We start from the raw sequence: 65,210 nt of genomic DNA, 5'->3' as shown, positions 1-65,210 counted from the left end.
TAGCCAGGAGACTGAGGAAAAGGCAAGTGGGAGTGTGGCCTCTGTGGGGGAAATCCCAGGTTGATCAGCGACTTCCACGTGTGGAGGTCTGGCCTGTATTTCTGAAGCTTGTGGACTGCCGTGTGAGTGTGGAGACACCCCCAAAATGCCAAGCAGCATAGCCTAGTTATGGGCCTTCATAAGTGTGGAAAAGAAGATAGGAGAGCAGTAGTGGCCGTGGAATAGCTACTGTTCTGGGGTTTTCCACTGTCCACCGAAGCTCAGCTACCTGCTGAAGCATGCGTAAGAGCTTTGCAGGAAGAGTTACACCTGGAAAGGAATATGTGGCAGTTGCATGTGGCCATGACTGGCATACTGAACAGCCACATTCATGAACAGGATGAGCAACTAGAAATGCTACCTGCAGGTTTGCAAAGTTGGGGATTTAAGGACTAGGGGAATAATTCCCTGGCCATTGCTCAAAGACCTGTAACAATGAGACCAGAGATAGCTGAAAGGTCTAAGCAGGTCACTGGCACAGAAAATACCCTGTAACATCCAGTACAAAGCAAGAGTTAAAGCAGCAGGGAAAAAAAATAAATCAATAAAAGAGTAAAAAGCCCTTACAGATGGTTTTGTTTTGAGCAAACTTGAAGAACCTTAGAGACTCTCTCCGGAATCCTCTGTTAACTGCCCCCACCGAGGTAACTGAGCAGCAACATAGTTGCACCTGCAATAGTGAGGGAAAAACTAAAATAGGAGGGCCCGCTTCCATGTTACCAGGCAACTGGGCTGAACCCATGCTTGGTATGGTGGAGGCATGGCTCCACAAATGACTGAGGGCTCTGCCAACTTTGTCCAGGTCTTCTGACTTTCAGAAATAATTAAGACTGAGATCTCTTTGTCACCAGGGAGGACCAAAGACCTTATGTTACAATCAAAGTTCAATGAGAAGAATTATATACCTTGGATTTTTATATACCATTGCACATGTGGCTGTGATCTCTATAACACTTGGCACCAAAATGAAGAAAACTTCTGGGTCTCAGATCACCATCATTGAGACCCTTGCCCAAACCTAACCACGGATAATTCCCTTCGGGGACCCTACAAAGCCCTATTACATGTATTGATGATGCTTATGCATTAATGTACACATTTGTAAACTTTTGACTCCAAACCTTGTGGGGAACTGCTGCAGTTAGGACTACTTTTAGTGGGGCAGACAGAAACTGTGAAGTGGACTATAGCTAACAGCTTGACCATTCGACCTGGCCACTGACATCCCTTGGACTGACATATAAAGCAAGCTCCTACGGGGATGAGACATCTGAAGAAAAAAACAAAAATTCAGTTCTACTCCTCATAAACTTTTGTTACTTGTATGGATGGTCACCAGAAAGGCTCCTGTGTTGAGAGGGGACATCAGCCAAAGAGCAGACCACTTTTACCAACTGATTGCAGAGGCTGAAGCATCGTCTGCTCCAGAGCAAAGATATGAATGACCGACAACCTCCTGGGTTTAGCTGAGAGGGTGGCTCACGGAGATTCACACACCATCCTAGACTGGCCCTACGCACATGGACTGCCAATGTCATCAGAAAATGCTGGGCAGCATAGAAAACTGACCTGCCTAGGAGACCCTGGCCAAGGCTAAAACCTGCCCAAGGACAGGTTCTTGAGCCAACAGGCCAGGGTGTTCTCAGCAGGCAAATCATATTGGGGCCTCTTATCCTATACAGAGGCTTCCACTGGATCTTGCCACAGTCTGATCATAATCATTCAGATCTCTCCCTTTACTTTCTTAAAATACATCCCCCTTTTCCCTAAGGAAGACAACCTAAAAGTCTTATCATGTCATCATTTTCAGCTCAGAGTCTGTGACGGTTAATGTTATGTGTCAACTTGGCTAGGCCATGATTCTCCGTGGTTTGGTAGACATTATGTAATCATTATTCACTTTGTGATTTGATGTGAGCAGCCAATCATTTGGAAGGAGAGTTTCCTTGGGGGTGTGGCCTGAATCCAATTCTGGCAAAGCTTGCTTTTTCTTTCCGATCCAGCAGTTGTCTTGTCATCCTCTCACCTCTGGTTCTTGGGATGTAAGAAGCCATCAGACTGCTGCCTGACCTGAAGGTTTTGGATTCGCCAGCTCCTGCAATCCCGTGAACCAGCAGCCTGCCGCCTGACCTGCAGATTTTGGGTTCATCAGCCCCTGCAACCATGTGAGTCAGGGAATATCTCCAGCCTTCCGCGTGGCCCATAGACTTGAGACTTGCCAGTGGTTAAGCACTCAGCTGCTAATCAGGTCAGCGGTTTGAACCCACCAGCTACTCCACAGCAGTCTGCTCGCATAAAGATCACAGCCATGGAAACCCTATGGGGCAGTTCTTTTCTGCCCTAGAGGGTCGTTATGAGTCAGAAATGATTGATGGCAACTGGTTTGGTTTTTTGGTTTAGTCCCCAAAATTTCATAAGCCATTTCCTCAAAATAAATCTTTCTATATATATTTACATATATGTTTCACTGGTTTAATTGACCTTGTAGCCAAATGCCTCCTCACTTTTATCTTATACAGGCTGAAGATGAGAATCGGTTGCATCTTTCAACTCTACCAGTCTCCAAATTTCTAGATGCGCAATTCCCTGTCATTACAGCTTGCGAACTGGCCAATTATTTTCTGAGTCCATCTCTTCATTGTACTACCTTGTTAGCTATAGTCAACAGTGACTGACACAAGCTGGTAACATGGTCTTTGCCTGCTATTTTACATTTACCATAGTTTATGATCTCATTTTGCTCTGCTATTCATCAAAAAAAAAAAATTATTATTTTTTTTATTCATCACATCATCTCAAAGTAAAGTATTATAATGACACGTGCAAAGACCTGGAGATAGAAAACCAAAAGGGAAGCACACACTCGTCATTTCTCAAACTGAAAGAACTGAAGAAAAAATTCAAGCCTTGAGTTGAACAGGAAGGATTCTACGGAGAAAATATTAAACGACGCAGGAAGCATTAAGATAGAATGAATACACAGAGCCACTATACCAAAAAGAACTGGTTGACGTTCAGCCATTGAAGGAGGTAGCATATGATCAGGAACCGATGGTACCAAAGGAAGAGGTCCAAGCTGCACTGAAGGCATTGGTGAAAAACAAGGGTCCAGGAATTGACTGAATACCAACTGAGATGTTTCAACAAATGGATGCAGCTCTGGAAGTGCTCACTCATCTATGCCAAGAAATTTGGAAGACAACTACCTGGCCAACTGACCAGAAGAGATCCATATTTATGCCTAGTCCCAAGAAAGGTGATCCAACCAAATGTGGAAATTATCACGCAGTATCATTAATATCACATGCAAATAAAATTTTGTTGAGGATCATTCAAAAGCTGCTGCAGGAGTACACTGACACAGAACTGCTAGAAACTCAAGCCAGATTCAGAAGAGGATGTGAAACCAGGGATATCATTGCTGATGTCAGATGGATCTTGGATGAAAGCACAGAATAACAGAAAGATGTTTACCCGTGTTTTGACTATGCAAAGGCATTTTACTGTGTGGATCATAACAAATTATGGATAACATTGTGAAAAATGGGAATTCCAGAACACTTAATTGTGCTCATGAGAAACCTGTACACAGATCAAGAGGTGGCCGTTGGAACAGAACAAGGGGTTATTGCGTGGTTTAAAGTCAGGAAGGATATGCATCAGGGTTGTATCCTTTCATCATACTTATTCAATCCGTATGCTGAGCAAATAATCCGAGAGGCTGGACTATATGAAGAAGAACGGAGCATCAGGATTGGAGGAAGACTCATCAACAACCTGTGACACGCAGACGACACAACTTTGGTTGCTGAAAGCAAAGAGTACTGGAAGCACTTACCGATGAATATCAAAGTCCACAGCCTTCCCTGTGGGTTACACCTCAACATAAAGAAAATAAAAATCCTCACAACTGACCTGGAAGGCATTATGCTGAGTGAAATTAGTCAGTTGCAAAAGGACAAATATTGTATAAGACCACTATTCTAAGAACTTGAGAAATAGTTTAAACTGAGAAGAAAACATTCTTTTGTGGTTACGAGAAGGGGGAGGGAGGGAGGGTGGAAGAGGGGCACTCACTATTTGGATAGTAGATAAGAACTACCTTAGGTGAAGGGAAAGACAGTACACAATACAGGGGAGGTCAGCACAATTGGACTAAACCAAAAGTAAAGAAGTTTTCTGAATAAACTGAATGCTTCCAAGACCAGTTAGCAGGGGCAGGGGTCTGGGGACCATGGTTTCAGGGGACATCTAAGTCAATTGGCGTAATAAAATGCATTAACAAAACATTCTGCATCCCACTTTGAAGAGTGGCATCTGGGGTCTTAAACGCTAGCAAGCAGCCATCTAAGATGCATCAATTGGCCTCAACCCACGTGGATCAAAGGAGAATGAAGAACACCAAGGACACAAGATGATTACGAGCCCAAGAGACAGAAAGGGCCACATGAACCAGCGACTACATCTCCTGAGACCAGAAGAACTAGATGGTGCCCGGCTACTACAGATGACTGCCCTGACAGGGAACACAACAGAGAACCCCTGAGGGAGCAGGAGAGCAGTGGGATAAAAAAAAAAAAAAATGCAGACCCCAAATTCTTATAAGACCAGACTTAATGGTCTGACTGAGGCTGGAGGGACCCCAGTGGTCAAGGCCCCCAGACCTTCTGTTAGCCCAGGACAGGAACCATTCCTGAAGCCAACTCTTCAGACATGGATTGGACTGGACAATGGGTTGGAGAGGGATGCTGGTGAGGAGTGAGCTTCTTGGATCAGGTGGACACTTGAGACTATGTTGGCATCTCCTGCCTGGAGGGGAGATGAGAGGGTGGAGAGGGTTAGAAGCTGGCAAAATGGACACAAAGAGAGAGTGGAGGGAGAGAGTGGGCTGTCTCATTAGGGGGAGAGTAATCGGGAGTGTGTAGCAAGGTGTATATGGGTTTGTGTGAGAGACTGACTTGATTTGTAAACTTTCACTTAAAGCACAATAAAAATTATTAAAAAAAAAATCCTTACAACTGGACCAATAAGCCACATTATGATAAACGAAGAAAAGATTGAAGTTGTCAAGGATTTTGTTTTACTTGGATTGACAATCAACACCCATGGAAGCAGCAGTCAAGAAATCAAAAGATACATTGTATCGGGCAAGTCTGCTGCAAAAGACCTCTTTAAAGTGTTAAAAAGCAAAGATGTCACCTAGAAGACTAAGGGGCATCTGATCCAAGCCATGGCGTTTTCAACTGCCTTCTATGCATGTGAAAGCTGGACGATGAATAAGGAAGACTGAAGAAGAACTGATGCCTTTGAATTGTGGAGTTGGCAAAGAATATTGAATATACCATGCACTGCCAAAAGAACGAACAAATCTGTCTTGGAAGAAGTACAACCCAAATGATCCTTAGAAGCAAGGATGGTGAGACTATGTCTTGCATACTTTGGACATATTATCAGGAGGGACCAGTCCCTGGAGAAGGACATCATGCTTGGTAAAGCAGACGGTCAGTGGAAAAGAGGAAGACCTTCAACAAGATGGGTTGATACAGTGGCTGCAACAATGGGCTCAAGTATAACAATGATTGTGAGGCTGCAGCTCCCATTAATATTTCATTCTGTTGTACACAGGGTCATTATGAGTCAGAATTGACTCCATGGCACCTAACAACAACAATAACACCCATCTCATTCATTTTGAGTTAGCAACACTGGTCTCCCTTGAGCACTTTTTTAAATCTCAAAACCATTTTTCTTGCCAATTGGAATATTCTTCCCCCAGATTCTTCACTAGTTTGCCTTTCTTTACACTTAGGTTTTAGCTCAAATATTGCCTTCTGAGAGGGACCTTTCCTGTCCACTCTGACTAATGAAAATGCTTGTCCTTCACCCTTCTCATGTCATTTTCTATCTCATTATTCTGTTTTATTTGCTTATCATTACCTAAAATTATCTCGTTTGTCTTCTCCAACCAGCATCTTGTGAGATGAAACGACTTGCTTTATTAGCAAGTGAGATGTGAGAAGTAACATGTGCTATGTACCAGCAGAAGCTTTAAGAGCCGACATGTGCTATGTTCCCTCTGCATCTCTTCCATTAGGGCAGAACAATCTTCTTGTACACAGCCATATTTCCCAGTGACTAGAGCAGTGGCTGGTGCAGAGTAGGTACTTAATAAATATTCACAAAATGAATGAAAAGACACCAGTCTTCATAAACTTCATAACATGTCATCTTGATAGTCATCTTTTTTTCTTACCTTCCTGGACCTATCTCTTCTCCCCAGCATTGCCAGTTGGAATCCTTCAGCTCTGTCCTCTCTGTCTCTCGCTCTATACTTTCCCTAAGAAATCTTGTTCAATGATTGCTGCAACTTCCATCAATAAACAGTCCTAAATTTATTCCTCTGGTCTGAGAGTCAGAAACAACTCAACAGCAATGGGTAGTCTAGATCTAAGGAGCCCAGGTGACACAGTGGTCAAATGCTCGGCTACTAACCAAAGGTTGGTGGTTTGAACGCACAAACTACTCTGAGGTAGAAAGATGCTGCAGTTGGTTTTGGCAAAGATTACAGGCTAGGAAACCCTATAGGCAATTCTACTGTGTGCTAGAGGGTTGCTATGAGTCAGAATTCGACTTGACAGCAATAGTTTTTTTTTTTTTTTTTTTTTGGTTTAGTCTAGACCTCTCTTCTAACCCACAGAAAGCCACTTGCATTTTACATAGGTACTTATCTACCATTTCTAGTGCTTCTTGTCTAAATAAACGGCATCAACATCCCCACAACTGGTCTAAACTGTACGTTGGAAATCATCCTTGACTGCTCCCTCACATCACTTCCCCACTTTCAACAATCCCTAAGTCCTATCTTTGGAATCTTCTCTTAATCATCACAATTTCTACACTGGTCCAAGCTACCATTATCTGTCACATGGACTATTGCAATGGACCGTTAAAAGGGTCCCACATTTCATGCTATCCTCTGGAATCTATTCTTTTTAGATAAAACAATCATTCAAAACTAGACATCTTGTGTTAGCTTAACTTCCTAACGCTCTCTGCATAAAACTTATGATTTGTAAGTGGTCACTGGCCCAGCAGATCTGATCTCTGGCTTGTTTTCTCTCTTCCAGCTCCAGCTATACCAGATCTCTCTCAGCTTCTCAAAAAGTCTCCCTAACCTCAGACCTTCCACCATAAAACTCATTGTGTGGAGAGAATTCTGGCTCACAGCGACCCTATAGGACGGAGTAGAATTGCCCCATAAGGTTTCTAAGAAGTGGCTGGTGGATTCAAATTGCCGGCCTTCGGTTAGCAGCTGATCTCTTAACCACTGAGCCACCAGGGCCCCTTCAGATCTTCACATGTACAAAATGCCCTGTACACCCGCATTCTCCGTTTTCACCTGGTTAATGTCTACCCCGCTTCCAGGTCTATCTACTGTAAATGTTACTTTCCTTCTTTCATTTTTTTTTTTTTTTAAACTCTCCCTACTCCCAATTACTTTCGTGATCATTTGATTAATTGGACAGGGTTTCAGATTGTCAGGTTTACAGTTGTTATCTCCAGCGCTTTATATAGGCCTTGTCCCAGGTAAGACTTTCGAGTACAAGAGGAGTAAAAAACGGATTGGGGTAGTGAAAGAGGGCGTGAGAACACATTTTAATGCTGCAATTTCGGGACTAAGGGCAGGGGATGATGGCACGTCGCACAACTCTTTATGGCGATGAACATTTAACCGAGGGCCAGGAACGGAGGGATTAGAGAGCACTGACAGAGCCATTGCCATCTTTCAGTCATTTACTAGTTTTCAGGGACAGCCTAAGACAGGAAGCAGCTGCAGTCTTTTTAAACCGCAGCCGCTGACCTTAGCAGCAGGACACCCGACCTCCCCGTCCAGGCGCCTGGCGCTCTGCCGCCAGAGGCGCGGCGCAGCTCCCTCAGCGGCGGTCAGGGCCGGCCGGCGCGCGCCCGGCACGCGCGCCCCCAGAGCCTCGGCGCGCAGACCCGGTTTGCAGGCGCCGCGCGTGAGGCCCCAGTTTGCGGAGCGCGCAACCCGCCCGCCCGCCCATCCTAGCCCTCAATGCGCAGCCTCCCGGAAAAATGCCTGTCTTGTCAATCAAAATGTCCTAGTATCCACGCAACAAATTAGCCGTCATAAATATACATAGCACAGGAATGAACAGTGTTTCGCTTTGAAGTGGAATAGTGAAGTCGAACCAGGTTACAGCGGGTGCATGAAGCCCTGGATTAAAGCAGGCACTTTTAAGGACAGTCGCATCCGGGCCCTCCTGCCGCAGGCTGCCCTCCGAGCCAGGGGTCCTTCAGGTAGGAGGTCCTGGGTGACTTTGGGTGCCCGCAGATACCGGGTGCAGGCCGTGTTAGGTTCGGTGTCGGCCAACTTTGTTCTCTCCTTCCGGATCTGAAGCCTCTGCCGCAAACATGATCCGCCATGCCATCGGTCTGGCCAAGAAGCACCCCAGCGTAAGTTTGCGACCACATCCCTAATGTCCTCACTTCTCAACATTGTGTCGGGTGCGGCTGCCTCCTTCCCCTTGGGAGCGTCGCCCTTCACAGCCACATACCGTTCCTCGGGGCTGTGCCCTGTCTTGCCTTGTGCTGCCCTCCGCGTTGAGTCCAGGCCCTTGAGCTCCGATCTTCCACGCCATGCATTGGGGCATTTTGGCTGGAAGGCGGAAGGTAATGGAGAAAAATAAACTAGGGCGTATGGGAACGATCAGGTAGCCTTGCCGTCTTGCAGGTTGGTCGGGCCAAGAGTGATCGGTGTGCCCTGTGTGTTAGAGACCAGCAAAGATCAGGTTCCCTATTTGTTGTTCTGCCACTTAGGATCTTGTACTCACCGCATTGCACCACCAGGCCTTGTGGCAAATGTGAGGGAGGGGTCTATGATTTTGGAATGCTCATTTTGTCTTGTCCTGACATTTTGGGGCGTTTGGTAGCACTGAATTTAATTGCAATCAAGTTCTTTTGTGTGTCTGATTTTTTCCCCCAACAGAAGAACATGTGGTTTTAAAACTCAATTAGGCAGTCTTTTATCTCTATCTTAAAAACTCAGTTCCGTAAATAGTAGCAGACATTGGTAGCGATACATTTTTAGAGTTGATGCCTTAAGCCGGTATTTGTAAAAGGTGTGTTTCTGTTTACTTTTTGGACTCCGTATGTCACAGAGATTTTGTTTTTCATGCATGCTCGTGGAGGCAAGCCTAAGTAATTTGCAAACAACTTGGTTTTCAAGTCTAGAGAAAATGATGTATAAACAGAGAGGTGAATAAGATTTGATGCTTTTTTTTTTAATTTTAAAATTTGAATATAATTTGCTCCACATTAAAGGTCAGACACTTAAACCAGAATCATCTTCACGTGTTTTGGGAACTCCGTGTCTTTTGAACACAGTTATAAGAATTCTTACCTCAGTGTAAAATTTTAAGACAAGATCACAAAATAGCAGTTTGAGGCTAGGAAATCAATGTGTAGAAACTATGTAACCTCTCTTTTGCCAGTTATGTCAGTATTTGAAAGTGGCTATTAATTCTTACCTATTTATTTTATGTTTGGTTTTAGTTGATACCGCTGTTCATATTTATGGGGACTGGAGGTACTGGAGCAGCACTGTATGGCTTGCGGCTTGCATTGTTTAATCCAGACGTCAGGTAAATACTTAAAAATGTGTAGAATGTTGATAGTTTATCAAGCTGGTGTAGGAAGCACAGTCTTTCTAGGGAGATAACATCAAGTAGTAGAAAGAACCTGAGTTTAATAGTCATACAATAAGTTCAGATCCCAGTTCTGCTGTTATTTACTTTTCTTGTTTCTAACTGGTAAAGTAGAACTGCTGATACCTACTGTGAACCAACCAACCAAACCTGTTGCCTTCAAGTCGATTCCGACTCATAGCGACCCTATAGGACAGAGTAGTACTGTCCCATGTGGTTTCCAAGGAGCTCCTGGTGGATTTGAACTGCTGACCTTTTGGTTAGCAGCCATAGCTCTTAACCACTAAGCTACCAGGGTTTCTGTAATGTTGTGAGGATTAAAATAATAACAGCTGTTTTTATGCAATACTTAATCATGGTTCCTGGCACATGTAAATGTTTTAACAAATGTTAGTTCCCTTTCCTTTTCTTCCTACTGCTAGAACAATAATGCAGCTAATGTTTTTTTTCTTTGCCTCCTTTTCCACAATAGGAAATGTGTCTTTTCCAGTTGGAAAAGAAGAAGCAAAAAGATTATTGATTCCTCATTATTGTGCAAATTTTGCTATATCTCCCCGTTGATGAAATAAAAAGTTTTAGTAAAGGCCAAGTATAAAATATCCTGTGACAGAGATAGACACGAGGACAACTGCCCCTAGATAGGCTCTGTGGTCTATCTTTTTTCTAATTGATTACATGGGATTGCTTATCATAGCTACTATCTCTGTTTAATTTCCGTAATGAAAATAATTCCAGGCTCTACCTAATAGAAAATGAGATTGATCTGTTCAAACTATTAGCTTTTTAGCAAGTATAAAACACGTTTAAATAGTGTGTTATTTCTGTAACAAGATAATGTTTTGTTCTGTTTAGTTGGGACAAAAAAAATAACCCAGAACCATGGAACAGAGTGGCCCCCAATGAACAATACAAGGTAAGCTTCAAAATGCTAGAGAGTGTATTTTAATGAATTTTGTCATGGGGTAGTTTTCCATGAAATCAAATATACAAGTAAAATTCCACTATAATGAACTTTGAGGTGCTGCTAGATTGTCCTGTGAAATTAAAATGGCATATTGTAATAAGTATTTTTTTCCTAGGGATGTTATTCCCAGGCTTTGGACCCTGATCAAGATAATGTCTCAATTCTACTTAGGAGGCTAAGAGAAAAAAGAAAAAGGGTGATGGTGTAACTATCATTTCCCATTTCCTTAGTTCTTAAATAGTCTAGTGCAGTGGTTTTCAAATTTCAGCATACATAAACATCACTTATAGAGCTTGTTAAAACAGGTTCTTCGGCTCCACACCTGAAGATTCTGATTTAAATGGTCTGCTGTGGGGCCTGAGAATTTGCATTTTTGACAAGGTTTCAGATGATGCTAATGCTACTGGCCCACTTTTAAGTCGCACTAACCTAGTTGTCTATTTTTTCTTGTTGGTTTGGTTGAAATATTTCAGGTGAAGATTTGTGGGAAGAAATGAAAGTCAGTTGAAACTTAAATTTTGCCATGATCCTTTTAGATAAACCTTTTAACGTCTTCCCTAAAGAGTGGTCTGTGGAACCACCCTCCAAGGAATGATTTCATGGATTGGGACCATTCATTGATCCCCAAACAACCTTCCTTATGTATAAAACTCTTTGCATACAAAGATGTAGCCCTTGAAATGTTGAAAAAAAGGCACTGGTTCTGGTGGTAATTTCCACTAAGGAATGGAAGTAATATTTGTTATAGGAGTGCTTGGTAATGTTATTTTTTAAAAAAAAGCTTTATTGAGACATAATTCACCATACAGTTTATCTGTTTACAGTGTATAATTCAGTAACTGAGTGTATTTACAGAGTTGAATATCCAGTACCACAGTCAATTTTAGAACATTTACATTACCCCAAAAGAAACTACACCCCTTACCCATAACCTTCCAGAACTAGGTAACCACCAATTTATGTTCTGTCTATAGATTTGCCTATTTTGGGCATTTCATATAAACAGAATCATGTAGTATATGGTCCTTTGTGACTGATTAATTGCACTTAGTGTAATGTTTCCAAGGTTCATTTATGTTGTAGCATGTCAACACTTCGTTTCTTTTTATTGCTTTATAATATTCCATTGTGTAGATTGCCCACTTATCAGTTGATGGACATTTGAGTTTTTTTTTCATTTTTTTGCTGTTATGAATAACGCTGCTATGAATATTAATGTACTAGTTTTTGTGTGGACACATATTTTCATTTCACTTGGATAGATACCTAAGAGTAGAATTATTGGCTCAAGAATTGCTGGATTATATAGTAATTCTATGTTTAACTGTTTGAGAAACTGCCAAACTGTTTTCCAAAGTGGTTGTGCCATTTTCTGTTTCCACCAACAGTGTATGAAGGTTAGATTTCCCAACATCCTTCCAATAATTTTTATTGTTTGTCTTTTTGACTATAACCATCCTAGTAGTTTGAAGTGATAGCCTCATTGTCGTTTTGATATGTTTGATATGCACTTTTTTATGGCTGATAATGTTGAGAATCTTTTCCTGTGCTTATTGGTTAGTTATCTTCTTTGGAGAAATATCTATTTAGATCATTTGCCTCTTTTTTAATTGGGTTATTTGTCTTTTTTTATTGAGCTATAATCATTTTTTATACAGTCTAGGTACTGGTCTCCCATTTTATAAGTTATCTTTTCACTTTCTTGGTGTCCTTTAAAGTACAGTAGATCATTTTGACCATAATTTTATGGAGATTTATTTTTTTTTGTTTGAGGTATAATTGGCATTCATTAGGAAAATAATACTCAGGCTGATGTTAAATCAAGATAGATTAGTCTTAAACGCAATCTTATTCAGGGTCCAGTATGGATCAGGTCCTCTTCCATCTTTTAGTTCTGCTATCTGGGACATGTGGCCTCTGGAATAAGATTGACACAACAAGGTGGAGAGGTCTGGAGGATTATGCAGGATATTTTTAAGGACCAAGATTGAAAGTGACTTTTTTTACTTCTGTCCATAGGCCATTGGTCAGAACTTAGTCACAGGTCTCTCCACGTAACTGCACAGGAGGCCGGGAAATGTAATTTTCCCCTGTGGCCTAGAAGAAGGAAACAGTGGTGAACAATAACATTACTTTGTCACAGTTTGCCCTTCTAGCCAGTATACAATTTCATTCTTTAAATACATGAAGGGAACGCCCTGCTTTGTCAAAGGAAACAACCTGAAGTTCCATCCAGTTTCAAGTGTAGAAGCTTCAGGTATTGTGCAGTTGACTTATGTTGGGGTGTAGTACCTTTAAATGTGGGAACCTATGAATTAAAAGGACAAGTAAGTTTTCCACACCCATATATACAGTGCAGGGAGAAGGGATAGAGTCTAGCTATTGGCAATAAACACTATCTTTCAAAAAGGGGAAGGAGACAGCAGATGCTGCTAGGCAGACATTGTGAAAGCTCACTGCCCTGCAGGTATGTGAGGTTTCTTGAGTGGGCCTGGATTCTGTTCTTTAAGAAGTTCCTTGTCCATTGTTGGAGCAAGTAGAGCCTTCAAGCTTGTCTCTTTTCCAGAAGCGTGGCGGCTCAAGCATGGTTTTAACTCCAGTAGTCAGAGACTTCTTTAATTCCAGGCTCATGGTATCTTTGGCTGTTACCTCAAAATTAAGCAGGCTTTGGATGAATTTGTTTTTCCATGTGCCAGTAATCATACCCAAAGATTTCTATAGAAATAATTTTTTTGGCTTCCATGTCCCATGGTTTTTTTTTTTTTTTGATTAATAGTGGCTACCTTGAAAGTCTACTACTTGTCGGGCAGTTTGTCATACTGTGGTGACTTGTGTGTTGCTATGCCATTGGTATTTTAAATACCAACAGGAGTCATCCATAGTAGACAGGTTTCAGCAGAGCTTCTAGACTGGAACAGACTAGGAAGAAAGGCCTGGTGATCTACCTCTAAAGGTTAATCAGTGGAAACCTAATGGATCACCACAGAACATTGATCGACTCAATTAACTTGGGGCATATCATCAGGAGGGATAAATTGTTGAAGGAAGGCATCATGTTTGATAAAATATGAGATAGTTGGTGATATAGGTTGGCACAGCAGCTGCAACAATGGACTGGAACATGTTGGTCTTGGTTATTCTGGTCTTGGTTCCCTTCTATTTCTGCTTGCAAGTTGCCCAGTTCTCCCTTTAATAACTTGGCAAACACAGCCAACCATAACCACATGCACACCACTAACATCTGTTTTCCAAAGTCTTTTCTTGAAACTACAGGGTGTTTAGGGACATAATCTGTCTTCTAAGTTATAGCAGATGACAATTTGTTCAATATTTTGCCATTATGTAATATGATTCTTCATCTTTCCAGCTGCCAATTCCTGTTTCATAGCTACTCACAGCCCAATCTGTGCCACACACGTTAGGTTTTTGTTGCAGTAACATTCCATTTCTGATTCGCATGGCCTCACACTGGCATCACTTCTTTTGTGCCATCATGTTCCAGGGTAACTGACTTAATTGTCAGAATCATCTGGAGAGCTTTTTAAAGTACACATATCCAGAGGCTTCAATACACCCTTTAGTAGAAGGACCAAGGCCTGTTTTTGTTTTCTTTTGTAAAGTTTCTTGGGTATGAAATCATTTTCTCTGGAATAGATTTAAACAAATATATAAGAAAGAAACAGTAATCAGAATGCCCGTTTATCATTTTTTGAGGACAAATGTAACATGCAGATCAAAGGGCTTGTTTCAGCTTGGCCATTGCATTTTTATTTGATTCTTGCAGGCAGATGTTTAGGGATTTGGAAGCCAAGTATAATCAGAATGAGAAGTTTGAAATTAGCAGAGGGTGATAATTACCTTAAAAGTTGCTGTCGTCAGCAATGATAGCATCCATCTCCATCATGCAGGTGTATCTGCTAAGGGACTCTGAACACTCATACAGTTTGGTCCTGGTACTTCATCTAGAGAATGCAAATTGCCATTTTCTTTCTTTTGATGATGGAACTTGTAGTGGAAAGTACATGATTTTGGAGGCTTGATCCTGCCTCTTCTTAACTAGTGTAGGGTTTGGCAAGTCATGTAACTTGATCTTTAGTTGTTTCTTTTAAAGTTAAAGAATAGAGTTGTAATAATTAAGGTATACTTAAAGCATCTAGCACAATGTCTGGCATCTATGAGAAGAGCCCCACAACTGTTTATTTTGTTCTTAATAGATAATCTGCTGAACTTTTCTGTAAATGTTCTTTCTGATATTTTGTTAGCATGTCAGAGGATAGCACAGTTGGTTTCTGCCTTAGTTATCTAGTGCTGCTATAACAGAAATACCATAAGCAGATGGCTTCAACAAACAAGTTTATTCTCTCACAGTCTCGTAGGCTGGAAGTCCAAATTCAGGGCATTAGCTCCAGGGGAAGGTTTTTTCTGTCAGCTGTGGAGGAAGGTCCTTATTATCAATCTTCCCCTGGACTAGGAGCTTCTCAGAGTAGGGACACTGAGTCTAAAGGACATGCTTCTCTCCTGGCAGTACTTTCTTGGTGGTGTGTGGTTCCCAGTCCTCTCTACCTGGTTCTCTCTTTTATATCTCAAAAGAGATCGGTTTAAGACACAATCTAATCTTATAGATTGAATCCTATCTCATTGACATAACTGCCACTAATTGCATCTCGTTAACCGCATAGAGATAGGGTTTACAACACACAGGAAAATCACATTAGATGACAAGATGATGGACAGTCGCACAATACTGGGAATCATGGCCTAGGCAATTTGACAGATATTTTGGGGGGACACAATTCAACCCATGACAGTTTCTTTAAAAGCTCATTGTCTAGGTTCAGTCACATCTTAATGCTGTCAAAAAAGAATATTGCTTTATGGTTTAATTATAATTTTCTGTCTTCAAAAGCCTGTGTGTATATGTATATATTTGAGATAACTTGCAAATACATTTTAGAACCTGATAATTTTCCTTTTAAAATGAAGTAAATCAATTAGATAAGAAGTTGAGGTATATTTTGAGAAATAAAGATGTTTGAAAAAATAATGAATACAGATTTGTGGGCTTCATGCTTAAAAACCCTAAAGAAAATGTTGATGAATCTATAATTTTGGGGGGAGGGGGAGTAAATAATATAGTCTTCAAGTAACTATAGCACAACTTCTTTGGTGCTCTTTGGCACAAGAATGAGTAAACCTAAGATTATATCTTTATTTAGACTTACATAAAAATCCTAAAATTTCCCAGCAGAAATTCTGGAACAGTTTCAAATATAAATCATTAAAAAAAAAAAAAAGTTACTGGGCATTAGAGGCAGATTGTTTTTAAAAGTAATTATAGTAAGATTTATTTTAAAAATTCATTTAGTTGAATATAAGGAAATTTGAAATGTGTAAAAATACAGTATTACTTAAAAGCCTTTGTACCAGAGGTGGCCAGATTTCAGTTTGATACTGATTTAATCTGGTTAGGCCTACCATGAAATTTTTTTTTTTTTCTAAGTGAAAGAGAGGGGAGAATAGAAAAGCCATTGAGGCAAGCCAGTTTGTGTCTGACAAGTTAAATAAACCACACAACAAAGTATTAGCTTATGTAATCAACCGCTTGGTTGAAGGATCTTTCCCAATTAAACTATAGCAGTTAACTAACCAAGTAGGGATAGTAATTCTGGGTATTCTTCCTGATGGAAATTGACTTGCATACTTAGAGGAGATGGAAGTGAAGACTCATAAGAACTGGATGTATATATCAGAAAGAATTATTAACTTTGAAATGCAAGAATTATTTATAGATTCTGACTAACTAGACTATTTGAACACAGCTGTTCTGATGAAGATTGTATTTTTACCATACCAAAACCACCATTAAAGCACTGGAGTTTTTGGCATAGTGTCTTTTTTTAAATGACTTTTATAGTGTTAAATATTGTTAATAAAAAAATCATGTCTGTGATTGTTACTAGAAAAATAAATGAAAAGAATTCTAAAACTTATAATATCATTTCTGTATTTGATGGTTTATCTAAATTATCTTTTTTTTCTGTTCCAAGTTCTACTCAGTGAATGTGGATTACAGCAAACTGAAGAAAGAAGGCCCTGACTTCTAAATAAAATGTTTTCCTATAAAGCTGCTTAGAATGAAGGTCTTCCAGAAGCCATCCGCACAATTTTCCACTTAACCAGAATATATTTCTTTCCTAAAGACATGAAATCATGTTGGTATCATGTTGGGGTTTACACTGAATAATAAATAAATAAATATCTGAAACTTGACTTGTGTCTTTATTAATGCTGAAGTCTGTTGAGAACTATTAGGATTTAAAGAATTTCTTGAGTTTCTATTAGTATAATTTGAAAATAAGACTTCAATCTGCTTTAATAAAACACTTTATTTTGTGCATAGGCCATTGGTAACTTCATAGCAGTGGAACTGGAAATCATATGAAAGTAGATTGGGAAGAATAATCAAGCATCTTTGACACTGGCAAAATGGAAACCTCTGGACTTCTGTTACTGGCTGATGTTTAAGTGTGTCCAGTCGTAACAGTGCTTTTGCATTGTTGTTCTCTTTGGGGAAGAGTTTTTAGGTTATCGATCTTTGTAATCGCAGTACTGTAGGTAGTCCCTGATTTAGGACAGGTTTCTTTTCCGATGAGTCGGTTCTGATGTAAGTTGGTACTGATGTAAGTTGAATACCTTGGGTTTTTTTCTTTTTAGTTTTCATTATTGCCTTTTATTTTCGGTATCTTTATAAATCTGATCTTTGTCTTTGGAGGTTGGAAAACATTATATAATCTGCTCTGGTAGGTATTCTTGTATTGTGCAGTCTGTCCGTGAATTTTTCAGCAGCTTCAACATTGGCGCTTCCTGCTTCTCCAGTTGTACACACATATAAGTCAAATCTGTGTTTGAATCAATGAAACCAGCCCTTGTGGCATTTAAGCATTTGCAGGGGTCTTCTCCTTGCTCTTGCTTCAGCTTTTCAAAAAGGCTGCGTGCTTTTGTTTGAATCGTAAGTAAACTCATAGGAATCTTCTTCTGGATTTGGTCTTTTATCCAAATCAACAGCTTCATCTCATGGATTGGCCCTCGCTGCTTCTTTGTTAAAATTGTCGATTTTATGCCAATCGCTCCTTTAACTGCCTTGAAAATCCTATTCTTTTTTTTTTTTTTTCTTCTTTGGGTTGTTTGTTTTTGTACTAATGAGTTTTGAGAATTTTTGTTAAAATCCTATTCTTATCCATAATGATTGTCGAAATGGTTGAATGAGACTGTCTTTTCTCACGTGCCATTTCACCAGATTTCTTTCCATTATCATAGGCTTTAGTGATCTTTATATCCATGTCTAGAGCTTTCTTCACTTTCTTTTTGGTTTAGAATTTATAGTGGCATGGCTTACTTTGCTAGATGTATTATTTGGGATATAAGCAGTACCGGTGTTAAAAGTGTGAGAAATGAACAGTTTGGCTTCAAATTAACTGATGCTTTTGATGGTATGAAACTGAGTTAAGATCACACTACAGGCCTGGTCTACAGTGAAGTCAGCGTTTGGCGTCAACAATGAAGTTGAAGTTGTAACGACAGTCAGGAGCATGCTCAGTTCAATTTTAAACATCTTCAGAGTTGAACACTATCCAACTTTTTTCTGTTAATAATTACGAACACCTTCGGCGTAGACCAGGCCATAGCCAATTGTGTGTCGATGTTTTGAACAGTAAATTGTAACATTGAACATGTGCAAGCGAACATCTGAGAATGATAACATCAGCAAATTATGCACTGCAACATTGCATATAGTACATATTACTAATGGTAAAATATACAAAAAAAAAAAAAAAGTTGAGTACTGTTCGCTGTAACTGAATACGTCATAAGTCAGGGACTACCTGTGGTTGGATTGAGTCCGCCACTGCTACCATGGAGCTAGTGGCCCAGAAATCTTGAGAACTGCTGCTGAGTTTTGGCAGGTTTTCGAAGGCCAGGAAGTACAACAGCAATTTTAAGGTGGGAAAAATGTGGGAGGTCTATCTTTTTTAAAACGGGCTAGGGAATTGGAATTAGGTTGGAGAAAATGTCGAATGATGTTACGCGTTTCATGGCTCAGACCTTTCAGCCGAGCCAATAAACTATTTCAATGGTGGCTAATCAAAAATTAGCTGTACATTATATTTCAAGTTTTCACATGTGTGTGTTTTTGTCATCCAATAGACAAACTTTTGAGGAATTTAGACAATTTTGGATTTTAATATATAGTTTTTTTCTGTTACAAGAGGACCATGTTAGGAACTAGACTAAGCATTTGAACTACAGAAGTTATCTCAAAGTCCTTTAGAGATGTAAATGATTTTTTGGATTCAGTTCTTTTTAAACAGTTGAAAAAATTAAGACTTGAATTAGTCTAATTACCCAAGTTCATCCCGCTAGTCAAATGACAGGGTATCACAGTAGTTAAGTGCTCTGCTGCTACCTGAAAGGTTGGCAGCTTGAACCCACCCAGCAGTTCCGCAGGAGACAGACGTGGTGATCTCCCATAAAGATTACAGCCTAGGAAACCATATGGGTCAGTTCTTTGTATATGAGGTCTCTATGAGCTGAAAATAGACTCAAAAGTACCTAACAACAGGTCTTGAATCTAGAGTGTGTAGAGTGCATTTTAATTATTCCATGCACAAGGTCCTGTGTCTCTTGCATAACTGCAATGTCTAGAGCAGGTTTTCTCAATGTTGACCTCTTTGAGTCATGTAGTTCTTCGTTGTAGGGGCAGTCTCTTGCATTTTAGAACATTTAGTAGTGACTCTGGTCTCTACCATTACATGCCAGTTGCACCCAGGTATCACTAAAGGATGTCTCAGATGTCAGTGCTCTCAAGAAAGATGACACACTTCTTTTTCCCCCTTAAATGAATTTGTTTAGAATTGTGCTTTTACTGTGCTTTTTAATGTAGTCAGGAAACAGACTGATGTGTCAATTCCTTGTGTTAATAAGGACCAGGCAAATTGTGATAAAATACAAGTGTTGTCTTGGGTTACCATTTATTGATGTTTGGAAAGTTGCAGTTCTCAGTGTTTACAAATGCTTCCCAATAGGCGTTTTTAAAAAAAAAAAAAGTAAAAATTATACTAAATTCCCTTTCAAGTTTGTTAACCCATTGTGATTGGGGTTTCCCCCTACAACTCCACAAAAAATGCTTCTTACGATTATCAGTGACCGCCACATTGCTAAATCCAAAACCCAATTATCAGTACTCACCTTGACCTTAAGTAGTAACATTTGACCCTTGAAACATTTTTGTCCTTTGCTCTCTAGGACAGCATACTGTCTTTGTTTTCCTTCTACGTCACTGTCTTTTCTACTTAGTCCTTTTTGCTCATGCACCTTTGTTTCCTTGATCTAATGTTGGAGCTCCCCAAAACTTGCTCTTTTGACCTTTCACTATCTGCAATCTCTGCAGTCTCATGTCTTCTGATACTGCACTTTGGGTGTTCAAAGTAATATTTCAGACCAAGTCTTTTTCTATCTCTATCCACTTGACCTTTCCATGTGAATGTCTAATAAAAAAAAAATATATATTTATTTATTTTAATGTCTAATAGGCATCTGAAATTTAGCATGTCCAGTTCTGAATTTATGATCATCCTAATCTACACATCCTAACTGAGGTTTTACCCACGGTCTTCAATCATATTAGTTAGTAGGAACACCATCCTTCAGTGATTCAGGCCAAAGACCTTAGAATCTTCATTTATTCTTTCACACCTCACATCCAATATATCAATAAATCCTGTTTGCTCTACCTAACTACTGTATACCCAGTCTCACTACTTCTCAACACATACCTCCATTATCATCTTGTTCCCAAACCACCACCATTTCACCTGGGAAATTAAAACAACTTCTCAGCCCAGTCTCCCAGTCTACAATGTATTCTCAACAGAATAGCCAGAGTGATGTTTTAATGCATAAAATTGATTATGACATTCCTCTCCTCAAAACTCACCAATATTTTACTCACTAAAGCTAAGTACTTAAAAAAAAAAAACCCACAAAACCAAACCCGTTGAGTTGATTCCCACTCATAGCAACCCTACAGGACAGAGTAGAACTGCCCCATAGTGTTTCCAAGGAGTACCTGGTGGATTTGACCTGCTGACCTTCTGGTTAGCAGCTGTAGCTCTTAGCCACTATGCCACCAGGGTTTACTGCTGCCTGTCCTAATACCTTTCTGACTCCACCTTTTGCAGTCTCCTTGTGCACAAGTTTCCAGCAAAGTCGACTTACTTGATCTTCAGCAAACAGAAGCATGTTCCTGCCTCAGGGCTTTGCATTTACTGTTCCCTCTGCTTTTTGGGTCTCTCCCCACAAACACTTGTATGGCTCACGCTCTCACTGCTTTCTAGATTTTGCTCCAGTGCTATCTTATTGGTGAGTACTTTGTACCCACCCCTGCTTTTTTTTCACCTCAATACTTCCTATCTCTAGAATGTTAAATAATTAGTTTATATATTTTGTTTGAATTGTCTCCCCCAACTAAAATGTAAGCTCCGTGAGAACAAGTTTTTGTCCGTTTTGTTCACTGAGGTATCCTTGATACTTAGAACAGTATATAGAATATAGTTAGTGTCCAATAAGTATTTGTTCAATAAATAAAGGGCTAGTTCATCAAGTGTCTAAAAGTATCTAGTGTCAAGTGGCTACAATGACTTATCATGAACGGAACATCAGAATTGGTGAAGTGGAAGGCCTTTTGCAAAATGACTGAGCTGTATACCCTCACCAATATCCCCCAAATCAAAAACCAAACCCATTGCCGTTGAGTCAATTCCGACTCACAGCGACCCTATAGGACAGAGTAGAATTGCCCCATAGGTTTTCCAAGGAGCAGCTGGTAGATTTGAACTGCTGACCCTTTGGTTAGCTGCCAAGCTCTTAACAACTGCGCCACCTGAGTTGGTAATTTTTAAATAGGTCTTTTTTTTTATTTCCAAGTTGAGCAATAGGTTTACACTAAAACAATGTCTCTTATCCTGGAATTTGAAGGTTGTTTATTTTCTTATTTCAAGACACTGCAGTCAAGATGGAAACACTGGTGGTGTACTGGTTAAGTGCTATAGCTGTTAACGAAAAGGTCGTTGGTTTGAATCCACCAAGTGCTCCTTGGAAACTCTATGGGGCAGTTCTACTCTGTCCTATAGGGTCACTATGAGTCAAAATTGACTTGATGGCAACGGGTTTGGTTTTAACGGTTCAGTCAAGATGAATCTCAATTAAAAAAAAAAAAAAAGATCGAGGCACAAATAAAGCCAGAGAGGTCCTCCTTTTATTAAGAAGGAAAAATAAAAAAATTTAAAAAGACCTCTAGGCCACAGTCATTGTTGTCAAAACTGCCATTTTTCAGCTTGCAGCTGGCCATCCAACAATTGGTCTGTATTCACCTGGAGTAACAGGAGAAAGAAGAAAGAGAGTCAGAAGTAGGAAGATGATACGGAATGTGTGGCTAACTGCCTGTGGGAACAAGTGTCTACTTTGCCATGAGACCAGAAGAACTGGATCAAAGGGGGAAAAATGCAGAATGGAATTTCAAATTTTCATAGACTCTAGGCTTTCTGGAGCTATGGAGGGTGGATGAACCCCTGAAACTATTGCCCTGAGATAATTTTTAAAATTTAAACCAAAAATATCCCCTGAAATCATCTTAAAACCAAACAATAGTTTAGCTTAACTAGTAACTGTGCTTTTTTACATGGGATCAAAGTGACAACAGCAACTCAAAAGATTAGACAGGAATTTTAAGGGACAGTGAGTTTATGTTAATGAGGGAGGAACAACTCAGAAAATGAGGGTGAGATCGGTTGCACAACTCAAAGAATGTAATCAATGTCACTCAATTGTACATGTAGAAACTGTTGAATTGGTGTTTATATTTTCTGTGTATGTTCTCAACGACAACAAAATAAACAGATTTAGAAAAAAAAAAAACTGCCCTTTTTCTTTTGTTCCCATTTTTTCTTTTCTTTCCAATTGTAAAAGCAGTGCATGCTCAACACAATTAAAAACAATTTATTTAGAAAAAAATTTACGTAAACAACACTTTTTTTTGGTGTGGAGAATGTGCTGGAATGCTCTTCTGTAATCTTTTTCTAAAAAATGCTCAATTTTGACATTCAGGGACCTTGTTATTTTAACAGATAACAGTTGCTGTTGAGTAAAACAGACCCTATGTGCTAATTTGAAATACAAAATTCAAATCAAATAATACAATCAATATATATACATTTAACAATTTCCCATTGTAGCAGCAGCATGTCCCTTTCCTCTAGGGTCAGCGGTAGAATTCATCTTCTGAGGAAATCACCTTTATTGTTCATATAAAAGGTGTTGTTAGGCGTGATCAAGTTGGGTCTGACTCATAGCAACCCTGTGTACGGCAGAACAAAACACTACCCGGTCCTGTGCAATCCTTGCAATCATTGCTATGGTCAAGCCTGTTGTTGCAGCCACTGTGTCAATCCATCTCGTTGAGGGTCTTCCCCTTTTTCACTGACCCTCTACTTGCCCAAACATGATGTTCTCCTCCATGGACTAGTCCCCCCGATAACACGTCCAAAGTATGTGAGATGAAGTTTCGCCATTCTTGCTTCAAAGGAGCATTCTGACTGTACTTCTTCCAAGACAGATTTGTTTGCTCTTCTGGCAGTCCATGACATATTCAATATTCTTTGCCAACACTGTAATTCAAAGATACCAATTCTTCTTCAGTCTTCCTTATTCATTGTGCAGTTTTTGTATGCCATGAGGCAATTGAAAATATCATGGCTTGGGTCCAGGACTTCTAACCAGTTAGTTCCGGGTTGACTCCCTTCTGAGAATTTGCATTATATATATACATGAAAATCACCTGGGGATCTTGTTACATTTGTAGATGTATACATAGGAATCACCTGGGATCCTGTTAAAATATAGATTCTGATTCAGTATATCTGGGGTAGAAATGCAAAGAAGGAACCAGTTCATAAGTCCTGCTTGGATCAGGTGTGCCTTAGTTCTAAAAGTGACGTCTTTGCTTTTTAACACTTTAAAGAGGCCTTTTACAGCAGATTTGCCCAATGCAATATGTCATTTGATTTGTTGACTGCTGCTGCCATGGGTGTTAATTGTGGATCCAAGTAAAATGACATCCTTGACAACTTAAATATTTTCTCTGTTCATTATGATGTTGCTTATAGTTTCAGCTGTGAGGATTTTTGTAGAGAACAAAAAACAAGACTAAAGGTTATAAAAGGGCATCTCTTAGGACAAAATTAATAACAATAACAGATAACATCTGTTGAGCCATACTAAGTTCTTATATTACTTTATTTACCGCTAATCAATTTGTAAGGCAGACATTCATTCCCCACCCTCCTAACGAGTGAGAACACTGAGGCATAAAAACATGCCCAGCCAATGATAACTGGGCAATGGTGGCACCAGGATTTGAGTCCAGCCAATTTGACTTCAGAGTCCATATCATGAACAGTCTAGATCTATCTCATAAGGTGGCTTTTAGAATTAAATGAATCCTATGAATTCAATGTATGTAAATGAACAATGTACATAAGGGGCTTAGAATATCTCCTGGCAGAAAAAGCATGACTTAATATTAGCTTCCCCTCCTTCCTTCAGAAACTTTAACGCAAAACTCTGAAAGCCCATATTATATAAAACTTAAAGGAAAGAACATGACTATTTGGTAAAAGCTTATCCAACTATCAACAATCTGATCAAATGGTCTTTTATTGCAAATGTCATTGATTTCAACATGTGGACAAGGTGACTGCCTTTTACACCAAGCTGTGAGAGTAAGAAGTGGTGTGATTTATGTTTCTCCCTAGGTTTGCTAAAGCAATGCTTGCCCACATAGCATGCCATAATAGTGGTCTACCCTCTCTGATTTGCAGTGTGACTCAGGGAATTAAAATCTTGATATGCAGGTCATCTCTCCTAGCTTGAAAATGACACTGAGTTAACTCATGCCTGATATTGAAAGAATTCTTTAATGCTCTATGAATGATAAATAGCATCTGGGAAAATTGACCTCAGGTCTCTTCCCCAACTGTTGTTTTTTTAATCTTAAAAAGCAGCAGTTTATATACTCTGTAATAATCTTTTTCCTCTTTTCCCCTAGCCAGAAAGAATAAGCTTTTATTATTTATTCCTAGCCAGAAATGCTACATAAGATTTTCAGGCCTCACCTTAATACATTTTAAGTAAAGATACTTTGCACACTTAGATATTTTAAACTCACCAGAGTCATTTATCCTACCCTGTTATATACTTGGAGCCCTGGTGCCAGAGTAGTTAAGTGTTCAGCTACTAATCAAAAGGTCAGCAGCTTGAATCCACCAGCTGCTCCTTGGAAACCTATGGGACGGTTGAAATAGACTCTATGGCAATGGGTTTGGTTTTTGATTTGTTATATACTAAGGAGCCCTGGTGGTGCAATGGTTAAGAGCTCAGCTGCTAACCAAAAGGGCAGTGGTTCAAACCCACCAGCTGCTCTCAGGAGAAAGATGTAGGCAGTCTGCTTCTATAAAGATTATAGCCTTGGAAACTGTGGGACAGTGCTACTCTGTCCTATAGGATTGCTATGAGTTGGAATCCACTCGATGGCAATAAGTTTGGGTTTTTTTTTTTTTGGTTTTGTTATATACTATATGTAAGCATCTTAAATTTTGTTAAATTGCCTTAATCCTACAATTCTTTCAAGGGATTTGTCTTATGTTTCTCTTGATTTCCTGTAGGCACTGATGTGTTGGTAAATGTTTAGCAACCAGTTCTGGGGACTTGGGGGTGATCCCGATTTGTAGCACTTGCCGATTTTTGTTATGTTGAATACTCCCATTGTGGTAGGTATGATAATACCTTTTCCCCAAAGACATCCACATCCTAATGCCTGAAACCTGTGAATATGTTAGGTTACATGGCAAAGGGAAATTAAGGTTGCAGATAACATTAAGGTTTTTATTCAGATGACCTGAAAATAGGGCAATTATCCTGGGATGTTGTGATCAGAAAAAATACCCCTCCAAAATCCTTTGCCTTTGAGTGGATTCCAACTCATAGTGACCTTATAGGACAGAGCAGAACTGCCCCACAGGGTTTCCAAGGTGCAGCTGGTGGATTCAAACTGCCTATCTTTTGGTTAGCAGCCAACCTCTTAACCACTCGTTAACAGTGGAAGAGGGAGGTTGAAGAAGAGAGTCAGAGGGAGATGTGACAACAGAAGAATGGTCAAAGAAATGCGACATTGTTGATTTTGAAGACTGAGGGATGGAGCCACAAGCCAAGGAATGTGGGTGGCCTCTAAAAAAAAAAATACACTGGAAAATCTACATGAACATATTCTCCAACCTCCAGAAAGAAACGCAACCCCATGAGAGCTGTGAAAGATCTCTAAAATACAGAACTGTACGGTGATTAATTTGTGTTGTTTAAAGATACTAAATTTGTGGTAATTTGTTGCAGCAGTACTAGAAAACTAGTATGCCCAACATGGGTTCAAGATTTTATCTTGGCATTATTGACCAGGGGTTGGCAAGAGATGAGAACTATCAGCTCTCAGAAGCTTGTGTGAACTAGCTCCAGTATACCACTGGGTAGACTCAAATAAGAAAACTTTTGTTCATTTTCTCCTTATATTTCTTAGTAGAATAATAAGCTAAATAAAAAAGTGACTGAAAACCCTATACTATCATTTAAACTATTTCCTAGTATTTACCTTCTTTTTTTTTTTTTTTTTTAACACAATGACTAAGTGCTCACCGCTAACTGAAAGGTTGGTGGTTTGAACCTAACCATCCATGGGAGAAAAGACCTGACAATCTGCTCCAGTAAAGATTGCAGCCTAGGAGATCCTATGGGGCACTTCTACTCTGTCCTATGGGGTCACTATGAGTCAGAATCAATTCAACGCCGACAGGTTTGGTTGGTTTGGTACGATTGCTATGCATTGGAATGGGCTTGTGAGCACACAACAATAAGCTTAGCTATAAGGACCCCTGGTAATGCAATAGTTAAGCACTTGGCTGCTAACCAAAAGGTTGGCAGTTCAAACCCACACAGCGGCTCCGAGGGAGAAAGGCTTCCTGAGAGGGTTCATTTAGATAGACTATGGTACAAATTAGCCCTGGTGGTACAGTGGTTAAGATTTTGGGTGCTAATCTAAAAGTCAGCAGTTCAAATTCACCAGCCACTCCTTTGAAACCCTGTGGGACCACTCTACTCAGACTCCATGGCAATGGATTTTTTTTTTTTTTTGGTTTATGGTGACAAAGAGTGAAACAGGGAAGACAAACTAATACAAAGATGGTGTGATCATTAAAGTTGTGTGTCAACTTGGCCGGGCCATGATTCTTAGTGGTTTGGCAGTTCTAATGTAGTTTGGCAGTCGTATAATGTTGTAATCACCTCCATGATGAGATCTGACATAACGCAATTACCTCCTTGCTGAGACCTGCTGTGAGTAGCCAATCAAGTGAAAGGGAGTTTTCTTGAGGATGTGCCCTGTACCCAACATAGAGGTACTCTGGCAAGGCACGTGGGCTTTCGCTTGCTCTGGGTCCTGCAGTTGGCTCCTGTTTGTCTGACCTCTGGACTAGCATCTTACTTGCCATCTTGCCTGCTGATCCCGGGATTCATAAGTCTATAGGCCAGAGGCTTGGGTGACCTGCCAATCTTGGGTTCGCCAGCCCCTTTTGCTAAGTGAGTCAGGAGAAGCCTCCAGCCTGATGCAGGGACTCCGGACTTTCCAGCCTCTACAGCCATGTGAACTATTTCCTTGATAAGAATCTCTCTCTGTATATATTTATATGCTTTACTGGTTCTTCTTCTCTAGAAAACCCAGCCTATGACAGATGGGTTGTTGTGTTGTCTGTTACTATGGGTGGCTATTGCTTGAGACTATAGCACTTCAGAGGAGCCTTACGGAATGCATCACAGAGCTTCCCACCTAGAGAATAAAGGAAAGGAAACATTTATTTATTGACTCCTGCCCCTCATTGGTCAAGGGTGGCCTGACTGGCATTCATTACCCTGCACTTCTGAGTTCTGCTTATGTGAGTGCTAAGTGGACTCCTGCAAGTAACTCACAGGTTAGTGAGAGATACTTTCACTAGAGGAAGTGAGAAGTACTTAGCACTTGCTAGTGTCCTTAGAAACCTTGGTTAGATGTGTAAGGTGCTGTTAGGTTGTACTTGTATGAAGCCGGGCAAGGTCTGCACAGAATTGGTTGTTGCAGGAGCAGCTAAAATGAGATGAGGCTGGGAGAATTTCAAGTGGCACACTAGAAGAGTCTGATATGGGCATTTTACTTAGGTTTAGACTCATTTTATATTTCTGTAGCACTTAGATGATATATATCAGTCTCACAGGTCTGTGCTGGCAGTAGTGAGTGAATTAACAAGTGCAAAACATGAAGGAATTGTCTATGTTTTCTACTTTTTCACTACACATTTACTGTTCAACCCACATGGCTTATATCCAATGGCTCCACTAATACTGCCCTCTCCTAGATCATTACCGATCTTCTAATTGCTAAATCTAATCGTCATTAGTCAGTTATTATTATTATTTTTTTGGTTAGTGTCTTAGTATCTCTGCCACATTTGGTGCTGTAGAACTCTTTTTTTCTTCTTGAAAGTTTATTTTCCTGGTTTTTATGGCACCTTATCACTTGTTCTCCCATTTCTGTGGGTACATACACCTTCTCTATCTAAAAAAAAAAAAAATCTAGTTTGCCTTAAATGGACACTTAATGATTTTCTTCTGTTAGAATTAATAAATGAATAAAATACTGGACAATAAGTGGTCAGCAAATGATGGTTTTCTTCATCTTTCCCATAATTTCACTGCTCTATCTTCGGAGTGTGTGTGTTTTACCTAAGTAAATATTAGAAAATAAGACTTTCCATGGTTATCCACACCAGAAGTCTAATTAGTCTTGTATTAATTTACAAATACTATGTTTTTGTGGGAAAATCGATTGTTTCCTATGATTTCAACTTCCCTGAATTTGTAATTTTCCTTAGTATCCTGTTGTGAATCTATAACCTTGAAATTTATTTAAACCATTATTAATATGTCGTATTCATGCGATCGTGGTATATTTGCTGGTCAACCTAAGTTAAAATTTTTTTTAAAGAATACAGTCCATGTACTTATAATTCAGAAATAAAACATTTCCATCAGAATAAAATGCTAATATTTTAAGTCTAATCCTACTGATGCATCAGGTGGTTAGGGTTAGAAGCAATGCTCTGGCAGAAAGACAATAGTCCAGACATCTAGCCAGAGAATGAAGAAAAATGATGGACACTTGCCTCAACCCAGAAATTCCATGAGTGCTGGCAAAAGGGTGGAGACATGTATGAACTGGGGACTACTTTATATGTCTCTAGTTATGTTTCTTTTTAAAAACCCAGACTGCAACTTTCAGACAATCTACAAGCTCTTCTCCCTTACACCTTGCACAGCACATAACCTTGAATTTCCTATTTGTTATGGCTGCACAAACTTCAGCACAAAGCGTACTTCCCCATCACACACATCTAGAGTGCAGCTCTTAGGTTTTCTGTATACCCATGAGAACAGGGGCTATGTATGTTTTGTTCATCATTATTTCTCCATGGCCTAACAGTGTCTGGCACACAGTAGGCCCTCAAGGAATCACTGATTGAATGTAAAGAATATAATGTGAATGTAGAGGCTTTTGATATATACCCATTTTCTCAGTGATAGCATAATTTAAATTTGTAGATGATAGCTGAATTTTAAATGAACGTTTAGAACTGGAAAGGCCAGTACTTATAGGTTATCAAAATGAAAATAAAATGTAGTAAATTTTTTTTATAACAATAAAAAAACCAGTAAAATAGCTGTTGAAGAAACCCTAATTACTGACAGTTGTTTACCATGTAGATACCTTATGTGATGTTTCTAGGTGGATGCTATTACCTTGAATTACTTTAGAAAAATAATGTATATGGGCATTTATAATTCATCATTGTAATGTGAAGATATTCCCCCTCTTTGTTTTATTAGAATCACATAGTGCCTAACAGTCATGAATAAATTTATAGACTTGTTTTTCACATTGAAGCAAAATGACTATGAGCATGAAATGCACTCTTCTCTTAGTTTCTTTACCGCAGGCAAGTAAAACAAAGGACCTATTGGATAATGAGAATAAATAACTCCATGAAGAAATAAGAAGTACATGCTTGTGGTGAAATGAGTAACTTAATATGGCCCTTCTAGCCATGGTCTTTGTGGCTCACACAGAGTGATTGAGTGGGACCATACAAATAAAGTATATGGAACCCTAACGAGGGGATAGGTCAGTTTTGCCATCCTGCCAGGCTTAAAATAAGCCATCCTGGAGGTGAGAAGAGAGGATCTCACCATCACCAAAAAAGAAGGGCCAGGAGTGAAGCATGTCCTTTGGACCTGGGATCCCTGCACGAAGTTCTTGAAACCAGGAGACTGAGAGAGAGAGTTGTAACACTGAATACGCTAAGAAGCAGCAGCAGAGAAATAACGGCAGCAGGGGCAGGAAATGGTGTGGTGGGTTTCCTAGCCCATGGAGCAAGAAAGCTGAGTGCCTTCCGGCAGGAAGCTGGCTGACAGAGTAGGGTGCTTCCGGGCGCTTGGTGGAGCTGGGTTTGCCCACCCACTTAGCTAGAGCTGAATGCCTTTGGGCTGAGGCTTACTGGTGGAGTGGGGTGCCGCAGGGCACATATTGCCAGAGCTAAAAGAGCCTTGTAACACTTGCCCGAGCAGGGCAAATGCCAGGCCAAGGGCCATGGAGAGACCTGAGTGCAGCCATGGCTAAGAAGAGGTTGTCCTGATACAGAACTGTATCCTGAGCTTTCCTAAACCTGAATTGTAACGTGTTACTTCTCTAATAAACCTCATAATCCTGAATATTGTCTGTGAGGTCTGTGTGGCCATTGTAACAAATTATCAAATTCAGTAGAGAAGTAGAGTACACCGTGGGAGGGACAGATGGTGTCAGAATTGGTAAAAAGGGCTGGTGAGAGGAGGTGTGTCTGACCCCTGCTGCCTCATAGGAATCAGCCTCAGCTGTTGATCTTGATTCTCCTTCTCCCTTGTGAATTTAGAGGAGGTCAGATGTCTCCTCCATGCCATTTTTACAATGCTTATTATTCATTTTCAGGTCCAGAAACAAAAAATGGATCTTACTATTAGTCAATATTGGTACAAAAATTATTTTAATTTTAGTTTTGAACTCAAGTTTCAAATAAGTATAATTTTTTTAGTTCAAATAAATGTTACCAGGAGAAGAAAAAGTATAGAATTTGCTGGCATATAAATATGTAGACATGAGCGCAGATCATGCCCAATTGCAAGAAATGCAGTGCTTTGTATTTATTAGAATGCAGTGAGAATTACTTCACTGGAAAGAAAATAAGAGACACTTCAGCTAATTTATATTGCCTCTTAAAAAGTGCAAACCTAATGAAATATTGTATTAGGAAAGAAATGCTTAGAAAGCAAAGAACATGGAGAAACATTGAATAATCAGACTGGTAGGGATAAAAAATAAAGCTTAAGGAATTAGGAGGATTAATTTTGCTCTTGCTTCTGTAATGGATAGGGAGAGAAGAGAAGGGAGCTGGCATTTAAATGTGCAATGAGTTATCTCAATTTTTATCCTAACATCAGTCCTTTTGGGCTGCAATTACTTCCCTGATTCCCATATAGGGAAAATAAGATTCAGGGAGGCTTCTTGAATAAATGATTCAAAGTCATATTACTAGTTTACAAAGGCAGGCATTTTAATCTAAATCTAAATAACTTTAAAATCCAATCTCTTTCTGCTATCTGGGAGCTCTGGCGGCATAGCGGTTAAGAGCTCGGTTGCTAACCAAAGGTTGGCAGTTCATATCCACCAGCCACTCCTTGGAAACCCTATGGGACAGTTCTACTCTGTCCTAGAGCGTCACTCGCTGAGTCCGAATTGGCTCGACAGCAATGGGTTTGGGTTTTGAGTCCCCTATACCATGTCTCTTCTCTGGCAAGGTCCCCTACTTAAAACAGTGCTTGTTGGGGCAGCCCATGAGGAAGTGTCAGTAATTTTGGTGCACTTTTTAGTTAAGTGCTCCACTGCTAACCAAAAGGTTGGTGGTTTGAACGCACCAGCTGCTCTACTGGAGAAAGATGTGGCAGTCGGCTTCTGTAAAGATTTATAGCCTTGGAAATCCTATGGTGCAATTCTACCGGGTCATACAGGGTTGCTATGAGTCGGAATCCAGTCGACGACAATGGGTTTAGTTGGTGGGTTAAAGCCACTGGCAAAATGGTCTGGATTAATCTGTGATCCTGATGGGAGTGAGTATCTTGCCTTAGCTGCAGCTTCTCCTCACTCCACCACCCACACCATCCACATCACCTTCCCAGCGCCTTTCTCAAGCCACTTTTCTTCCTTTATGAAGCCTGGCATTAAAGCACAGTGGTTAAGAACTGTGCTGAGGAGTTACTCTGCCTAGCTTAAAATCCCAGTTTAGCTATTTATGTCCTGTGTAAAAAAATAAGTATTTATTAGTGAAACAGTAATTTTTAACACAAATGTTGTTGCTGTTGTATGTTGTCAAGTCGAGCCTTACTCATAGCAACCCTATGGGACAGAGTAGAACTGCCCCATAGGGTTTCCTAGGCTCAAATATTTATGGGAGCAGATTGCTAGGTCTTTTCTCTTGTGCCTGGTGGGTTCCAAATGCTTACCTTTCAATTAGCAGCTGAGCACTTAACCATTGTGGTGCCAGAGATCCTGTTAATGCAGATAAATCCCCTGAATTTCCACACAATATAATTTAGTGGAGTCCAAAACAGTTGTTTCTGATTTACAGTAAGTTTTCAATATGGGTTGTTAAGGGACATTTTAAGTATTGTGGTTTCACCTTCTTCATGGGACTTGGAGTCTTCTGCATTCATTTGGCAAACAGGTAAAGAGAATGTAAGATCATGCATGAGAGGTTTTATAGGCCATGCCTAAATTATTCCACATGACTTCTGTCATGCTCTCCAGATTGTAACTTATTTACGTGTCTACACATAACTGCCAGAGAGACTGGAAAATGTAATTTAGCTGAATTAGTCAGGATAGGCTAGGTTATGCTGTGGTAGCAAGCAGCATAAATAAATCTAAGTAGCTTCACCAACAAAAGTTTATTTCCCACTTGTAGAATATTTCCAAAATGGATCAACAAGGAAATTCTTCTTAAAGTTATTCTGCACTTCAGATTGATGGAGGCCTTATCTCCTAGCCTATTTTTCCGATCACTAAAAATTTGACTCATGCCCTCATTCTCCTCTCAAACAAAATGGTCATATCCTTCCTGGGAGAAAACTCCACATTTGCATCTAGATATGGCATTAACCTTAACGTTAATGATGTAGTCTCTACATTGGGGAATGACATTCAGTAATTTCTAAGTGAAGCCTGATATAGCTCCTCTTGATCTAGAGACTTAAGAGCTAAAAGGTAAACTGTCAGCATCCCACACACCCAATGCGTAATGGTAGAACATGGACAGGATAACCACCATTTCCATTCAGGAAGAGGAAGAGTGGGAGCACACACAGCCCCTGGTCCATTAGAATTCTGAAATCTCTCCAAGCATGTATTATAAGGATAGTCCTAGGTTTCAAAATTTTAATGGAGCAGGAACTGTGTGCACTTCCATTCTTCTTCTTCCTGAAATGAAATGGTGGTTATCCTGTCCATGTTCTACCATTATGCATTGGGTATGTGGGATGCAGATAACTTACGCTTTAGTTCTACACAAGCGTTCCCTAACCTAGACTTGACGGCACTGGGTTTAACCAAGGGATGGAGCCCTGGTAGGGCAGAGGGTAAGAGCTCAGCTGCTAACCAAAAGTTCAGCAGTTTGGATCCACCAGCTGCCCCTTGGAAACCCTATGGGGCAGTTCTACTCTATCCTATAGGGTTGCTATAAGTCGGAATCAACTTGACGGCAGGCAATAAGTTTTAGTTTTAGTAACCTAAAACCAAAAAACCAAACCTGTTGCTATCTAGTCAATCCTGAAACACTAGTGGCTAAGTGGTTAAGAGCTACGACTGCTAACCAAAAGGTCGGCAGTTTGAATCCACCAGGTGCTCCTTAGGAATCATAGGGAGTAGTTCTTCTTTGTCCAATAGGGTTGCTATGAGTCAGAATCAACTCGATGGCAACGAGTTTAGTAACCTAGGAATAGAGAATATTCCTTGATTAGGTCAATTCTACTTTCTGGGAGAGAATGTCCGGTCCATTGTTCGCTGGTTCTCAGTTCTTCCCTTTTGAAGATTCATCCTTTTCCATTATTCCTTCTGGCTTCATCTAAAGTGAACATTGGATGATATGCCCTTTTTGAAGTCTGAATATTTTTTTTAGCCTGCTTCTTGCCCATGGAGAGCTGGAGGCCAAGGGTTGTTTTAAGTCTCAGATAGTCACAGATGTTTTTAGTGTAAGCTCATGGATTGACAGAAGGATGCTCTTGTAAACTTAGTAGGCTTTTAATCTGATTCTGGTTACTTCTGTGTGTCAATGACATCCACAGTTCTTTTCTAGACATACTTAGATTTACTATATTTCTTTTCTTTCTCATCCCCATCTGGTTCCTCTCTATCTGTGTCTCTATTACTCTTGCTCTCACTCTTCTTCATCTCTCTTGGTATCTCAGTTAATTAGGTGCTTTGGACCTTTTAGATGTCAGTGGCATAAGCACACTCTTAATTTCTTTTCCCTAGGTCCTTTTGTAAAATCAAAAGCATACACTGGGTGTCACCTTAATTTATTCACAAACCTTAGGTTTGATCTCTGCCAGAAGTTTGAGTTTTAATCAGCTGTTGTTGCTCAAATGTTTCCTCTGTTTTATCTTTCACTATTTGGGTTTGCTGAGCAAATAATCTGAAAGCTGGACTACATGAAGGAGAACACAGCAATGGGATTGGAGGAAGACTCGTTAATAACCTGTGATATGCAGATGACACAGCCTTGGTTGGTGAAAGCAAAGAGGGCTGGAAGAACTTACTGATGAAGATCAAAGACTTCAGTATAGATTGCACCCAAACAAAGAAAACAAAAATCCTCACAACTGGACCAATAAGCAACATCATGATAAATGGAGAAAATATTGAAGTTGGCAAGGATTTCATTTTACTTTGGTCCATAATCAATGTCCACGGAAGCAGCAGTCAAGAAATAAAAATGATGCGTTACATTGGGCAAATCTTCTGCAAAAGACCTCTTTAAAGTGTTGGAAAGAAAAGATGTCCACTTGATGACTAAGGTGTGCCTGACCCATGCCATGGTATTTTCAGTCGCTTCACATTCATGTTAAAACTGGACAATGAATAAGGAAGACCAAAGAAGAATTGAAGCCTTTGAATTCTGGTGTTGGTGAAGAATATTGAATACACTATGCACTGTCAGAAGAACAAACAAATCTGTCTTGGAAGAAGTATAGCCAGAATGCTCCTTAGAAGTGAGGATGGCAAGACTTTGTCTCACATATTTTGGACATGTTATCAGAGGGACCAGTCCCTGGAAAAGGACATCATGCTTGGTGAAGCAGAGGGTCAGTTAAAAAAAGTGAAGACACTCAATGGGGTGAATTAACACAATGGCTGCAACAATGGATTCAAACATAGCAATGATTGTGAGAATGGTGTAGGACTGGACAGTGTTTCATTTTACTGTGCATGGGGTTTCTATGAGTTGGAACTGACTCAACGGCACCTAACAGCAATAACAACAATAACAATAACATTTGGGTTTGAGGAGCGTTATCTCTTCTAACCTTACAAATACATGAATTTGTGCATCCTTTCTAAACCCTATATTCCTCCTTAATAACCCATCAATTATTTTCATGAACTTATAATTTTCTTCTAACATTTTATTGAATGTAGGTAACAGCAACCAAAACACACTACTCAATTTTTCAAGTTTATAATCTTATATCCAAGTAATTTCAAGTGGCAGATCTATCAAATGCATTGCCATGACAGAACATTTTCAGTCACTGAAAAGTTTCTTCATCAGCTGTTGCCAGGCCCTAATGCCACATTTATTAGGCTTTGTTGTTATGAAAACACTTGACTTGTATGTACCAATTTCTGCATTTTTCAGGATAAGCCATATTTTGATGCAAAATCAAACAACTGCCAAATATGAGTGGCTTACTCAACCTAAACTTAGTTTTTCTGTCATGTTACATGCTTGAAGCACTTACTAATGAAGATCAAAGACCACAGCCTTCAGTACGGACTGCACCTCAACATAAAGAAAACAAAAATCCTCACAACTGGACCAATGAGCAACATCATGATAAATGGAGAAAAGATTGAAGTTGTCAAGGACTTCATTTTACTTGGATCCACAATCAATAGCCAAGGAAGCAGCAGTCAAGAAATCAAAAGACACATTGGGTAAATCTGCTGCAAAGGACCTCTTTAAAGTGTTGAAGAGCAAAGATGTCACCCTGAAGACTAAGGTGCACCTGACCCAAGCCATGGTATTTTCAATCGCATCATATGCATGGGAAAGCTGGGCAATGAATAAGGAAGACTGAAGAAGAGTTGATGCCTTTGAAATGAGATGTTGGCGAAGAATATTGAATATATCATGGACTGCCAAAAGAATGAACAAATCTGTCTTGAAAGAAGTGCGGCCAGAATGCTCCTTAGAGGCAAGGATGGTGAGACTGAGTCTTACACACTTTGGACGTGTTGTCAGGAGGGCTCAGTCTCTGGAGAAGGACATTACGCTTGGCAGAGTATAGGGTCAGCGGAAAAGAGGAAGACCCTCAATGAGGTGGATTGACACAGTGGCTGCAACAATGAGCTCAAGCATAACAACAATTGTAAGGATGGCGCTGGACTGGGCAGTGTTTCATTCTGTTGTGCATAGAATCACTATGAGTCGGAACCGACTTGACGGCACCTAACAACAACAACAACATGCTTATTGTATGTTGAATGGGAGGTTCTGTTTATCATAGTCATTCTGTAATGAAGGAGAGTGGATGTTTCTCCTCAGTACTGTCTTCCGAAATAATAAGGTGACAAACTCATGTTGGTTTGCCTGGGACTTCCTTGAGTTTACCACTGAAATTCTCACAACCCAGGATTCACCGCTAGGGTCAGGATTAGGGTTTGCTGGGGACTCTCCCTGTCTTAAAACTGAAAGTCCTGTGTTCCAGGAGCACCTACAATGCTGGGTAAATTGCGGGGGGGTGGGTATCCATACCCAAAGACAGAAAATAGCCACCAAATCTGGTAACATAGGGATCATGACGGGAGCTTTCTCTTTGGAGTGGTTGAGAAATGAGTGAGAAATAAGGAATGAAACAGTAAGTACAGGTAGAGATCTCCAGGCTTAAACTAGTCACATTAAATAATAAGCAGCTGTGATATAATTAAATTGTAACAACGCATTAGAGTAAATGGAAAATTAATCAATTCATTATTATATTACTTATCTTCAGATGGAAGGAAATTAATTAACAGAAGGTGAGAGTGAGCATGGAACCTAGAAAAGGGAGCCCAAGTCAGGAATTTAGAACTGTTAGTCCAACGCTTTCAAAGAGAGAGTAAAAATGAATCTGGAGAGCAGAAGTGATTTCATCACGCAAATCAAAACCGCAATGAGATAGCATCTCACCCCGACATTACTGGCATGAATAAAAAAGAAATTAACAAATGTTGGAGAGGCTACGGGGATCTTGGAACTCTTATACAGTGCTGGTGGGAATGTAAAATGGTGCAAACATTTTGGAAAACTCGATGGCGCTTCCTTAAAAAGCTAGAAATAGAAATACCATACAATTCAGCAATTCCACTCCTAGGATTATATCCTAGAGAAATAAGAGCTGCCACACGAACAGATATGTGCACACCCATGTTCATTAAAGCATTATTCACAATAGCAAAAAAAATGGAAACAACCTAACTGCGCATCAACAGATGAATGGATAAACAAACTATGGTATGTACACACGATGGAATACTATGCAACAATAAAGAACAATGATGAATCTTCGAAACATCTTAAACATGGATGAATCTGGAGGGCATTATGCTGAGCAAAAGAAGTCAATTACAAAAGGATATATACTGTATGAGACTACTGTTATAAAAACTCATGAAAAGGTTTACACACAAAAAGAAACAATCCTTGGTGGTTACAAGGGTGGGGAGGGGTGGGAAGGGAAAACCACTAAATAACAGTAGATAAGTAGTAACTTTGGTAAAGGGTAATACAGTACGCAATACTGGGGAAGTCAGCACAACTTGACCAAGGCAAGGTCATGGAAGCTTCATAGACACATCCAAACTTCCTGAGAGACTGAATTACTGGGCTGATGGCTGGAGACCATGGTCTTGGGGAACATCTAGCTCAATTGGCATAACATACTTTATAAGGAAAATGTTCTACATTCTACTTTGTGATTAGCATCTGGGGTCTTAAAAGCTTGTGAGCAGCCATCCAAGATACTCCACTGGTTCCACCCTGTCTGAAGCAAGGGAGAACGAAGAAAACCAAAGACACAAGGGAAATATTAGTCCAAAGGACTAATGGACCACAACTACCACAGCCTCCACAAGACTGAATCCAGCACAACTAGGTGGTGCCTGGCTACCACCACCAACTGCTCTATAAACTTTCATCTAACGTATAGTAAAAAGAGAAAGAAAGGAAGAAAAGAAGTGTTTTCGTCACTATTGAAATGACTTTCTTGTAAGGCAAAGGGAATTCTCAAGATTTCACTATTATCTGCACGAAAATTTTCTCAAGACTATCCTTGTTTTTTCATTTTGAATTTGTTGCCTATCAAAGAATCTTCTTATTAATAATTTAGTGTCCCAAGGTAATTTGATGTCAGAAAGAAAAGATAGAGAGAGAAACAGAGAAACAAATATAAACAAAGAGAAGTTTTGATGAGAAGGGGGTGATACGAAGGCCACGGATGGAAGAATTTATTTTAGAAATAGGGTTTATCCCCCCGCCAAGAGGACAAATAAAGACGATAGAATGTTTTCAGACACAGCAAAATATACAAGTGACCAAATATGGTACTCCTCTAGCATGCTTTAGCTCTTCTTAAAATAGGAGGATGCCTTCCCTCGTGAGTGATAAGAAATGAAAGGAATGTGCACCCATTTATCACACTTTAGTTGTTTTCCCAAGCAAGAGATGGCAGTGGGGGAGTGGGAATTTGTATAAATGCCAAGAGTTAAGCAGGATTGGGAACTGGCGTGGTAGATACAGCCAAGAATGCCTGGGACAGTGGGGATGAGGGGAGGGAGAAGACCATATTTCTAGGGAGGGCTTCCTCCAAATAGTTGAACACTGGATTTAAACCAATGCCTTCCTACCTTTTTTCATGTCACAGCAAGAAAATGAAATAGAAATGAAAATTTTTATGACATTTGAGGGTATTTTCATTGTTAGTTGCCATCAAGTTGGCTCTACTCTGACACATGGGTCCCTATGAGTTGAAATCTACTCAATGGCACCTAACAACAACAACATAATGGCCATACACAATGCCTAATAAAGACTTTTGAGTGATGATCCCATTAAATTGTTGATAGTCATTATTGGTGAGAAATTTTCTTCATACAAGTGCATAGTAAAAAATTAAATTCTTTAGGACAGTTCAATTTTACTAGAGTTGAAGTCAGTTTTAAAAACAATTTTTCCTTTTTTAGATTGAAAAATGTAATGTTGGAAATTTTTTGAGAGAATTGGAAAAGATTTTAAAATCAATTAAACTTTTCCAGACAAAACATTTAAATGCATATACATCATTAGCAAAATCATCCTGTGGTTAGCTTGGTGGCCACTAAACAGGCAAATCAACCATGAATATTATTTATTATGACAATTTTTTGGGGTGTAGCCTCCAGCTGTGCCTGACTAATAACCCCCAATGTGCTGGAGCATGGGTTGTGCTCCTTGGATGCCTGGAACACAAGCTCCTTCAACAGCTTCCTTGTTCGTTTGTGTGTAATGGGCAGAGGTGGGCTCTGCAACTGATGGCTGAAGCAGATTTCAAGGATATCCAGGTGGTAGATCACATCTTTCTCTGCACTTATCATTGTGTGATAGATTGGGTGGTGCAAAGATTACTCACCATTTCTTGTAAGCACCACTTGGCCTGCCTTCGGAGGAGCCCCAGGGGAGCCTGCTTCCTGCTAGAGATGACCAGGTGGTGTCCAGGTGGATCCAGGCCCTGCTGTGCCCCTCCAAGATTAAGGAGAACATCGTTTCAGGGAGCTCTCCTTAAGTTTTGTAAAGTGACAAGTAAAACTGGAAGAGAGATGGTTTCAAAGAACTAGGGTGAAGTCATAATAAGGAAAAAGACAAGATCCACTGACTCAGAGCTTAAATTTTGTTACCTCTTTCCAACTTTTTTATTCCTTCTTTTTTTGGTCATTGTTGTTGATCATATAAAAAATGTAAAATGCCGTATTTATTTAGACCAGTGGATAGTCCAGCTCTATCTTTTTTTGTAGCCATACCAAGAAATGTTTTATAAGAAAACACCCAAAACCAAAAGCCAAACCCATTGCCATCGAGTAGATTCTGATTCATAGTGACTATAGCACAGAGTAGAGCTGCCCTGTAGAGTTTCCAAAGAGTGCCTGGTGGATTTGAATTCTGGACCTTTTGGTTAACAGCCATAGCATTTAACCACTATGCCACAAGGGTTTCCTAAGAAAACACAGTTCTCCTTAAATAAGGATTAAAACCAAATGTTCCCTAACTTGTATCAATCTTCTTGAATCTACTGTAATACTTTTCTTGATGATAGCCAATATTTTTTGCAAGGGCACATTGGAATCTTGTAAGTGGATGTACATCCAGTTAGGAGGAAAACATAGCTATTGTACACTATGGAACGTTTGCTTCTATCTTCTAAATGTTCCCCTTAAAAGGAAGACGCACAGAATGATAGAGTAGGAGAATCCTTCCATAAGATAGAATTAGCTCTGGGTGATGAGGCAACGGTGAAGTGGGAGATGTTCAAACTATATAGCTCTTACATGCTTATATATCAAACTCATTTGTCTTTAACAGTTTTGAGAGTGATTATTTCTATTTATTTAATATTTGCAGACACTTGATAGGGCTGCACCTCCCTGTATCTTGTTGTGATTTGCTTTGGATAATGAAATGTGAGCAGAAGTGATATGAGTCACCTCCAGGTAGAAGCTGTATGAGCCGGTGCACAATTTACCGCTTTCTTTCTCTCTGCCTTGGAACATGGAAACTCAGAGATGGACTTCCTTTGTCTAGGATTCCTGAGTGAAGATGATACAGAGCAGAAAGCACCCCCACCCCCACCCCAGACGACTTAAAATGAGCACATAGCATAGGAAGAAGTAGGCTATTATTGTTCTAAAGACACTGGAATTGTGTTACCAAATTTATTATCAGAGCATAATCAAGTCTATTCTACAGAAATTGGTACCGAAAGTCGGGGCTGTTATAACATAAAAATCTAAAATATGTAGCATTGACCTAAAGGTTTGGCAACAGCCTGCAAAAAACTTACTGGAGACTTAGAAGGATGACAATCCTTGTATTGGGTCGTAAAACTCTTGGGAAAAAAATGTTACACGTGACAACTCAGAAGGAAAATCATGAACCAAATGAATTTGTCATTTTTGAGGAAAAGATTACAAACAGTATTAGGAATGTAAGTTAGGGGCTTTTGATTGCATTTGACAAGTTATTAAATGACAGAGAGAAACTCAGAAAATCATTGGTCTGTTTACAAGCAGGAATTACATGGAATAGAGCAAGTCCTGAAACTAAAGATCTTGCAGAATTGGACAAAGTAACTGCTTCACAATCCCAGCTTATAAATACCAAATGACGAGTCCATTGAAATTCACCACATGCTAAGGATCAAATCAAGTATTTAATCATTATACTCATTGCTAAAACCAGTGAATGGTTTAAGAGACCGTTCAGTAAATCTTATAAAGTGAACAAATGGCTCAACAAAAAAAGACTGTGATAGTTCTCTCACTAGTCTTAAAAAGCCCATATAATACATAATTATGCTGGAGGTGGCAAGAAAGTAAAAAACAAAACAAACAACAAACGAAGAAGTATACCTAGAAATGAACTCCACGTGTGGCTACTGGCACAAGGAAATAACTGGAATCAAATAGATAAAATATTTACTATGTTTTTAAGAAAGTGGTACTGATGAATCATTGTTATTGTGTGCTGTTGAGTCAATTCTGACTCATAGGGTAGCTATGAGATATGAGCAATAAATCATTAGTCTGGACTTAAAAATGTTAGTGACTGTTTGAGGCTTAAAGTAATACTTAGGCCTCCAGCCAGGCAGGAGAAAGTAGTCAGATTCCAAGCAAGTTACACATCTCGATGTCCACTATATATGTGGCCAAAGAAACTATGAGAAAGGAAAAATATCCCAGAGGGTGGAGCCAGGGACCATGAAGAAAAGTGGGAAGGGCGTTACTCCTGGGAGGTGTATAATAGTTAATGTTATGTGTCAACTTGGCTAGGCATAATACTCAGTGGTTTGGCAGACACTATGTAACACCTCCCATTTTGTGATCTGATATGAGCAGCCAAGCAGTTGAAAGAGCAGGAGTTTCCTTGGAGGTGTGGCCTGTATCCATGACATAAATATTTTGGCAAAGCTCACTCTCCTTCTGATCCTGCAATCTTCTCCATGTCTGACCCTTGTTCCTGGGACATAAGCCAGCGGGGGCCTCCAGCCTGTCACCTGACCTACAGATTTTGAGTTCATCAACCCCTGCAACCACGTGATCCAGCAGAGGTTGTCAGCCTGTCATCTGACCTACAGATTTGGGACTTGTCAGCCCCCTAATTGCTTGGGTCCTTTCCTCAGAATTGTGTAAGCCATTTCTGTGAAGTAAATCTCTATCTGAATGGACACCCTGGTGGCATAGTGGTTAAGAGCTATAGCTGCTAACCAAAAGGTCGGCAGTTCAAATCCACCAGGCACTCCTTGGAAACTCTATAGGGCACCTCTACTCTGTACTATAGGGTTGCTATGAGTCAGAATTGACTTGATGGCAACAGTTTGGTTTGGTTTAATTTTGGTTTTCTGCTTGCTTAATCTTGCTCTTTTATATCTCAAAAGGGGACTGATCTAAGACACACCCTACACTAAAGCTGCCTCATTAACATCACAATGAAAACCCATTCCCAAATGGGATTATAACCACTATATGGGTTAGGATTTACAACACGTATTTTTTTGTGGACACAATTCAGTCCATATAAAAAAGAAAAAAACTTCTCTGTGTCCTGTACCATCTTCTTGATTATCGGTATATTTGAGTCTATTGCATCCATCTATCTCGTTGAGGGCTTCCTTTGCCTTTTCTGGCCCTCCTACATTGCCAAACACGTTGTTCATTTCCAGAGATTGAAGTCTCTTGATGATGCATCCAAAGTAAGAGAGTTGAAGTCTCAAACAATATTTCATGATCCATAGGGTTTTCATTGGCTAATTTTGGGAAATAGGTTGCTAGGCCTTTCTTCCTAGTCTGTAAGCTCCACTGAAACCTGTCCATCACGGGTGACCCTGCTGGTATTTGAAATACTGGTGGCATAGCTTCCAGCATCATAGCCATCATGCAAGCTACCACAGTATGATAAACTGACAGGTGGGTGGTGGGCTCTCATCTTTACTACAAGCTTAATTGCTTCTCCAAAAAGGTTTAAACTCTAGTAAATGACTAAGACACAGTTCCTTCTGGCTGAAATAACATTGCTTTGAACCTGTGTTGTAACTACTGGGGTGTTTGCAGACCATCCTTACATCATCAATGACTGTAAGCTTTTCTGTTATTAACTGGATTTGGCTTAAGCCGGAAGACCTAAAACTCAAGACTAGTTCTGAGAACTGGCAATATTTTGCCACCTGATTTTAGTGTTAAGTGAATTAGAAGCAACTGGGACTAGCTAAAGGAGCCCTGGTGGGACAGTGGTTAAAGGGCTCTGTTGCTAAACAAAAGGTCGGCGTTTCGAATCCACCAGCCACTCTGTGGGAGCAAGATGTGGCAGCCTGCTCCCATAAAGATTACAGTCTTGGAAACCCTATGGGGGCAATTCTACTCTATCCTGTAGGGTCGCTATGAGTCGGAACCAACTCCACGGCAATGGGGTTTTGTGGTTTGAGGACTAACTTTACAAAACCAGATTCAGTATGAGACTATGGATAAGTTGCCACCATCATTAACTACAAGAGAGAAAAGAGCAGCCCGTGTAACAGTTGCTTTTTTTAAATTTTTATATTTAATGGAATTTAAATACCGATATATACAGATTACATAAGAAATTTATATTGTTAAATTCTTTGGCATTTTATTGAACTAATGTTTATATCTGCTTATACATCTGCTACTTCATATAGAATAAACATTCCACTCTGCTTACTACATAAATGAGCCCCAAAACAATTTGGTTTTCATCTTCATCTGTAACAATGAAGATGAAATTGATGACAAATTCAAGCTGATTTAGAAAATTATTTAATCACTGAGAGACAAAATGTGTGCAAATGAAAATAAAATGTCATATTGTATAAATCAATATCAAACTGAAATAATGTAAATTCTACACACAATTTGAGCTTCCAAAAACATTAAATTTGTAAACTCAAAGCCATATCTTTTCATTTATATCACGCTATTATATCATTTTTCAATGGTATGTTCATGTGAGTTACAGAAAATAAGATCCCACATGTAAAACTTTATTAGAATAAAACTTGGAAGAAAAAGCCACATGTTTGTATATTTTTCTTCAATTAGGGTTATTGTATATTTATATTTTATATATGGATTTTACATTTAAATTACATATACAGAAAATGAAGGCTCACATTTATATCTGTATCACAGTGTGCAGGCCCTGTGCCAAGTGCTTTATGTATTCTTTAAATCTTCACAATTAACCTCTACCACTATCATTATCACACCAATTTCATAGCAAGGAAACTGAGACTTGGAAAGCTTAAATAACCTACCTAAGATTACACTGCTGATAACTGGTGAAGGTGGGACGAATATCCGTCTTTTTGAATATAGGACTCCCACTTTTATGCTAAATATTCATGCCGTCTCCCATAATATTATCTTAATTTAACTACATTCTGGAGAACCGTACAACTCAAAGAAAATACAAAACGTAAAAACTTCAGATCAGTTCTGCTCTTTCAAATGGAAACCTTACATAATTTTCCCCCAAGGAAACACTTAAAAATCTCTACAGATGATTTAACAAGGGCTTTGAACCCTTTTGGAAACCCTGGTGGGGTAGTAGTTAAGTGCTACGGCTGCTAACCAAAGGGTCGGCAGTTCGAATACACCAGGCCCTCTTTGGAAACTCTGTGGGGCAGTTCTACTCTGTCCTATAGGGTCTCTATGAGTCGGAATCGACTCGAGGGCAGTGGGTTTGTTTTTTTTTGGTTTGAACCCATTCAGAACAGTTCAGTAATTGCTGACGTAAACCAGGGCAGCAGATGCACTGCATAGCGGCCAAATCTGTTGGCCTTCAGTTTTTGACTCAAGTAGGAAACAAACAGATGGTGGCAGCCGACCTTACTGCTTTGAATGTGTCTCCTTTCCACAGTCCTGCCAATAATCCAGTCTCCCACATTAGGCTCCTGAAATTTTTGGGGTCACCACTGTTTGTTTCCTACTCAGGTCAAAATCCCACGGCCTACAGACTTGGTTGCTGTGCAATGAATGCTAGGTCAGCAATTACCAAACCATTCCAAAATGGTTGAAAGCCTTGGATTTAACAAGATGTCTTGACTAAAACTTGGCCTAAGAACTTTGAAAACTTTGATGATATTGGTAGACAATAGAAGCATCACCTATTCAAACCTTGAAATTTTTGGCTTGTTTCTTCTGGCTTGTGAAAGAGGTAACAAATTCACTTAGAAGCATACTATTTCTTTGTTTTGGAAAAAACTGCTGTGGGCTATTTCTTCTTGCAAAACTAGGAATGAAATCGGGGGAGTTGAGGGATTTGTGGCCCTAAGGGGCTAACCTGTCCTTTATGGTGAGTCAATGTTTGTCTAGGAGTAGGCAGATTTGCATTTTTTGCAAAAAGTGTTACCTTTGGAGAAGAGATTCTTCTCTATGGGTGTCTTTAAGTGGATCTGTAACTGCTAATTGGCTTGCTGAGACCAAGTACGTGCTTAAGTAGCAGTTCTCAGGCAATCTACACATGAGGAGAGGAAGAGTTATTCACTGGACAAATATTTATCAAGCATCATCTGTGTTGTATTTAATGTTATAAAATACAGTAGTAAAAGTAACAAAAATAAAACTCATGTTGCTTATATTTCATTTGCTGTTGTGGCCATCAAGTTGATTCCAACTCACAGTGACCCTATATGGCAGAGTTTTCTAGGCCCTAATCTTTATGGGAGCAGATCACCAGGTCTTTTCTTTTGCCGAGGCACTGGTGGGTTTGAACCACCAACTTTGGGTTAGCAGCTGAGTGCTTTAACCATTGTGCCACCAGGGCTCTTTATATATGGGAGGCAAATAATAACAGTAACGAATAACAATAACGTTTTCTACTTGAGGGAGGCAGAAATAAATAAGTATATCAGATACTGACGAGCCTCTTAAGAAACAAAGCAAAGAAGAAGGTATGGAATACTGGGAGATGGTTTGCAATTTTATTTATTTGTTTAGAAATAGCTTTAAACTTACAGAAAAATAGCAAGACTAGTACAAGAAATTTCTGTTTTCGTGAATCATTGAGGGGTGGGTTGCTACCACTCCTGAATGCTTTCCTACAAATAAAGACTTTTTTTCTACATAGCCATAATACAAGCATCAAAATCAGGAAATTAACACTGACACATCACAGGCATCTCACCCACAGTTTTGCCATGGAAGGGAGAGAAGAGATGCTATCTAGGATCATATGTTGATTTCAATTGTTATGTTTCCTTAGTGTTTTTCAATCAAAATAGTTTTTCAGTATTCCATTGACTTTCAACCTTGATACTTTTAAAGATTGCCTGTCAATTATTTTGTAGAATGTTCTTGTATATGGGTTTGTCTGATGTTTCCTAATGATCAGAAGCAGAAATATATATTTGGCAAGAATGCCACAGAAGAGAGGGAGCAGGAAAGGGGGCTCACTGCTTAGGGGACACTGAGCTTCTGTTAAGAGTGATGGAAAAATTTGGAAATGGATATGGTGATGGTTGTACAACATGATGAACACAATGTCACTGAATTGTACATGTAAAAAAATGTTAAAATGACAAATATTTATGTATCACGCACACAAAAGAGTGCCATAAAATTATGTCTGTCATGTTCTTCTCATTGCATTCTATTGAATAATAGGTGATTTCAATTTGTCTCCTAACTGACAATACTAGCTTTGATCATTTCATTAAGAAGCTATGTCAAGCATCTCCACTGTAAAGTTATTTTTTTTCTCTTTGGAATTAAAATCACTTTATGGGGAGGTATTTTGAGATATGTAAATATTCCATTCAACATTGACTTTGTTTATTAGTTTTAGCATCTGTTGATTTTTCTTGATTAATTATTACAATGATAGTTCATCATTCTCACTACTTTATTAGTCATCATTCTACTATAGATAAAAGTTTTCTTTCCTCTCCATTATTTTTAAATGTATTTAAGAATGAGGTGAATTTTTATTTATAAAGCAGGTTATAATTTTTGGTATCATTATACACAGTAATGAGAGTTTTGTGGATGTTCTCTTCTGGTTTGTTTCCATGTTTCTTTCAGGGACCATAGGAAGTGTTATCAACTTCCTACAGGAGGATGAAGGAGAAGATGTTGAAGGTTTGAGGGAGGAGAAAACACGAAACAGTGGCCTAGGAGAGTGAATGAACTAGAAGAAATATGGTATAATTGTTGGGCAACTAAACACCTCCTGGAGGTTAGTTGTCATGAATTCAAAATAGACCAACTGTAATGTTTTCTGTAAATAATTGAGAAGCCCAGGGTCTCAGGCAGAGAATATCACAAGTAGGTGGCTTTAACAAACAGAAATTAAATTTCTCATAGTTAGGAGGCTGAGAGTCAGAATTCAGGGCATTGGCTCTGTTGGCTTTACAGGAGGCTTTTGAGCTTCTGTTCCTGAGCGATGTTCATGTGGCTTGGCATCTCTCTTCCCCCACATCTCTGCTTGTTCACTTGCTTGTTTAATCTCTTTTATATTTCAAAAGATACTGACTTAAGACACACCCTACACTAATACTTGCCTCATTAACATAACAAAGACAACTCATTCCCAAATGGAATTATAACCATAGATATAGGGGTGAGGATTTACGACACATATTTTGGTGGGGGGGACACAGCTCAATCCATAACACCATGGGTGGAAATTGAAATAATCAAGAATCGTGACATGAGTAGTATTGGAGAGAGTACCAGGAGAGAGTACCAGAAAACTAAATGTTCAGGACATTAAGGGGAGTGACCTGGAGGTCAATAGATGACCACAAGTAGGTGTGGAGGGTGATATGGCCTGATGAAACGAATAGAGTTAGGTTTTTTTAGAAAGAAGAGTGGGAGGATGTTCTGGAGGCAATAATAGAGGAGTAAGGAGGACAACTATCCCAGGAAGAGCTATGGGCAGAATTTTTATCCTGAATTTTTTTTTACAAAATAGACTTGGTCAGAAATGTCATCTAAATCTGAAAAGTTTGATTGATTTTACTATGGATTAAAAAACATGTGAGAAAAATACTGAAATGTAATCTTAATGAGGTCAGGGATTTTTTTTTCTTCTTTTTTTTTCATTGGTTATGTTCACTGTTACATCCCAGTTCTTAGAACAATGCCTGCCATATAACAGATATTCAATAAATAGCTGTCGAATTGTTGAATGAAAGAGTGAAAAGTAAAGAGGAAATTCAGTCTTTGTGCTTTTTGGAGGAATCCACATCTCCTCCTTTATTGGTGGGTATAGAAATTGCCACTGAAATATCTTGGGAAACCTATATTTAGCCATCCAATATATAAAGTGTGAAGTGAGTACAATAAAATGGCCAGCCAAAATATGCTTTTAAATGTATTCCTTTACTGAAAATACCTTCAACAAACTAAAGCAAAGCAAACATGAGGATCCTGTTTGTGCTCAGGGTAGCAGCACACACCAGCCATGACGTGATGTATTCTTGTGCATGTGTGGTGAGTGGCAAGAAACTTGTTATCCACAATGAAGAAAGATCGAAATTTGAGTAGGATGTACTTAAGGGAAAAAATAAGAGCAGAGGTAATGATTATGTTTATTATAACAGACTCCCCTCACTCTGCCTTTTGTTTGAAATAGAGAAAGCAGATTTGCAGCTATCGTTCTGGGAAGTGTAACCTGCAGCCTATTTTATCTAAGCTACAACCATAGTATAAATTGATACAAACTTTCTAGACAGATACTAATAATATATATTAGAAACTTGGATGAATAAGCAATATCATGATAAACAGAGAAAAGATCGAAGTTGTCAAGGATTTCATTTTACTTAGCTCCACAATCAATGCCCATGGAAGCAGCGGTCAAGAAATCAAACAATGATTGCACTGGGCAAATCTGCTGCAAAAGATCTCTTTAAAGTGTTAAAGAGCAAAGATGTCACTTTAAGGACTAAGGTGCACCTGACCCAAGCCATGGTGTTTTCAATCGCCTCATATGCATGCGAAAGCTGAACAATGAATGAGGAAGGCTGAAGAAGAAATGGTGCCTTTGAGTTACGGTGTTGGCGAAGAATTTTGAATATACGATGGACTGCCAAAGAACGAACAAATCTGTCTCGGAAGAAGTACAACCATGATGCTCATTACATGCAAGGATGGCAAGACTTCATGCCATGTACTTTGGACAGGCTACCAAGGAGGGATCGGTCTCTGTAGAAGGACATCATGCTTGGCAAAGTAGGGTGTCATTGAAAAAGAGGAAGACCCTCAACGAAGTGGATTGACACAGTGGTTGCAACAATAGGCTTAAGCATAACGATTATGAGAGTGGCGGGAGAATAGGCAGTGTTTCGTTCTGTTGTGCATAGGGTGATTATGAACTGGAACTGACTCTACTGCACCTAACAAAAACAACATTGGAAACCTTAAATGTATTTATGACTATCGACATCATATTCCTCCCTCTGCCACAGTATCAGTATTGTTTATATAAATGGTTTGAGCTATTTCACCAATCAGGTTACATGAAAAGCCATAATTTGTGGAAAAAAATCACATAATTCACATATTTTTCTCAAGGCTTTTCGTGCTCAAAGTAGGAGAATGTCCAGTAACTCACTTTTGAAGGTATCCTCACATGAATTATTGAAAATTTCATGGGCTTAAATTGGTTAAAGACAGGGTTAGTCTTCCAAACTCTAGAAATAGTTTGGTAAAGAGGCAATAGAGAATGTAATTACCCTTTCTTGGTTTGTCTTGCATTGAACAATTTCATCTCATCTAACCTGGTATGATCCATGTACTTAGCTGTGATGACACCATTGGCATCGCTATGATGGTCTGCATGGGCCACAATATCTTTCTTCGGAGGTTTTACTCTCTCACTTTTATACTCCAATGTGATTGATCCTAGCACCTAGAGATACAGCTTTTATGATTATAGAGCATATTACATACATATTGGATAATACGCAAAACAACCGACATTAACATTTCTTCTATTTCCTATCCCTAGTGGAATCTTATTGTAATTCTTCTTTTCTTTTGTTTAACTATTTGCACTTAATATTATATTGTAAACACTTCTCCAGTTTTAGAAATTTTTTGAAAGTATAATTTTAAACGGTCACAAAATATACCATTATAGGCATGTACCACAAATTACTTAAACGGTCCCTATTATTGGGAGTTTAGGTTGTTTTTGTCACTTCTTCCTTTGAAACGGGCCCTGGTGGCATAGTCCTTTAGTGTTTTTCTGCTAACCAAAGGGTTGGCAGTTCAAATATCCACCAGCCGCTCCTTGAAAACCCTATGGGGCAGTTTTACTCTGTCCGATAGGGTCTCTATGAGTCAGAATCGACTTGACGGTAATGAGTATTTTTTCTGTTTGTTTCCTTTTGAAATGCTTGTATGCTAGAATTTCAAGTGAGCATGTGGATGGAGGAAAACTTAAAGAATTGGACTCTCGAGAGGGTCTGATGGGTATTGATGGGTAACAGAGTTAGGCAAATAAATTGAGGTGTAAATGAATTTGTTGCATGCATAGACATTATCATTAGCCTATGATGGCCATAACTTTAAAACCAAGTTCTGATTCAGGTCTGGGGAAATCACAGAATAGCAGCACCAATTATATATAGTTTTAGGTTGTACTTATAAGATGCCAAAACAACTCATCAAGTAAGTCAGTTCAGTAAAAATATGTTTTTTATTGAATTAGTGGTTACACGACTTTACTTCAAGCTCTGTCATGCTGCTAATGGCTGCTAGAGGGCAGCAGAAGCCAGGAACTGGCAGGAAAAGCACTAGCTTGGATAGGCTGAAGAAGTTCCTCCTGGGCTTGGAAACCATCTGTTCAGGGCTGGAACAGAAGACTGGGCTTAAAAAGTCATCAGAAAAGATTCTATTTAGTAACTTGAGAGGCCAACAAAATAAAAAATGCTAAAAGGGTTAGGTGATTACCAGACACTTACCTTAAATCTTTTTGAAACTAGATAGAATTGAAACTAACAAACGAAGACTAGGAAGATGCTCCAAGTTTAAGTCAAAAGCCATGAGGTGCCGGGTTATCCATTTGAAGGACAGGGTAGAGTTTAAGCTGCCGTAAAGCTTGAAGTGCACATACCAGGGAAGCAAGATGTCTATACAAGAAGGGTGGATGTCAGAGGACTATGACAACTTGACTGTGATATCATCTGAGCAGACCTTCCATTCGAAAAGGCCGCATACCAGGGTGACAACTGAGCAAGCGGGTGGGACATAGGGAGCCAGGCAGTTTGGAAACTATAGGAAGAAGATTTAAAATTTTAGTAAAACAATTTCTAACTCCAGGTTGATTCATTACCATTGCTATCTCAGAACATAGTCAGAGGTCCTGTGAGCTGGGTTCTAGGTCTAGCTACTAACCAGTTATATGACTGTGAGCAAGTCTGTTACCAGAATGGGTTTCTAGTTTCTCATGAATAAATCAGTGGGTTGGACTGGATGAAGTCTAAGATACCAGAGTGCTTGATGTTTCTCATACTATGTATACATGTTAAAGGGCAAAGGAGCAAAGTTTCCTAGGATTCTTTGATCCTGTTTTAACAAGACTGGTGTGTGTCTGGGAGTCCTGGAGGCATGGTGGTTAAGAGTTCTGCTGCTAACCAAAAGGTGGGCAGTTCAAGTCCACCAGCCGCTCCTTGGAAACTCTATGAGGCAGTTCTACTCTGTCCTATAGGGTTGCTATGAGTTGGAATGGACTCGACTGAAATGGGGTGTTTTTTGGGGGCGGGGGGGGGAGGGTATGTGTCTGTGGAATATTTAAGGACTTTGTAAAAGAATGCATTAAAAACTCATCATGACAGCTCAAACACTTTAGTTGTTGACACTGAGTCATGGAGTTGGGAAGACTTTTAAGGGGCTTTGAGGTATTTTAGATTTCTTTAGCCAGAGCTTATATTTTTGAGTTCTGAAGTACTGGATAACAAAAAACACATTGTAAAAATGTTCGTAATTGCCTTTTCCCCAACTACTACTGTAGTTTTTTTTTTTTTTTTTCCAAATTTGTCTTAAATGTATTTGAAAACCTATTTTAAAACAGGAGTTGCTGCTATTTGAGTTTTTATATGTTTATGGAATAGTTCAGAAGGTAGATAAATTTGAGGAGGCTGTTTCTAGTCATTAAGCTACAAGCATTTATTGAGTCCTACTTGCTTGCAGGAGCCCTGGTGGCTCAGTGATTAAGAGCTCAGCTGCTAACCAATAGGTTGGCAGTTGGAATCCACTAGCCATTTCTTGGAAATCCTATGAGGCAGTTCTCCTCTGTCCTATAGGGTCGGTATAAGTAAGAATCGACTTGATGGCAACGGGTTTGGTTTGGTTACTTTCTTATGAGTAGACCGGGGAATGTGATTGTAGCATATTATTATAATTTTAAATAACTTCAAAACTGCTTGGAAATAAAATATGGCCTGATTTTTCATCTAATTTTATACAAAGAAATTCATAAATATTATTAAAATTGATGCATAGTCAAATTACTTTTAAAGCTAGAAGATATCCTAGATATTGTCTGGTACAAGTAGTTCTCAACCTTTTCACTGTTAGGGGCTCTCTTATTTATTTTTTAATCTGATGATTCAACATTTCAAAATATTTTGTCTATTTTTATCCACCAAAACACTCCTTAAGTGATAAGTAGGTTTTTCATTTTAAATGAATCAGAAATACAATTGCTGATCTCTTTAGCATGGGTTTACCAATAATACCATCCTGAGATGATGAATTTCAACCAAATAAAAGAAAAATTCTATATTTAGTTCAGAGTTACTGTGAGCAAACCCATTAATTCTATAGCAGTTCTGCAGAATTTAAAAATAGCTCCCAGACTCCATGACCCATGGGCCTTGGGGAACTAGCTCTCTCAAATTGCAGATGGAGAGCTCGATCATCTGCTTAGAGTCACATTGATTCAAGTCAGTGCTTTATCTAAAATACTGGGTGTTTCCTCTTCTTTAGAATGAATAATTCCAGCTTATCATAGTGAATTAAGTTCATGCTTTTCACAAAAGGTGAATCTAGAAATTTGTGTGAGATTTTTTTCCCTCAGACAACACTTAAACTGGACAATCTAAGTTTAGCAGGCATTCTAGGTATTAGATTTAATGAACCAAATTCTCGATATTTCCTGGAAAATAAATTCAAAGACAATGTCTCTTTTATTTTCTTTTCGGAATTCGAGAATAAGTTGAGAGAATATTTTGTCTTAGCAGCGTTTTGATGTAAACTTCCTTTCATTGCTTAAACTTTATTAGACACTAACTTATTTGCAAAATAGAACATTATTAATTTCTGATTTCATAGAAGCCAAATAACAACAATGTGCATGTTTGTGTTTTCTGATTTCATAAGAATCCTTCCCTATCCCTTGCCTATGAACATGTTATATATGTGTACTTTTCTAGAGGCAGGAGGCTATTTTGAGTACTTCTCAAGTACCAAAGTATAAGTATAGGCTACCTATTATTCCTCCTATTCATAGTACTAGTTCTGATTCTTACTCCCTCTCTAGATAGACATAGCCAAAACTATCTCTTGTCATTCCCTGCCATGATTCCTGGAAGTTCTGTATCAACATCTTTTTAAAAGTCAAAATAGGTAAATATGCTACACTGGAGGGTTAACACAATGATTTATCAACATAACAAAGTCAACATGAACTGTTTTGTTAACTAGGTTAACAAGCAGAGAGTAGGGAAGAGGAATAGAAAAGACTGAATTTGAGAGTGGTAAGAGGAATGATAATGGAACTCAGAATGCCCCGGTGACCAGTGATGACAGCCAGAGTTAATGTGAAGGGACCAGGAGTTTAGAGTTCGAGCCAGAGAATATATAAGGCTGGTGGAGAGGTGCCTGAATGACAAACAAAGCAATTTTGTCTTACGCATAATTTTGCGCAGGCTAGTTCCATAGGTAGTATTTGTATTCTGAGGATAACCAAGCCTTTAACAACATTATTTGAAAGAGCCATATTTTTGCACCTACTTCTCACACTGATAGGACCCTCACTTTTTATTGCTAGACCTTGCTTTTAATATAGCAATCATCACTGGAGTAAAATGAAATTTTAATTTTATGTTTCTTAAGGGATTAAAAAAAAAACACCTTAATCTTATGCACTAAAGCATTTTAGTAGACACATTATATTTCTATTTTATGTTTGCACCCAGAGAATATTTATAGAGGGGCATCTTTAAAGACAGAATAAAATAATTTTGAATAAAAACACTTAAAACTCCTTAAAAAACAGAACATGACAGGATTTTACAGAATGGCGTAGCTCATATTTGTATGGTTGGTGTCTCAGTTACCTAGTGCTGCCATAACAGAAATACCCCAAAGTGTGTGACATAAAAGAACAGAAACTTATTTTCTTATAGTTCTGAAGGCTAAAAATTGAAATCAGGGTCTCATCTGTGTTGATTCCTCCTGTGAGCCTCTCTCCTAGTTTCTGACATCTGCCAGCAGTCCTTGGTATTCCTTTGCTTGTGGAGAGGTCCTTACATGGCATCTGTCTTCCCCTGTGTATGTCTATGTCTGTTCTTCTCTTTTTAAACTCAAAAGTGATTAGGTTTAGAACCCACCCTACTGTGGTATGGCCTCATTAATACACACACAAAAATAAAAACTGTATGCCCAAACAGGATCGCATCCACGGGTACAGGGGCCAGGAGATCAGTGGACTTTTTCGAGGGACACATTCGATCCATAACAGTTGGTCAGTGGCAAAATCTGATCTAGAAGCAAGTTTCCTGCTCCTCCTGAGATGCTCAATTCACAAGGTGAGGTTTCCTAGGGAACTAAAAATTAACTAAATTAAAAATGTTTTAGTTTCTCTATACAGTAGTAGTAGATGCCATTTTTTTATCAGTCTTGTTATGGGCCAGGCATTTGCATGCATCAGCTCCAGTCTTTAGAACACCCTACAGGTGCAATAAGTAACACTGAAGGGTGGAATAACACAGAGGTCAGGAGCACTGGTTCAACATAAAGCTCTATCTGGATTCAAATTCCATACTTGGCACTTTATGGCTCAGTGGCCTCAGTTTCTTCATCTTTAAGACTAGAATAAATAGTACCTATCTCTGGATGACCACCATCTCATAGAGTGCTGTGTGTAAGAAAGAGAAAAGCAACCCCTGACAGCCAGGAGCTGGCTGGCTCTCTTGGCTGAGCCGTAAGTGTTGCTAGGAACTGGACTGGCATCGGTAGCTTGGTCATGGTGTTTGCCTGTCAAACATAAATATTTTCATATAACATCAGAATCAGACAAGGCCCGTTTGATTGTGATGAACCAAGGCAAAGACAAGACAACTCTACAATCACGTCTAAACACAGATAAAATCAAGAGCATTGTTCAAACCACCATAATCACCAAGCATCCCTCATCCTGGCTAAAACGAATGATTGCAATTTCTTTACCAATTACAAATCTAGCCTTACTCTGTTCTTTCTGCCGCCTTAATAAGAATTATTAAGACACTCAATTATAGAATTACCTCTACTTTCTGACATCATCAAATCTGGATCAAAGTCCCACTTCCTTGAACCCTCCTGTCATGGATTGGATTGTGTCCCCCCCAAACATGTGTCAACTTGGTTAGGCCATGATTCCCAGTATTGTGTGGTTGTCCTCCATTTTGTGATTGATATGATTTTTCACATGTGTTGTAAATCCTATTACTATGATATAATGAGATGGATTAGTGGCAGTTATATTGATGAGTTCTACAAGATTAGATAGAGTCTTAAGCCAAACTCTTTTGAAATATAAAAGAGAGAAGCGAGTAGAAAGACATGGGGACCTCATACCACCAAGAAAGCAGTGCCGGGAGCACAGCATATCCTTTGGACCTGAAGTTTCTGCACTGAGATGCTTTCAGACTGCAGGAGGACTGATGCATCACAAGGACTTCCTCTAGAGGTGACAGAGAGAGAAGACTTCCCCTGGAGCTGGCACCCTGAATTTGGACTTCTAGCCTGCAGGACTGTGAGAGAATAAACTTCTCTTTGATAAAGCCATCCACTTGTGGTATTTCTGTTATAGCAGCACTAAATGACTAAGACACCTCCCCAAAACAACATAACACAAGTGTTTTCTTGTTGAGACAGCCCACTTTACCCCATGTAAAGCCCCTAGAGTAGTGCCTGGTACCTAGTAAGTACTCAGTGAAAGTTATCTATATTGTGTTTTATAATTTGGGCAATAGGAAAGCCCAAAGAGGCCCATAGCTGGGACACAGTACTGCTAAAAATCAGGTCCAGGTTTGCTGTGCTCCAGAGCCTACGTTTTCACTATCCAGACTGCAGTGCTTTGATTCATCACCATTGCTATCACACCTTTCCTGTCAGGAGGTGCATTTATTGGCCCCTGGGATTCTGATTTTGTCTTGATCTATGTTTAAATAAAAATTCTTGTTCTTTAAACAGCATTAAAAATCAACTGTTAACTCTTTCCATTTTCATCGTTAGGTGAAAGACCTTCAGATTTTCTTTCTTTTACTACAACTTTAGTCTTTTGATCACGGTAAGATTCTCTTTTATCCTTTGAAGTCTCATTGATTGAAAGGGCTGTGGTAAGGAATATTAAGTTAGATCTTTTGCAAGTAGCTGGAAGGCAAGAATGGTAGCAGTTCCAAGCTGGTCCTGGGTTAGAGAAGTCTGAAGATAAGAGCCAGGTCTAGGCCTCAGGTAAAAACCATCCAGCTAACTGCTAAAGACATTACAGCATATCAGGGACCCTCAAGCAAAGACAACTTTGACACCCAAAGCATGTTTGACTCCCCAGAAAAAAAAAAGAGCCAAAGGTAATAGAGAGATCAACATAAATTTAGGCCATGGTTGTCAGCGCCTTTTGTGTACACTTGCTTTCTAGTTGATCCATCATGAGAATTTGTGTGTGTTCTTGGATGAAGTAAGAACTGGTGCACATGTTTGCTTTAGGTAAGAAGTTTTAATCCAATTATTCCCAAACTGTGTTTCTGGGAGTGTTGGTATCTAGGAGATAATAATGTGTTTTGTGAAAAGCAGTTTGAAGGTCAAGTTTTAGAATTGTTACAAACGTTTCTTGTAAATTCATATTAACAGCATATTAAAATCTCTAGAAAATGTGGCAAATATCTCTTTAATATCTGCTATGATGAAAATGGAGCCCTGGTGGCGAAGCAGTTAAACGTTCAGCTGCTAACCAAAAGGCTGGCAGTTCAAGTCCACCAGCCACTGCTTGGAAATCCTCTGGGGCAGTTCTACTCTGTCCTATAGCATTTCTATGAGTCAAAATCAAAGGCAATAGTTTTTTTTTTTTTTTAATGATGAAAACAAAACAGAGTGGTGTGATAGGGCTTGGATTAAGAGTAGCCTAATTATTGTCGAACACTAATTGCAATCCCTTATTAAATAACTTAAGGAGCCCTGGTGGCACAGTGTTTAAGCACTTGATGGATAACCAAAAGGTCGGTGGTTCACACTCACCACCTGCCCCTTTTGAGAAAGATGTGGCCGTCTGCTTCCATAAAGATTATAGCCTTAGGAAACCTATGGTGCTGTTGGAATTGACTCAACAGCAATGCGTATTAAATAACTTAACACAACTCTAACTAGAGCAGACAAATCAGTTTAATCATTCTACTCTTATTAGTAGTCTTGCTGATTCATTGGTAAAATTTTTTTTTCCCCAATTGGACGTATCATTAATTTGACTTTGATATTCTTACAGCAGTGTTTCCTAAAATGAGATCAATGAAGTACCGTGGTTAGTTGCTATCAAGTTGATTCCGACTCATGGCAACCCTATGTGTGCAGAGTAGAATTGCTCCATAGGGTGTTCAAGACTGTGACCTTTTTGGTAGCATATCCCTGGGGCTGTCTTCCTAGGCACTTCTGGATGGTTTCGAACTGCCAAACTTTGGGCTAGTAGTTGAATGCTTAACTGGTTGTGCCACCTAGGATTCCCAATGAAGTACTGTGTTGTTGTTACTAGTTGCTGTCAAGTTGATTCTGACTGATGATAACCTCATGTATTATGTGTGCAGAGGAGAACTGCTCCATAGGGTTTTCAAGACTGTGACCTTTCAGAAGCAGATTGCCAGGCCTGTCTTCTGAGGTACTTCTGGATGGGTTTAAACTGTCAACATTTTGGCTAGTAGTTGAATGCTTGGCCATAGTGCCACCCAGGGACTTCCAGTAAACACAGTAATATCGTGTAATGGGAAGAAACATTCACTTATTGGCAAATTTTAGGTACTTTATACTTACAAGAAGAAAATGGATTGCCATCCATACTTCAAAAATGGATGCAATATTTTGTTAAAATTTCAGGGTAGTAGTAATAATTTAAATCCTAATTAAATGTGATTAATTTCTAAAAAGAATAAATTTCAACATTGAGCATAAATTAATGTACTTTCACATTAAAAATATTTATGCATTTAGTATGTAAAATGCAATAATATACTGAGTGTAATATCCTATCCTAGTAGTCTATAACAACTATCATGAAATGAGCACATATAATCTACTAGTGCATTTTTAAGTTTACTATCTCATTTGATTCTCACAACAGGTTCATGAGATGGCTATTTATAGTCCTGTTTTGCGTTTGAGAAACTTGAAGTTCAGAGGGGTTAATAACTTTGGCCAAGAGCACACAGATACAAAGACCTTGCAGTTGAGCATGACACTGTCAAATAAAGCAGGATGAAATGTTTTGATTGGCCAAGGAATATTCCAATGTCAGAAAAAAACTTTACCCAGAAAAAAAAAAATAAGGAAGAAAAATCTTCAGACTTTAGAAACTGAGTATGTACGTTCTACAAAGCAAAAAGCATAATTTCCTTCATACTTTGTGTCTTGGGTAGCTTTTATAACCTCAGCTCAAAGACTATCCCATACCTCTTTCTCTGAAAAAGCTATTCTAGCTTACAGAATTCATACCTTAAAATGTGGTATTGAAGAAAGATGTGAAAAAAGATGGTAAGTGATGTTATTATCACAAATAAAATTCAAAAAGGTGTGTTGTGAACTCTCCTGCTGTTGGAAGGTTCTCAGCGTGGCCTGTTGAGTCTATTCCATCCCACAAATAAACACAGTATTCTGAAAGTAGATCCTGAGAAGTGGAAACAGTTCTTATAAAATTTAATTTATTTTCTTTGTCCTCCCAGCCTGCTTAGATTGAACGTAGATTTTTTTTTTTTGCCAATATTGTTCCTGCTCTAAACGTATCTGCAAATAGATGCCTTATATCCTGCAACCATTATATGTTCATTCAAGCAGCTTTTTTTTGAATCCATCAAAATAGTTTTTTCATTTACGATCTTATATGTCTTGAGTGAGCATTGACTTTGTGTCTTTCCTAACAGATGACCATGAAGCCTGACACAGGTTGCTTAGCAACTGCCTTATGCCCAGAAGTAGAAATAACTCTTTGATATACTCACTATGTGTATTTTCCCTGATTTATTTCATTTGTGTTTAATATGGTAGATCATTAGAATCCTACCAATACCCCCAAGGGTAGAAGAGTTCCCAGTCCACTTAAAGCTAAAGCACCCAGAGATCAAAACAGCTTATAGGTTAGCACAGAACAGTACTGCAGAGTAAAAGAACAATCAACTGTGCCTGTTACCAAGGACAAGGTGTGTACATTCTCATCAGTGCTGGCACCACAGTGTCCTTTGAGACTTAAAAAGGATTCTCAAAATTGTTATTGTAACTCTCACTTTTTGTTAAATGATAAAGGAATATATGTATTTCCATCATGTTGTTTACAAAGAAGTCTTTGATATCCTGAAGGACAATCCATTGTTTTAATGCATGATATAGCGTAATTCATCATGCAGCAAGAACAATACTAATCACCCCTCTTGTTTGCATCAACCATCATTCTTCGACTTTCCTTGTATCTGATCCAGTCTAAACTCATTTATATTATCCGTGACTTGTTTGTATAGAAAGAAGTCAACCAAAGATAATATGCACTGGTACTGCACCTCAAAACTATAATCCATGCGGAGGTCTAATTTGAAAATGAAGAACTTGAAAACTTCTAAAATGTAATTTTAGAGTTGGAATATGTAGTTAATATTGGGATATAATGAATATGATATTGGAGTTTTGGTGGCACAGTGGTTAAAACACATGGCTGCTAACCCAAAAGATGGCTGTTCGAACCCTCCAGCTGCTCAGTGGGAGAAAAATGTGGCAGTCTGTTTCGGTAAAGACCTACAGCCTTGGAAACCTTGTGGGGCAGTTCTACTTTGTCTGTAAGATTGCTATAAGTTGGAATTGACTCGAAGGCAGGGTTTTTTTTTTTTTTTTGGAATGAATATGAAAATTTAGAATATTAGCAAGAATAAAAATTAGAAAGAATTGTAACAGAGGAAACATCGATTAGATTTTTGTAAGCCTGCTATTTTTAGCACTTCAGTATTTTCAAAACCTGCAAACTTTTCTTATACCAAACCAAATAACAAATGAAAAATCTTTTTAAATTGTAAAAAATAAATTTAAAAACCATAAAGTTTTAAAAGTAATATTTAAAAAATTCACTTTACTTGCAAGATAAATTTTTAAAATGTTTTTAAAAAAAATTTTAGACAATGATCTAAAAATCACCTAAATGTCTATGAATGGAAACCAGTTGAATAAATTATAGTAATCCACACAGTAGAATGTAGTTAAATAAATTTAAGAATCTACATAGTGGAATACTCTGCTATAGTTTTTGTTTCATTGTTAACTTTTGCTAATGATGCTGATCTACACATACTGATAGAGAAACGTTGTCGAAGTGAATTGTAAAGTGAATAAGGTGGAGTACAGGGCAGTGTGTATATAACATTGTTACATATGTGCTTATAATGGGGTTTTATATGTTTGTGTGTGTAAATATTACATATATGTGATATATGTGTACACACACACACAATATATCTAGAAGAATACACAAGGAACTAGCACTAATTTTTGTCTTTGGTAACTAAGAAATAAGAGTGGGAGGGAGACTTACTTTTCGGTGTATGTCCAGGTGAACTACCTTAATAGGAAAACTTTATATTTCTTTTGTTCTGTTCACGGAAGATGACAGAGATATAAAGGTGTACAGTATCTTTTACTGACTGATATATTGGGAGCACATAACACATAGTGCCCAGAAGAGCCCAGGGATTGCACAGATTCATCAAGAAAGACTGACTTGTGATAATACAGCAGAGCTGGGGGTGGTGGGGAGATTATCTGGTTTTCAGTCTAATCTTCTATGCACTAACCCAAACGTTAGGAAACAGAATTAGCAAAATTTCAGGATATTAAAGAATATTATTTTTCTAGGAAATATTTCTTTCAGCTCCAAAACTTGGCTTTTCAGAATACTATCAACAGCTAAGGAAAATTTAATTATTCTAAACCAATACAAAAGACCAAAATTCCTCTTAAGTGACTTAATTTTTACAATACAGTGGCACGATACATATAAAATGTAAATAAAATGTAAAAATAAATAAAATGTGAAAAAAAAGACAGTTTTCAAATAATGCAATTTAAACTGGGTCTCAGAGCACATTACTCCCATGAGAAACTCTGGCAAGAAAGGGTTCCATGGTAAAATAAGTTTGGAATTTTGTATATTATATTTCTCTCAAAACAAGCAAGCAAGCAAACAAACAAAAACCTAGAAACATTGATATACTAAAGGCTTTGAGTAATTGGTGCAGTAAAGAAATTTAACATCTTTGACCACAAAAACATGTTCACACACACTAACACACAAACACAACTATTAAAATTTCCAGGAACTTCATTAGTCTTCAGCAACATTTTCTTTACCAAAAAGATGATAAAATGAAACCCACCACTAATAGGTCTGACCTCTCTCACAGATTCTCCTTGAGAGCGGAGCTGGCTTTTTGTTTTTGAAGAGAAATCTCTGGATTTAATTTTGGGAGCCTGTTAAAGATCTGCTACCATTTTGACGAGTTCAATTACACCATAAACTCATTTGGGAAAAGCATGGTGATGATGAGGCTAAGGCTCCTGAATCCACTATTAAAGGGTTACAGACCATCTTTTTAGGGCTGGTTGGGCCTGGGTGTTAAGTTATTCTGCAAATATTTCTTGACTGTCTCTTATATGCTAGGCCCTATGTCAGGTGCTGAGGACATAGTAGTGAAGAAACTAGAAGTGAACTCTGCCTCCTGAAGCGTGGCAGCAACAGAGAGTACAGTGATAAGTGCTTTCAAGGAAATGAACAAGGTGTACCGAAAGAGAATATCGCTGGTGGGAGGGTGAGTGGATTGAGATACAGTGACTTCTTAGGCAGGTTGGCCAGCAAAAGCCTCAGAGCAGGTGTTATTTAGGCTGAAACCTTCAGAACAAAATTGACCCCCTGGATCTCAGGATAGTTCTACCATAGCCAATGCACCCGTCAATGACCTTTCTTTGTCTCCAGGACTCCCGAGTTTGAATGATACAGTGTGGTCTTGTAGCTGTTTCCACTTCTCCTCATCAGAACATTACTCAGTTCATTTTTTCCCAGATTCGGGAGTATTAATGAGAGGACTCAGATTTTATGACTAAGTATTTGGCTTCTAAAGTGTAATTGTAGCGTGGGGGGTTAAGTGCCGGACTATAAACTATCTCTCTATTCTGTTTTAGAATCTCTTCTTTTTTCACCCTCTCGGTTACCACTTTTTGAGCTTCATGCAATTGGATTTCTTAGTTGCTACTACTGAATTTTTTCTTGGACTTCTCTATTTTTATTTCATTAAATTGGATGTTGGAAGAGGAAAATTATGTGCAGCAGTTTTATTCCAGCATCTTAGCTCAGAAGTGACAACGCTTTTTATTAACCAGGAAAAAAAAATTCTATTCATTGTGCAGAAATGAAAATTTGCAAATAGAAGCTTAGGTAGGACACATTATCAGTGAACAAGTACTTAATTACATTAGATATGTACATTTTTTGAGATTGTACCCTTGTAAACAAGATGATCCTGTTATTATGGAGGGTTTGTGATAACTGCAATGTAACGGAGCCTCAGAGGAAAGCTGAGTATGCGAACTATTTATTGCCCAAGTTAGAAGTATGCATAAAATGCATTAAGAACCAAAGACTGTATGCAAAATTACAACACAGTGCATTCAGTAAGACAGTCTCATTCTCTTCTTTGAAATGTCTAGATTCCGAAGGTTGTCTGAGACTGACACATTTCTGAACATTTTAAATCTCTAACAATCAAAAACACACTTGGCAGAGAACTAATTTCACACCTCAGGCATTAAAACCCAGAGTCTGTATTCACTGTTTATTTTACATAATGTAAAACAGCATGAAGCATGATATATTATGAAATGGATGAATGGGGATTTAGAAAATAGGGAATCATTTTACATTTACACCTGGTAGATGACATTTTATATATTGGAAGTTGGCCTGATATATCAAACATGATGATTTTTTCAATCAAATTGAAATTTTGTCACTACCATGCATTAAGAAATAAAAAAAAAATTATTATTGTTTGATTATATTTTTCTGAAATATAATGAATATTTTTATGGGTTATTGTGATGTGAATAATGGTACCAAATAAACCAGACTTTGTTTGAAATATGGAATATATGAAAGTTAGAGATCACCATAAAATTTAGATTAATAAAATTATACTGTTTACCAATAGACTAGCTGGGCTAATTAAAAATAAACCTTAGGAATATGATGATTTATTTCTTATTACAGGACTTTGAAATACTAGTGAGTATGTTAATAATTGCTGGTTTAATTGCTGGAGCCAAATAGCAATATATTGGTATAACTCCTATAATTTAGGAAGTATTAAAATTCTCCTGGGTATGGTTAATTGGTAAATTAGTGTTCAGTGAAATAAATAACTTGGTAATGTGCTGTTTTTGTCCATTGGAAACAAAACCACCCAAATTGTTGCTAAGATAAAGGTTAAACCATACGATACAGAATTATAGCTATCAGCTAACAGTAGGTGACGTGTTAGTTCATCCTAGTTATTCTGGGATGGAGTTCATTGGAATTGACCATCTCTGATAGCTGCTATTTTAAGTGAATGGCTGTGCTTTGAGAGAGATTCAAATAGTTAAAGTCAGCTCAGCATTGAGTGTGGTGACTTCTTCTCAATTCTTGAATTCATGACTTACAATCCTTCAAATAATAAATTATTGTAAAGAAGTTAAATTTGGATAGAAGGGAGAGAATACACCCTGAGTACTCAAAGGGGTGGATTGGACTGTCCTTTGTTCTCAGTTTCATTCTTGCCCTTCCATGTCTTACTCGGTATCACTGCTGGCTGGACCCTTTAAATTTAATTTGCCAGGCTCTTCTGCTAGCTCTCAGTTAATCTGGCTAATGGGAAGCACCAGTGGGTGACCGGAGGTGGGAGGAGAGGATTAACCTCTGCTTCTGGTGGCATTTCAGACAGCAGAAGACAGCTATGGGGCCCAGTGTCCTTTGGCAGTTCCCGCAGCGGTAGCGGGAGCCCCTGCGGTTTCAGCGATATCCGCAGTGAGGCCAGTGACTGCTTACTGTTTTTAGTGGCCTTTGGTGGGCCAGGCACCAGTGTCAGTGGTTTCAGTGGCAGCGGCCGTCTCTGGCAGTGTTAGTAGTAACAAGTGTTCTCTGGGT

The 65,210-nt window shown here is 38.9% G+C and overlaps 1 protein-coding gene across 1 annotated transcript; it reads left to right on the top strand.

Moving 5' to 3' along the window:
• Positions 1–8,349: 8,349 nt before the first annotated feature.
• On the top strand, positions 8,350–17,001 carry NDUFA4 (NDUFA4 mitochondrial complex associated). The gene is made up of 4 exons (XM_049894238.1): positions 8,350–8,517; positions 9,616–9,704; positions 10,620–10,680; positions 16,779–17,001. Exons 1-4 carry the CDS (start codon positions 8,476–8,478, stop codon positions 16,833–16,835), a joined length of 249 nt encoding a protein of 82 aa, XP_049750195.1. The 5' UTR covers positions 8,350–8,475; the 3' UTR covers positions 16,836–17,001.
• Positions 17,002–65,210: the final 48,209 nt, after the last annotated feature.

The sequence above is a fragment of the Elephas maximus genome, chromosome 8 (assembly GCF_024166365.1).
Source record: "Elephas maximus indicus isolate mEleMax1 chromosome 8, mEleMax1 primary haplotype, whole genome shotgun sequence".
NCBI lineage: Eukaryota > Metazoa > Chordata > Mammalia > Proboscidea > Elephantidae > Elephas > Elephas maximus.
The sequence above is the reverse complement of the archived record's forward strand: the minus strand, read 5'-3'. Positions and strand labels throughout refer to the sequence as shown.

What these genes read in the sequence shown, in the direction of transcription:
- NDUFA4 (XM_049894238.1), top strand. Translation starts at nt 8,476, where the DNA reads ATGATCCGCCATGCCATCGGTCTGGCCAAGAAGCACCCCAGC. An exon ending in TGGCCAAGAAGCACCCCAGC is followed by an intron (nt 8,518 to 9,615) that starts GTAAGTTTGCGA and finishes GTTTGGTTTTAG; the next exon opens with TTGATACCGCTGTTCATATT. An exon ending in CCCCCAATGAACAATACAAG is followed by an intron (nt 10,681 to 16,778) that starts GTAAGCTTCAAA and finishes TTCTGTTCCAAG; the next exon opens with TTCTACTCAGTGAATGTGGA.